This window comes from Syngnathus scovelli, chromosome 12 (assembly GCF_024217435.2).
Source record: "Syngnathus scovelli strain Florida chromosome 12, RoL_Ssco_1.2, whole genome shotgun sequence".
NCBI classification, from domain to species: domain Eukaryota; kingdom Metazoa; phylum Chordata; class Actinopteri; order Syngnathiformes; family Syngnathidae; genus Syngnathus; species Syngnathus scovelli.
Genome location: NC_090858.1, coordinates 15,507,323 through 15,568,270, shown reverse-complemented (window position 1 = coordinate 15,568,270; position 60,948 = coordinate 15,507,323). Strand labels below are relative to the sequence as shown.

Here is a 60,948-nt window from a genome sequence, read left to right as displayed (position 1 = left end):
CAAAGAAGCGAAGAAGGCGTTCTCGTGCAAGGTCTCCACCCACTTCAAGGACAGCAAGGACGCACGTAGCCTTTGGCGGGGCATTCAGACCATCACGGACTACAAGCCCGCGCCGAGGAGCTGTGAGGGCGACATCCGTCTGCTGAACGATCTGAACCGCTTCTTTGCTCGCTTCGACGCCCAGAACAGCACTTGCCCGCTGAAGACCACTCCCCCCCCCACACGAGCAGCCCCTGCGCCTCTCTGCCGACGGTGTGAGGAGGGTGCTTGCCGCTATTGACACCCGTAAGGCGGCGGGCCCTGACAACATCCCGGGTCGAGCGCTGAAGGACTGCGCTGGGGAGCTGTCGGGTGTCTTCACGGACATCTTTAACGTTTCCCTGCAGCAGGCCATCGTCCCCTCGTGTTTCAAGGCTGCCACCATCGTTCCTGTGCCGAAGAAACCTGCACCGTCCTGCTTCAATGACTACCGCCCCGTGGCACTGACGCCAATCATCATGAAGTGCTTTGAGCGGCTGGTCATGGAGCACATCAAGTCCGTTCTCCCCCCCACCATTGACCCTTTCCAGTTTGCGTACCGTGCCAAGCGGTCCTCTGAGGATGCCATCTGCTCTGCCCTCCACTCGGCCCTCACCCATCTGGAGAGAAAGGACTCATATGTGAGGTTGCTGTTTGTGGACTTCAGCTCTGCCTTCAACACCATTGTGCCGCAGCGACTCATCTGCAAACTCGACGAGCTGGGCCTCAGTACCTCCCTCTGCAACTGGATACTGGACTTCCTCTGTCAGAGGCCTCAGGTGGTGCGTGTTGGCGACAAAATCTCCGCCAGCATCACGCTGAGCACGGGGGCCCCCCAGGGCTGCGTGCTCAGTCCATTACTCTTCACCCTGCTGACGCATGACTGCACTGCGACCTACAGCGACAACCGCATAGTGAAGTTTGCTGACGACACGACTCTGGTGGGTCTCATCACAAAGGGCGACGAGACTCGGTACAGGTCGGAGGTTGACCTTCTGACCACGTGGTGCAGGGACAACAACCTCCTGCTGAACGTTAATAAGACCAAGGAAATCATTGTTGACTTCCGGAAGGGTCACACAACACACCTGCCGTTGATCATCGATGGTGCTGTGGTGGAGAGGGTGAGCTGCACCAAGTTCCTGGGGGTGCACATCAGTGAGGACCTCTCCTGGTCCGCAAACACCTCGTCACTGGCAAAGAAAGCTCAGCGCCGCCTGTACTTCCTGCGGAAGCTCAGGCGTGCATGTGCTCCTCAGGCAGTCCTGTCTACATTCTACCGTGGCACTATTGAGAGCGTCATCACCAGTTGCATCGCTGTCCGGGGTGGTAACTGCACTGAACAGAACTTGAAGGCCCTGCAGCGCATAGTGAATACGGCTGGTAAGATTATTGGTGCTTCGCTCCCCTCCCTGAAGGACATTTACACCTCCCATCTCGCCCGCAAGTCAACCTCGATTGCCAGAGATGTGAGTCACCCGGCTCACTCTTTGTTTGACCTTCTGCCCTCTGGGAAGAGGTACAGGAGCCTGCGCTCCCGCACCACCAGACTTGCCAACAGCTTCTTTCCCCAGGCTGTTAGGGCCCTGAACTCGCTACCCCCCTTCTGAGTAGCGTGTGGCACTGTTGCGCTATTTTCGGGAATGTCTGCTGTACGCGCACTTGCTCCTTTTTTTTTCTGCTCCTCTTATTTATTTATTTATTGTTGTGTTATTTATTCATTATTTATTCAGCACGCTTTTGTTATACTTGTTACTTGATTGTCTGTTGTGAGCCATGTCTTGTCACCGTGGGACAGGGGGGAACGAAATTTCGGTTTCTTTGTGTGTCTTTGGCATGTGGAGAAATTGACAATAAAGCTGACTTTGACTTTGACTTTGACTTTGACTAAATCACATTTTCTGGACAACTGAGCACGTTTTCTGAAATGTGCTCCTCCCGTCACTCTGGTTGGGTGCGCATAGTAAAAAGTGCTCTTGACAGCTAGAGAGTGCCGCGTTGACCACTGCGCATGAAGAAATGACCATCTGCAACGTTTGGTTTAGGTTTTAGGTGCATTTTTAATTTTATTGCTTAAATCGCATTTTCTCGACGAGCTGAGCATGTTTTCTGAAATGTGCTCCTTCCGTCACTCTGGTTGGGTGCGCATAGTAAAAAGTGCTCTTGGCAGCTAGAGAGTGCCGCGTTGACCACTGCGCATGAAGAAATGACCATCTGCAACGTTTGGTTTAGGTTTTAGGTGCATTTTTAATTTTATTGCTTAAATCGCATTTTCTCGACGAGCTGAGCACGTTTTCTGAAATGTGCTCCTCCCGTCACTCTGGTTGGTTGCGCATAGTAAGAAGTGCTCTTGGCAGCTAGAGAGTGCCGCGTTGACCACTGCGCAAAAAGAAATAACCACCTGCAGCGTTTGGTTTAGGTTTTAGGTGCATTTTTAATTTTATTGCTTAAATCGCATTTTCTCGACGAGCTGAGCACGTTTTCTGAAATGTGCTCCTCCCGTGACTCTGGTAGGGTGCGCATAGTAAAAAGTGCTCTTGGCAGCTAGAGAGTGCCGCGTTGACCACTGCACATGAAGAAATAACCACCTGCAACGTTTGGTTTAGGTTTTGGGTACATTTTTAATTTTATTGCTTAAATCGCACTTTCTCGTCGAGCTGAGCACGTTTTCTGAAATGTGCTCCTCCCGTCACTCTGGTTGGGTGCGCATAGTAAAAAGTGCTCTTGGCAGCTAGAGAGTGCCGCGTTGACCACTGCGCATGAAGAAATAACCGCCTGCAACGTTTGGTTTAGGTTTTGGGTGCATTTTTAATTTTATTGCTTAAATCGCATTTTCTCGTCGAGCTGAGCACGTTTTCTGAAATGTGCTCCTCCCGTCACTCTGGTTGGGTGCGCATAGTAAAAAGTGCTCTTGGCAGCTAGAGAGTGCCGCGTTGACCACTGCGCATGAAGAAATGACCATCTGCAACGTTTGGTTTAGGTTTTGGGTGCATTTTTAATTTTATTGCTTAAATCGCATTTTCTCGACGAGCTGAGCACGTTTTCTGAAATGTGCTCCTCCCGTCACTCTGGTTGGGTGCGCATAGTAAAAAGTGCTCTTGGCAGCTAGAGAGTGCCGCGTTGACCACTGCGCATGAAGAAATAACCACCTGCAACGTTTGGTTTAGGTTTTAGGTGCATTTTTAATTTTATTGCTTAAATCGCATTTTCTCGACGAGCTGAGCACGTTTTCTGAAATGTGCTCCTCCCGTCATTCTGGTTGGGTGCGCATATTAAAAAGTGCTCTTGGCAGCTAGAGAGTGCCGCGTTGACCACTGCGCATGAAGAAATGACCATCTGCAACGTTTGGTTTAGGTTTTAGGTGCATTTATAATTTTATTGCTTAAATCGCATTTTCTCGACGAGCTGAGCACGTTTTCTGAAATGTGATCCTCCCGTCACTCTGGTTGGGTGCGCATAGTAAAAAGTGCTCTTGGCAGCTAGAGAGTGCCGCGTTGACCACTGCGCATGAAGAAATAACCACCTGCAACGTTTGGTTTAGGTTTTAGGTGCATTTTTAATTTTATTGCTTAAATCGCATTTTCTCGACGAGCTGAGCACGTTTTCTGAAATGTGCTCCTCCCGTCACTCTGGTTGGGTGCGCATAGTAAAAAGTGCTCTTGGCAGCTAGAGAGTGCTGCGTTGACCACTGCGCATGAAGAAATAACCACCTGCAACGTTTGGTTTAGGGTTTGGGTGCATTTTTAATTTTATTGCTTAAATCGCATTTTCTGGACGAGCTGAGCACGTTTTCTGAAATGTGCTCCTCCCGTCACTCTGGTTGGGTGCGCATAGTAAAAAGTGCTCTTGGCAGCTAGAGAGTGCCGCGTTGACCACTGCGCATGAAGAAATGACCATCTGCAACGTTTGGTTTAGGTTTTAGGTGCATTTTTAATTTTATTGCTTAAATCGCATTTTCTCGACGAGCTGAGCATGTTTTCTGAAATGTGCTCCTTCCGTCACTCTGGTTGGGTGCGCATAGTAAAAAGTGCTCTTGGCAGCTAGAGAGTGCCGCGTTGACCACTGCGCATGAAGAAATGACCATCTGCAACGTTTGGTTTAGGTTTTAGGTGCATTTTTAATTTTATTGCTTAAATCGCATTTTCTCGACGAGCTGAGCACGTTTTCTGAAATGTGCTCCTCCCGTCACTCTGGTTGGTTGCGCATAGTAAGAAGTGCTCTTGGCAGCTAGAGAGTGCCGCGTTGACCACTGCGCAAAAAGAAATAACCACCTGCAGCGTTTGGTTTAGGTTTTAGGTGCATTTTTAATTTTATTGCTTAAATCGCATTTTCTCGACGAGCTGAGCACGTTTTCTGAAATGTGCTCCTCCCGTGACTCTGGTAGGGTGCGCATAGTAAAAAGTGCTCTTGGCAGCTAGAGAGTGCCGCGTTGACCACTGCACATGAAGAAATAACCACCTGCAACGTTTGGTTTAGGTTTTGGGTACATTTTTAATTTTATTGCTTAAATCGCACTTTCTCGTCGAGCTGAGCACGTTTTCTGAAATGTGCTCCTCCCGTCACTCTGGTTGGGTGCGCATAGTAAAAAGTGCTCTTGGCAGCTAGAGAGTGCCGCGTTGACCACTGCGCATGAAGAAATAACCGCCTGCAACGTTTGGTTTAGGTTTTGGGTGCATTTTTAATTTTATTGCTTAAATCGCATTTTCTCGTCGAGCTGAGCACGTTTTCTGAAATGTGCTCCTCCCGTCACTCTGGTTGGGTGCGCATAGTAAAAAGTGCTCTTGGCAGCTAGAGAGTGCCGCGTTGACCACTGCGCATGAAGAAATGACCATCTGCAACGTTTGGTTTAGGTTTTGGGTGCATTTTTAATTTTATTGCTTAAATCGCATTTTCTCGACGAGCTGAGCACGTTTTCTGAAATGTGCTCCTCCCGTCACTCTGGTTGGGTGCGCATAGTAAAAAGTGCTCTTGGCAGCTCGAGAGTGCCGCGTTGACCACTGCGCATGAAGAAATAACCACCTGCAACGTTTGGTTTAGGTTTTAGGTGCATTTTTAATTTTATTGCTTAAATCGCATTTTCTCGACGAGCTGAGCACGTTTTCTGAAATGTGCTCCTCCCGTCACTCTGGTTGGGTGCGCATAGTTAAAAGTCCTCTTGGCAGCTAGAGAGTGCCGCGTTGACCACTGCGCATGAAGAAATGACCATCTGCAACGTTTGGTTTAGGTTTTGGGTGCATTTTTAATTTTATTGCTTAAATCGCATTTTCTCGACGAGCTGAGCACGTTTTCTGAAATGTGCTCCTCCCGTCACTCTGGTTGGGTGCGCATAGTAAAAAGTGCTCTTGGCAGCTAGAGAGTGCCGCGTTGACCACTGCGCATGAAGAAATAACCACCTGCAACGTTTGGTTTAGGTTTTAGGTGCATTTTTAATTTTATTGCTTAAATCGCATTTTCTCGACGAGCTGAGCACGTTTTCTGAAATGTGCTCCTCCCGTCACTCTGGTTGGGTGCGCATAGTTAAAAGTCCTCTTGGCAGCTAGAGAGTGCCGCGTTGACCACTGCACATGAAGAAATAACCACCTGCAAGTTTGGTTTAGGTTTTAGGTGCATTTTTAATTTTATTGCTTAAATCGCATTTTCTCGACGAGCTGAGCACGTTTTCTGAAATGTGCTCCTCCCGTCACTCTGGTTGGGTGCGCATAGTAAAAAGTGCTCTTGGCAGCTAGAGAGTGCCGCGTTGACCACTGCGCATGAAGAAATGACCATCTGCAACGTTTGGTTTAGGTTTTGGGTGCATTTTTAATTTTATTGCTTAAATTGCATTTTCTCGACGAGCTGAGCACGTTTTCTGAAATGTGCTCCTCCCGTCACTCTGGTTGGGTGCGCATAGTAAAAAGTGCTCTTGGCAGCTAGAGAGTGCCGCGTTGACCACTGCGCATGAAGAAATAACCACCTGCAACGTTTGGTTTAGGTTTTAGGTGCATTTTTAATTTTATTGCTTAAATCACATTTTCTCGACGAGCTGAGCACGTTTTCTGAAATGTGCTCCTCCCGTCACTCTGGTTGGGTGCGCATAGTAAAAAGTGCTCTTGGCAGCTAGAGAGTGCCGCGTTGACCACTGCGCATGAAGAAATAACCGCCTGCAACGTTTGGTTTAGGTTTTGGGTGCATTTTTAATTTTATTGCTTAAATCGCATTTTCTCGTCGAGCTGAGCACGTTTTCTGAAATGTGCTCCTCCCGTCACTCTGGTTGGGTGCGCATAGTAAAAAGTGCTCTTGGCAGCTAGAGAGTGCCGCGTTGACCACTGCGCATGAAGAAATAACCACCTGCAACGTTTGGTTTAGGTTTTAGGTGCATTTTTAATTTTATTGCTTAAATCGCATTTTCTCGACGAGCTGAGCACGTTTTCTGAAATGTGCTCCTCCCGTCACTCTGGTTGGGTGCGCAAAGTAAAAAGTGCTCTTGGCAGCTAGAGAGTGCCGCGTTGACCAATGCGCATGAAGAAATAACCACCTGCAACGTTTGGTTTAGGTTTTAGGTGCATTTTAAATTATATTGCTTGAATCGCATTTTCTCGACGAGCTCAGCACGTTTTCTGAAATGTGCTCCTCCCGTCACTCTGGTTGGGTGCGCATAGTAAAAAGTGCTCTTGGAGCTAGAGAGTGCCGCGTTGACCACTGCGCATGAAGAAATAACCACCTGCAACGTTTGGTTTAGGTTTTAGGTGCATTTTAAATTATATTGCTTGAATCGCATTTTCTCGACGAGCTCAGCACGTTTTCTGAAATGTGCTCCTCCCGTCACTCTGGTTGGGTGCGCATAGTAAAAAGTGCTCTTGGCAGCTAGAGAGTGCCGCGTTGACTGCTGCGCATGAAGAAATGACCATCTGCAACGTTTGGTTTAGGTTTTGGGTGCATTTTTAATTTTATTGCTTGAATCGCATTTTCTCGACGAGCTTAGCACGTTTTCTGAAATGTGCTCCTCCCGTCACTCTGGTTGGGTGCGCATAGTAAAAAGTGCTCTTGGCAGCTAGAGAGTGCCGCGTTGACCACTGCGCATGAAGAAATAACCACCTACAACGTTTGGTTCAGGTTTTGGGTGCATTTTTAATTTTATTGCTTAAATCGCATTTTCTCGACGAGCTGAGCACGTTTTCTGAAATGCGCTCCTCACGTCACTCTGGTTGGGTGTGCATTGTAAAAAGTGCTCTTGGCAGCTAGAGAGTGCCGCGTTGACCACTGCACATGAAGAAATGACCATCTGCAACGTTTGGTTTAGGTTTTGGGTGCATTTTTAATTTTACTACTTAAATCGCATTTTCTCGACGAGCTGAGCACGTTTTCTGAAATGTGCTCCTCCCGTCACTCTGGTTGGGTGCGCATAGTAAAAAGTGCTCTTGGCAGCTAGAGAGTGCCGCGTTGACTGCTGCGCATGAAGAAATAACCACCTGCAGCTTTTGGTTTAGGTTTTAGGTGCATTTTTAATTTTATTGCTTAAATCGCATTTTCTCGACGAGCTGAGCACGTTTTCTGAAATGCGCTCCTCCCGTCACTCTGGTTGGGTGCGCATAGTAAAAAGTGCTCTTGGCAGCTAGAGAGTGCGGCGTTGACCACTGCGCATGAAGAAATAACCAACTGCAACGTTTGGTTTAGGTTTTGGGTGCATTTTTAATTTTATTGCTTAAATCGCATTGTCTGGACGAGCTGAGCACGTTTTCTGAAATGTGCTCCTCCCGTCACTCTGGTTGGGTGTGCATAGTAAAAAGTGCTCTTGGCAGCTAGAGAGTGCCACGTTGACCACTGCGCATGAAGAAATGACCATCTGCAACGTTTGGTTTAGGTTTTGGGTGCATTTTTAATTTTATTGCTTAAATCGCATTTTCTCGACGAGCTGAGCACGTTTTCTGGAATGTGCTCCTCCCGTCACTCTGGTTGGGTGCGCATAGTAAAAAGTGCTCTTGGCAGCTAGAGAGTGCCGCGTTGACCACTGCGCATGAAGAAATGACCATCTGCAACGTTTGGTTTAGGTTTTAGGTGCATTTTTAATTTTATTGCTTAAATCGCATTTTCTGGACGAGCTGAGCACGTTTTCTGAAATGTGCTCCTCCCGTCACTCTGGTTGGGTGCGCATAGTAAAAAGTGCTCTTGGCAGCTAGAGAGTGCCGCGTTGACCACTGCGCATGAAGAAATAACCACCTGCAACGTTTGGTTTAGGTTTTAGGTGCATTTTTAATTTTATTGCTTAAATCGCATTATCTGGACGAGCTGAGCACGTTTTCTGAAATGTGCTCCTCCCGTCACTCTGGTTGGGTGCGCATAGTAAAAAGTGCTCTTGGCAGCTAGAGAGCTCCGCGTTGACCACTGCATATGAAGAAATAACCACCTGCAACGTTTGGTTTAGGTTTTAGGTGCATTTTTAATTTTATTGCTTAAATCGCATTTTCTGGACGAGCTGAGCACGTTTTCTGAAATGTGCTCCTTCCGTCACTCTGGTTGGGTGCGCATAGTAAAAAGTGCTCTTGGCAGCTAGAGAGTGCCGCGTTGACCACTGCACATGAAGAAATGACCTTCTGCAACGTTTGGTTTAGGTTTTAGGTGCATTTTTTTATTTTAATGCTTAAATAGCATTTTCTGGACGAGCTGAGCACGTTTTCTGAAATGTGCTCCTACCGTCAGAGAGAGGTTTATAAGGCGGCAAGCTTTGATGTCTATTCATATGCAAATGAGTTAGGGGGTAATAAAATTTTATGACCTATTGATGTTAAGATTTATGGCTTTTTTTTATTGGGGGTCATAAATCACCCTCTTTTGATTTGTGGCGGGGTTGGGGGCATCAAGATGGCGTCAGTCGTGACGGCGCCATCTTTGACTGTCGCCATTTTGGTTTGCTGGCGCCATTTTTAAGATGTGGATATGTATGGGCATGTATTTTTATGAATCAAGACAGGTGCAGCACCTGAGCTAGCTTTGCTAACAGCCCTCTGAGCTACCTTTGCAGAGCCTTTCTGTTGAGAAGAGGAAGGGAGGAGGGGGTTAGAGAGGCGTCATTAGAGGTGGCAAAGTTGGCTTCAAGAGAGTCGCATATAATTTGAGAAACAATAGCTCAGCCAAAGTTATCTGAAAGCGGGAGACGCATGTAATTTGGTAAACATTGCTTTAGAGGATCAAGGGGGTTTTGGAGGATCAAGGGGGGTTTTGTTGAGAAAATCACACTGCTACAAGTCGCAAGGTGTTGGTGCATAATTTGACAAACAATACTGGGTCCGACGATATGAGAAAGACCTCTTTGATGCGTCATCAACAAGCGGCCAAAGTTATCCGATTTCGTGCGACACGTGAGCTCATAGGCGTGGTCTTATCCCCGCCGAATTTAAAGTTTGGTGTGGACGAGCATCATTTTGGAGAAGACAAGACAAGACAAGCCATCGCTCGGACCAACGGGGGTCGAAGCGCGTCGAAAAGCTGTTTTCGAGAATGGTTAAAGGTAAGTCATTTTACTACATTTCTCACAATAATAATAATAATAACAAATAATAATAATGATAAATAATAATAATAGGTTATTTTATAAAACAAGATGTATTGTTTACAGACAACATCGTTTTTGCCGATGTCCACGCATCTTTTGACGACGATTTTAGCGACGTTTACCTAACACAATCAGACTACGGTGAGTCAATCGCGCATCTAAGATAGTTCATATAGAGGGTATTAGTTGCTGATTTTATTTTTTGTATGCGTCAGATCTCCTGGCCGCTGCCACTAGAAAAAACAATCGGCCGACACAAGCTGCCTCCGACCGCCATATTGGAGCAGTCGAAACGTCCGACCGCCATATTGGAGCAGTCGAAACGTCAGCGCCAGCGCGACCGGCGGTATCAGAGTCACGTGCTACTGTTGAAACCAATCCAATCTCAACCCACACCGTTCAGCCGGAATCAGCGACGGACTCAGAACTAGTTGAAGCTCTGTCTACTTACGAGGGCTTGTCAGACCTGTTTGCTTTATTAACAGCGTCACAATCTGATATCCATCAGAATTTACTTAACAATGGGTAGCGACAGGTGTCTTCAGAGACTCTACTATAGCGCTAAAAATCCAGCGAGTTTTGGCGGCGAGAAACGGCTGCACAGGGAGGCGATTAATAGCTGTAAAAACACTAACATAAGAAAAGTAAAAGCTTTTTTATCCGATCAGGATGCGTACACTTTACACAAACCAGCCAGAATAACTTTTCCTAGAAATAAAGTTTTTGTTCGAGGTCCTATGAGACAATTCCAAGCAGATTTGTGCGATATGCAATCACTAGCACGCTACAACGATGGATATAAATATTTACTAACCGCAATCGATATATTCTCGAAACGTGCATATGTACGTGTTTTGAAAACGAAAACTGGTACACAGGTCACCAAAGCATTTGAAGATATCCTGACAGTTCGCGGTTCACCATTACGCCTTCAAACAGATAAAGGGGTGGAGTTTTTTAACAAACATTTCCAGAAATTAATGAGAAAGCACAATATTACACATTTTTCCACCGCCTCGGACACCAAAGCGCAAACGATCGAAAGGTTCAACAAAACGTTAAAAACGCGGATGTGGAGGTATTTCACTGCTAAGAACACACAACGATACGTCGATGTAATTCAGGATTTTATTGTCAGTTATAACAACAGTTTTCACAGCAGTATAAAAATGACACCTAACGCTGTAAACGAAGAGAATAAGAATATCGTTTTCACTAACCTCTACTCAAGAAATCCTTTTCAACGGGGATGCAAGTTCCGGTTCGCACCGGGTGACACTGTGCGAATTTCCAAAATAAAAGGGAATTTTGAAAAAGGTTATTTACAAAGTTACACGGATGAAATTTTCAGAATAAGACAGCGTCTCCACCGCGTTCCTCCCGTCTATAAAATATCGGACTTGGATGGTATGCCCGTGCAAGGCAGCTTCTACAAAGAGGAATTACAAAAAGTAAAAATTAAAAAAAATAAAATTTTTCGCATACAGAAAATTCTTAAATCACGTACTGTGGCAGGTAAACGCGAGTCCCTCGTCCACTGGGTGGGCTGGCCAGCCAAATTCGACAGTTGGGTACCCACAAAGAGTATTAAAACCATCTGACGGTCTCTAAAACGGCCATTCTGTGGAAATTACAAGATGGGTGACCATCAGAGAGAATTCTACATCACATTAGCGTCAAATGCCAGTGTGCATCTTTTTAGCTCAAACACGCTCACAGAATTCAAAACCGAACTAGCTCAACATATCGATTTAAAAGGTTCGTGGGAGGTCGGTTTATGCGAGATTTCCTACATCAACACAATACCCACCATTCCTGAGAAAAAAACGGAACTTTTACCTAAAACAACCTAAAAATCCGCCCCCTAGAGGTGATACGTTCCAAGACGACTCATCAGAAATTCGACATTTGCTCAAAACAAGGGGAGGTGTTTATCAAAATTATGACTCGTTAGCTTTGGACATTCAAACTCTATTAACTAAAGCGAGTAACAAAAAGATTGACGTCCGATTTGATCAGCACAAACAGAGGTTCATGTTTTCGGGCGAAGAAGGATTGAGAGTTATGTTCAAGAGCCCCCTGGCGTACATTGTTGGAATGACACCAGAGAATTGGTTGCCACTCAAACCGGAAGGCGTCAACGCACAACATCCTGCCGATATATGCGCCGGATCATATTTCATGTTCATCTACACCGACATTATACATCATCAGACAGTTGGTGACGCGTACGCCCCCATGTTACGAACTCTGCCTCTGGAAGGCGGATTCGGTGAAGTTGTAAACAAAACTTTTAATCCGGTTTACTATTTAGATGTGTGCAGAAGCCATATTGAAACCATTTCGGTTTACCTACGAACAGACCAGAACAACCCGATAGATTTCGAATACGGGAAGGTTATTCTCACTCTGCATTTTAGATCTAAATAATAATAAATTTAAAAAGAAATAATAATAAATTTAAAAAAAAAAAAAAAAAAAAAGACGTCATCGTCAATGCATCCCGACTTGTATCGTTTTGTTGATTATTATGAAACACAAGTGGGGGGCTCTTTTCAGGGATTTTCGGGAAGCCCTGTGCAGTACGGACGAGGGATTGGGTCTATTTTTGCAAAATTATTTCGTTTCGTGATGCCTATGTTTAAAAGCGGGTTTAACTTGGCGAAGCCGCATCTTCAAGCAGCCGCTAAAAACATAGCAACGGATGTAGCGGGGCGCGTCATTCAAAGAATCCACCAGAAACAAGGCCCCGAGCAAGAAGGTTCCGGGCTTGCTGTATTGTCACGTGGGACGATCCATCCTGGGGGGCGGAGAAAAAGAAGCGTTAAAAGGAAAAGACGCTCCACCCGTCTCAGACCAGTTGTCAGAAAAAAGCGGAGAAGAAGCAAGACAGATATTTTCTCTTAAAAAATGGCCCTTCTACATTTTAAAAGTCAAGAGGCGACGCTATCAAGTCTGGATCTGTTTAGTGCGCCCCTGACGCAACTCTCCATAGAAGATAGCTCACATGTCGAATTCCAACCGTTAACAGCAATCGTGGACCAAGGCCCAATAGAATTTTATATACCCGGGGACGGCTCAAAATATTTAGATTTATCCGACACTTTACTACATCTCCGTAACAAAGGTGACGCGTAGGGATGGGACAAATATTCCACCGCAAGAACAAGTCGGCATCGTGAATTTTCCTATAAACACAATTTTTAGTCAATTAGATATTTCGTTGGGTGGACGGTTAATCTCACAATCTAGCGCCACGCACGCCTACAGATCCATCATCGAGCTGCTGTTAAACTTTTCAAACGATTCTTTGGAGTCACAATTCACAGCAGGAATGTTCGCAAAAGACTCTAGGGGGCGCATGGACTCCATTTCTTTCGAAGAGGGCGTGGCTAACGCTGGTTTTGTGCGGCGCGCACGACAGATTGCAGGCTCACGTGAATTTCATCTTATGGGACCGCTTCATGGAGATATTTTCTTTTCCGAACGCCATCTACTGAATAATGTGGATCTGCGTCTAAAGTTAACTAGAGCTTCTGATGATTTCTGTCTCATGAGCGCTCCAGACAGTGATTCGTGTCTCAAAATACTAGGAGCATCCCTGTTTGTGAAAAAAGTATCAATCTCACCGGCTGTGGCTATAGGTCACGCCGCCGCATTACAAAAAGGTAATGCCCTCTATCCCGTCAGTCGCGTGAACATGAAAACCTTCAGTATCCCGCAAAACTGTAGAATCTGTCAGCAGGATAATCTCTTCCTCGGACACATCCCCAAGCAAATTGTATTAGCTCTCGTAAACCACAACAGTTTTATGGGACGGAGAGATTTAAACCCGTTTAATTTTTTGCATTATAACATAGAGTATTTAGCTCTCAGCCACGAAGGTCGACAAATACCTGCCAAACCTTTTCAGCCCAATTTCGAAGCTGGACTGTGTACACGTGAATTTCATAATTTATACACAGCAACGGGGCGTTTTCTAAAAGATTTACCTCACTGTATAAACCAACAGGATTTTACTCAGGGCTATTCACTTTTTGTTTTCAATTTAAGTCAGGTGGATGACTCAGGCGCGTTAACGCCGATCAATAGCGGGGTGCTGAGACTCGATTTGCGCTTCAGAACCCCATTACCGCATACAGCAACCCTCATTGTATATGCGGTTTATGATTCGCTTATAGAGATTAATGCTAAGAGATGGACTATTATTAACGCTATGAACGGCCGTGAATTGGACATGATTATGACCCGGATGCAGAGAACCTTATTTGGAGGCGTTTTCGCATCGGATGAGCTAGGTGACGTCAGAGACACGCCTCCGAAACATTACATCGTCAATACGCATCCAAGACATTTACCCGGAGAGCACTGGCTCGCTTTGACTTTAGAATCGGACGGCTCGGCCACATTCTTTGATCCTTTTGGGCTACCACCGGACGGGTCGTACTACCCGGCGAGTATATACAGATTTTTGAAGAAGCATTCTAAACGGATCGACTATCAGAACGGGCAGTTGCAGCACGAGCTCACAGACACCTGCGGTCAACACTGTGTGTATTATTTAACCCAACGCGGATGGGGGCACACTTATCGTGAAGTGCTGACTCATTACAATTCCGACCCTCTCCATAACGACGCGATGGTTAGAGAGTTTGTCAAAAAATGTCGAAGACCAGACCGGATGTGCGGCGGGCAAACATCATGTTCGTTGCATAAATTTAAAAAATGTCATTGTCTGAAACCATGTTAATGTTTTATAAAATCTCTTTTATTCAATAAACATTGTTAAAGAGAGTTACAGAGTCATGCGTTGTTTTTTCCACTAACAACAATAGTGTCATCTAATAACTAACCCATTTTACTACCGGTGATGTCCTCTTTCTTTTTTTTTTATTCATCATGTTTAGTACATCTTCTACATAAGAAACATCCCCATCTTCACCTGTAGCGTATTTTAAACGTTTAAAATCTGCGCGAGCCAAGGGGTTGGAGATGCTTGTTTCCGGCAAGTTTAACCGTGCTAGCGTTCGGAGAAATTCACTCCATCCTACCGGCTTCTCGTTGATTTTTTTCCCACTCGTACACAAATGTCTCAACAGATCGCTCATATGGGAGCCTTTGATAGTTTTTCCTCTAAAAACAAATTCACTTAACGGCGTCCAGCTTACATCTTCTGCCGATAGTCTTTTCAGCACATAGTTGGCATTGCGTCGGAAACGTGGACCTATGGCGTCCAGAATATCATCAGTTGCGCTCTCATCAGCGGCCTTTATTTCACCCCTCTCATTGTCTTCGTGGCGAATCGTAATAGGAATTTGCTCGGAGTCTTTTTGTTTGACCAACCCCAAGTAACGCTGCATTAAGGTCTGATAAATTTTGATCTTTTCATATTGATTTAAATTTTTATTATCCAAAACCTGTTTCATCTCTTCATCCAAAGAATGCTCTGCTGTATCACGGATGGTCGGCGCTGGTCGATTCAGCCTCTCGAGCTGATAAGGCGAAATCAGGAACATTTTCTGAGCCGTTTTCAAACTCATTTTATGCTTTGTTCATAAAGCCACTAATGACACTCCCGAGAACAGGTGCGAAAGCGGCCAGTAACGGTAAAATAAAACCACCTTTCTGAACTAACACAGCTCTTTTCTTCTTCAAAGTATTTTTCTTATCAGCCAAAAAGCGGATATTTTTCTTTTGCTTTTTAAGTCTCTTGTAAAGTTTTGATTTTAAGGGTACATGTCCTTTAAGAAGATTTAGAGCAATCTCACATAATGCTTTCACCAAACTACTGGGGCCTCTGAGTAGCAAATGCTTACGTTTGGCCGGCTTGGATGTAAACAGAGATTTGAGTAACGGTGCGTTTGTTTTTAAAAGCTTCGTCATCGCTTTATTGTTTGGGTATATAAACGACAGGCCACTGGTTATGTAGTACACCTGTACGTAGTCTATATTGTTCTGGGCATGAAGGTGTCAAATCTACCAGTAAATACCCATGCGGCTCTCTTGTAGCATCTTCAAAGCATTCCAGGAAAAACTTCCGGTTGCTGGGAGAAATTTGATTCGCCAGGACACTCACCTGCAGTTTATCGCGGGGGTTTTTGAACAAAATCAAATAATTACTGTTCAAACTAATAGTCCGGCTAAATTTCCCCTGATGGAATACATTCTGCGTTAGCATTATAACGCTTAAATTTTTATGATGTCTATATTGGGTGAATATTCGAACCACTTCAGGGTTATCCGAAGCTTGGAAGATGACGTCATCCAGAATCAACAGATGGTGCTGCTGTGGCGGGAACAGCTTCTCGTCGTCAAAAGATTCAGGCAGCCCCTTGATAAAAACAATGTCTTTATTCAGGTTTTTGAGCTCATCGTACATTGGCTGGTATGAAGTATAAACCCAGACAATATTATCAGGTTTTTTTCTCAGAACATGTTCAGGATTTTGCAATACATTTTTTACAAAGAAAGTCTTGCCACAACCCGAAGGCCCTGCTACTAGAGATGAAAAAGGGAGTTCTAATCTGGGGTCGAATTCAATCTGATTAAAAGCCATTTCCACACACAGACACACGTATGGATAGATAGAAATATCAGTAGCCAAACGGTTCAGTGGTGCCTCGCTCTAGCAGCCTTCTTTTATCGTACACCACACGAAGCCGCTTGGAAAATGACACGTTTCTGAGATGAAACCCTCTCTTATCGCGAACGATATTATGCTGGGGCGCGTAAAGCACATCTGAGGTCGCACCTGCTGTATCGAGGTAGCCTTGAACCAAACTGAGCATGCTGTCGAGATTGATGCTCTGACCGCTTTCGTGACTTTGTGTGATACCCTTTACCTTCATGACCGTCTGAGATGACCCTCGTGTTTTATAAGCGTATGTTTTGGGGCCGGCTGAGACAAATTCTAAAATGCTGTCGTTCGAAAGCTCATCTGTCAAATCACCCAGATAATCACCTAGCGGGAGAACACTTTCACCTGGCTTCACAGTGTACACGAGGCTGTCTGTATCTGTGTAAAGGACACGCTTCTGTAAAATTTCTAAATAGCTGTACATTTTTAGGCGTGCATAGGCTGTTGTGAAACACGCTGCAGCCACGTTTGATGTTTTTGAGGCGGGGATCTCGTTGTTTATGTTGATACAATACTGCACAATTGAGAGCTTCTCATTGATAAAATGGAAGAATTTCACATTGTACAGACCTGAAAACAAAAGTTCAAAAAAATCCTCTGATTTTGTCACAATTTTTGTGTTTGTCATGTTGTCACGTTGCGCGAGTTTTCCCCACAGATTGTTAAGACAGAGTTTTGACACTTGCCTTTTGCCAGGGTTTACAGCAATTTTGGAAGGATCGAGTTGGATACCCTGATGAATGGCATACCCTTCTATGTATCTTTCTCTGTCAGCCTGGTTGACCACGTGAGGCGGGTAACCTGAAGATTCTTGTTTACCTTTTAGAAATGTTCGCATGTAATCACGGAAAATTGTGTCGCTCGTTCTTGTGTAATGCCACACTTCTGTAATTTCCGCAACCGTGTACCCGAGATCGAGTGCCTTAACAAATTCAGGGGTTGTCCAAACACCTGTTAACGATCTTTGCTCATCACTATGTGTACAAGCCGTCTGCTGGTTGTTACACTCGGCACATGTGCGGCACAGTGTGAAGACGAGTTTACCTTTAGCTGTTTTGAACGGTAGAACGGGAAAATATAAACCACGGGGTGGGTTGACTGTGGCGCTGATGAAACCAAAATACGACCTAGGGTCTTTAAAATCATCGTGGATAATCGTTGGATGATCGATTGGGTATGTGGCTGTACTGTTGATGAAAGGATATAATGATGTCACATCAACATACAACACACGCTCGTCTGGCTCTGCCGTGTATTTTAAAACGAATGCGTTTGTTCGGCCCCCAAAAAGAGCCTGCCTCGGTTTGAGCGGTGTAGGAAATTTGTTTTTTTTAAGGAATTCCTTCACCTCTATGTCCATCTTTTTCATTTGCAACCATTCATGCTCCCACATAATTACAAGGTACACATCCTGTCTAAGCTGTAGATCCTGAATTTTCTTTTGTGTTTTATCAAACCTCTCCTGAAAAGGGCGTTTGGTTGTCGGGCATATTTTAGAGAGGTCGAAGCATTCTGCGCAGCCGTGGTGATAACAACCAAAATACTCAAACACTATTTTTACGCCCCCGATTTCACAATAACCATCTACAAAGTAGTTGTCTATCCTAACTTCACCACCGTTCAACGCATGTCTAATTTGGATATTTTGGCTGTGCATGATCCATTGCATGTACTGAATAGAATCGTGCGAGAAAGCTTTGTACTGACGCATATAGTTGTCTGATGGTGTAATGGCTAGTGTTTGAGGAGTCAGAAAATTAGCTCGAAAAACTTTCATGCACGCCGACGCAATTGTTACCGCATTGAATGGATCTGTTCCGGTGGCCTCAAAAAACTCACTCCTGAATTTTTCACACCCTTGCATTAACAGATCAACATCATTCTCGCAGTAGGCTATTGCCTGTTTAGCAAAATCAAACACATTGCTAGCTTCTTTGGCATACCACTCGTCAAACTTTGATCGTTGGGAGGGTGACATTCGCTCGGTGCCGTAGTACATGGGGTCAGGGTGAGACCCTACGTAGTTTAGATGCTCTAAAGAGCTGAATTTGTGTGGGAAGTAACCCTTTGATTTGTCTTCAAACCCCAGGGCCTTAGGCATTGCGCTTAGAGGCATCGTCAAGAATGAGAGAGAGTCTATAAATCGTGATTTTGTGTCTAAATCGACAAATGATAGAACTTTACTCCCTTGCATCAGAATGTCGAGTTTGAGACCTAATTCAAGCATTCTCCTTATCAGTATGTATGAATCAAAACCTCTCGCATTATGTGCAACAAACGTAGTTTGTTTAAACCGTGGCATTCGGAAAAATCTGAGAAATTCATCAACACAATCTGTGCCATACCAATGCTTCGCCAGTCCATTATTTGATTCGCAACAGATGAGAAAAGGTTTGTGTAAACCGTCTGAATCTACATAAGTTTCGAAATCGTAGTAGACTACATTTTTGCACGGTGGTTGTGGTTTGATGGGCTGAATGTAGCACATGTGAGGGTTCAACAATGCGTCATCTTGATTTATGATCTCATCACACACTGTGCATTTTTTAACGGGGCAACGATGTTTAGCACCGGTACCATCAGCTCTCACATAATATTGAAGACCGCACTCCATGCATTTTTTGTATGAAGTGCAGTTGCTGACACGATTCATTGATCGAGACTCTTTATGTTTGGTAAAGCATTCCTCATTACGACAAGATTTGTTACAGTCGGGGCAGATGACATGTTTAAACCGTCGCTGTTTACAGCCTGGATCAAGACAAACGCCACAGTGTCCTTCACAATGGTGCTGTTGCCAATTCTCATGCCCTTTGTAACAATACCTGCAAAAAAATGCGTGGCCGACAAAGGCCTCAATCGCTTTCACGCCGTAAAAATGGCCCTCAAGATTTAAGACAAATAAAGTGTCGTTATCTGTTTTGGGGTAACGCGTGTCGAAAAAGGTCATGGGGCGGCAGTCCTCTTTTCGATACATTACAGTTATTTTCCGTTTGAGGACTTTCTCAAATTTATGGACATCGCCCAGACTCACAGGTGTTTGACAATCCAATCCTACACTCTCATGTAAGAGTCGCGCTTGTCTTGTGGCCTGTTTTGTCGTGAGTGTGTCATTTAGCAGATAGGTTAGTGAGAGAGCGAAACACAATTTATTGTCTGTATTACGAGGTATGTGTAGGTGTCGTTTTTTCAACCTCAAAATCTCTCTGTTGGTAGTGTTCAACAGCCTTCGACGCATTCCACCACCACCACGCAATGGTGTGACTATTTGTACAATGAGCTCTAAGCCCTCATCAGCCAGAAGCTCTGTGTTTGATTGGGCTAAACGTTCAAGCAAGTTTGATACATTATCTCTGATAGAGTTTATATCACTAGTTTGCTGGTAGATGTGAGCTCTATCGTTACCAGCCGCAAGCTCTATCTGAATTACATCACCTGTTTGTGCCCTGCTAGCTACCTCTTGCACGACATCATCTATTTTATCTTCAATCTGGAGGTAGAAGGTTGCAAAATCATTAATGTTCTGTTGCGATGGTATATTTAACCGTCGCCTTACCTCTACATTATTGAAATGTGGCCTATTGATTACAATAGAACCGCCGTGTTGGTCAGCTAATACAGAACCGTTGTTAGATTGCTGGGGCGTGTGTTGAAATGCTGGTGTGTTGTTGTCAATAACGTCTATTTCGTGATCAATTATAACAGAGCAGTTGTTAGGCTGAAATATCGGCTGAACATCGTCAACAGCAAACGATGATGAATCGACAGTGTTAGCGGTCAACGGGTCAACCAGAGGCTGTGTATTTAGATTTTGGATCATGTTTAGCAACTGCACAGGAATGTCAGGACTGATACGCCCGTTGTTGCCATTAGCTTGGTTGTTTAATTCCGCTATCATGTTTAGCAATTGTGACGGGATTTGTGTCGGACTCTGTCGACCTTCATTCATACTTTGATTGTTCAATTCATCTATGACAGCCTGTAAATGAGTGAGAATAGCAGGACTGTCTGGTCTCTCCCCCTCTGACAAAGCCGCGGTCACATTGTTGAGCAAATCTGTTATTTGACTCGTAGACGTATTGTTAACGTTTGATAAATCTAGCTCTGGTGTGTCACTTCTTTGGCTTGGCCCGCTAAATGACGGTAAATCTATTTCAGAAATGTTTGCTAAGAAATCTGACTCCGTTGACGTAAGGTTTGGATGATCCATTATATTTTCTTTTACAAAACACAACAGAAACAACACAAACCTATTTTGATTCGGCTAAATCTGTAAGAGCACGTATAATCTTAAAACACTCTTGTAACCGTCTTTTGTAGACAGTTACCACGACACTTTAGAGACCCCCTGCTGGTTGAGTGGTGCGTGTTGTAGAAGGGGTGCCCTCTCCTCCTCCCCCGCCTCTTCCTGTCTCTCGTGTCACGACGCTCACCTGGAAGTGGCTATAAAAAACAAAAAAACGGTTAACCCTTTATATTATCAAAAATAGCAAGTCGAATGATAACATAGAAGGAAATGCTTCTAACTTTGTTTGTCGACTCTTGATGATGCTTCAAGCCCTCGTAAGTAGACAGAGCTTCAACTAGTTCTGAGTCCGTCGCTGATTCCGGCTGAACGGTGCGGGTTGAGATTGGATTGGTTTCAACAGTAGCACGTGACTCTGATGCCGCCGGTCGCGCTGGCGCTGGCGCTGACGTTTCGACTGCTCCAATATGGCGGTCGGACGTTTCGACTGCTCCAATATGGCGGTCGGAGGCAGCTTGTGTCGGCCGATTGTTTTTTCTAGTGGCAGCGGCCAGGAGATCTGACGCATACAAAAAATAAAATCAGCAACTAGTACCCTCTATATGAACTATCTTAGATGCGCGATTGACTCACCGTAGTCTGATTGTGTTAGGTAAACGTCGCTAAAATCGTCGTCAAAAGATGCGTGGACATCGGCAAAAACGATGTTGTCTGTAAACAATACATCTTGTTTTATAAAATAACCTATTATTATTATTTATCATTATTATTATTTGTTATTATTGTGAGAAATGTAGTAAAATGACTTACCTTTAACCATTCTCGAAAACAGCTTTTTGACGCGCTTCGACCCCCGTTGGTCCGAGCGATGGGTTGTCTTGTCTTGTCTTCTCCAAAATGATGCTCGTCCACACCAAACTTTAAATTCGGCGGGGATAAGACCACGCCTATGAGCTCACGTGTCGCACGAAATCGGATAACTTTGGCCGCTTGTTGATGACGCATCAAAGAGGTCTTTCTCATATCGTCGGACCCAGTATTGTTTGTCAAATTACATTAGAGATAACTTGTGACTTGTAGCCGTGTGATTTTCTCAACAAAACCCCCTTGATCCTCCAAAACCCCCTTGATCCTCTAAAGCAATGTTTACCAAATTACATGCGTCTCCCGCTTTCAGATAACTTTGGCTGAGCTATTGTTTCTCAAATTATATGCGACTCTCTTGAAGCCAACTTTGCCACCTCTAATGACTTTGCCACCTCTAATGACGCCTCTCTAACCCCCTCCTCCCCTTCCTCTTCTCAACAGAAAGGCTCTCTTCAAGCTCACACGTACGGGCCGGAAGCAAAGGTAGCTCAGAGGGCTGTTAGCAAAGCTAGCTCAGGTGCTGCACCTGTCTTGATTCATAAAAATACATGCCCATACATATCCACATCTTAAAAATGGCGCCAGCAAACCAAAATGGCGACAGTCAAAGATGGCGCCGTCATGACTGGCGCCATCTTGATGCCCCCAAGGGTGATTTATGACCCCCAATAAAAAAAAAGCCATAAATCTTAACATCAATAGGTCATAAAATTTTATTACCTCCTAACTCATTTGCATATGAATAGACATCAAAGCCTGCCGCCTTATAATACTCTCTACCGTCACTCTGGTTGGGTGCGCATAGTAAAAAGTGCTCTTGGCAGCTAGAGAGTGCCGCGTTGACCACTGCGCATGAAGAAATAACCACCTGCAACGTTTGGTTCAGGTTTTAGGTGCATTTTTAATTTTATTGCTTAAATCGCATTTTCTCGACGAGCTGAGCACGTTTTCTGAAATGTGCTCCTCCCGTCACTCTGGTTGGGTGCGCATAGTAAAAAATGCTCTTGGCAGCTAGAGAGTGCCGCGTTGACCACTGCGCGTGAAGAAATAACCACCTGCAACGTTTGGTTTAGGTTTTGGGTGCATTTTTAATTTTATTGCTTAAATCGCATTTTCTCGACGAGCTGAGCACGTTTTCTGAAATGTGCTCCTCCCGTCACTCTGGTTGGGTGTGCATAGTAAAAAGTGCTCTTGGCAGCTAGAGAGTGCCGCGTTGACCACTGCGCATGAAGAAATGACCATCTGCAACGTTTGGTTTCGGTTTTGGGTGCATTTTTAATTTTATTGCTTAAATCGCATTGTCTCGACGAGCTGAGCACGTTTTCTGGAATGTGCTCCTCCCGTCACTCTGGTTGGGTGTGCATAGTAAAAAGTGCTCTTGGCAGCTAGAGAGTGCCGCGTTGACTGCTGCGCATGAAGAAATGACCATCTGCAGCGTTTGGTTTAGGTTTTAGGTGCATTTTTAATTTTATTGCTTAAATCGCATTTTCTCGACGAGCTAAGCACGTTTTCTGACATGTGCTCCTCCCGTCACTCTGGTTGGGTGCGCATAGTAAAAAGTGCTCTTGGCAGCTAGACAGTGCCGCGTTGACCACTGCGCATGAAGAAATAACCACCTGCAACGTTTGGTTTAGGTTTTAGGTGCATTTTTAATTTTATTGCTTAAATCGCATTTTCTCGACGAGCTGAGCACGTTTTCTGAAATGTGCTCCTCCCGTCACTCTGGTTGGGTGCGCATAGTAAAAAGTGCTCTTGGCAGCTAGAGAGTGCCGCGTTGACCACTGCGCATGAAGAAATAACCACCTGCAACGTTTGGTTTGGGTTTTAGGTGCATTTTTAATTTTATTGCTTAAATCGCATTTTCTCGACGAGCTGAGCACGTTTTCTGAAATGTGCTCCTCCCGTCACTCTGGTTGGGTGCGCATAGTAAAAAGTGCTCTTGGCAGCTAGAGAGTGCCGCGTTGACTGCTGCGCATGAAGAAATAACCACCTGCAACGTTTGGTTTAGGTTTTGGGTGCATTTTTAATTTTATTGCTTAAATCGCATTTTCTCGACGAGCTGAGCACGTTTTCTGGAATGTGCTCCTCCCGTCACTCTAGTTGGGTGTGTATAGTAAAAAGTGCTCTTGGCAGCTAGAGAGTGCCGCGTTGACCACTGCGCATGAAGAAATAACCACCTGCAACGTTTGGTTTAGGTTTTGGGTGCATTTTTAATTTTATTGCTTAAATCGCATTTTCTCGTCGAGCTGAGCACGTTTTCTGAAATGCGCTCCTCCCGTCACTCTGGTTGGGTGTGCATAGTAAAAAGTGCTCTTGGCAGCTAGAGAGTGCCGCGTTGACTGCTGCGCATGAAGAAATAACCACCTGCAACGTTTGGTTTAGGTTTTAGGTGCATTTTTTTATTTTAATGCTTAAATAGCATTTTCTGGACGAGCTGAGCACGTTTTCTGAAATGTGCTCCCCCGTCACTCTGGTTGGGTGCGCATAGTAAAAAGTGCTCTTGGCAGCTAGAGAGTGCCGCGTTGACCACTGCGCATGAAGAAATAACCACCTGCAACGTTTGGTTTAGGTTTTGGGTGCATTTTTAATTTTATTGCTTAAATCGCATGTTCTCATCGAGCTGAGCACGTTTTCTGAAATGCGCTCCTCCCGTCACTCTTGTCTGGTGTGCATAGTAAAAAGTGCTCTTGGCAGCTAGAGAGTGCCGCGTTGACCACTGCGCATGAAGAAATGACCATCTGCAACGTTTGGTTTAGGTTTTGGGTGCATTTTTAATTTTATTGCTTAAATCGCATTTTCTCGACGAGCTGAGCACGTTTTCTGAAATGTGCTCCTCCCGTCACTCTGGTTGGGTGCGCATAGTAAAAAGTGCTCTTGGCAGCTAGAGAGTGCCGCGTTGACCACTGCGCATGAAGAAATAACCACCTGCAACGTGTGGTTTAGGTTTTGGGTGCTTTTTTAATTTTATTGCTTAAATCGCATTTTCTCGACGAGCTGAGCACGTTTTCTGAAATGTGCTCCTCCCGTCACTCTGGTTGGGTGTGCATAGTAAAAAGTGCTCTTGGCAGCTAGAGAGTGCCGCGTTGACCACTGCGCATGAAGAAATGACCATCTGCAACGTTTGGTTTAGGTTTTGGGTGCAGTTTTACTTTTATTGCTTAAATCGCATTTTCTCGACGAGCTGAGCACGTTTTCTGAAATGTGCTCCTCCCGTCACTCTTGTTGGGTGTGCATAGTAAAAAGTGCTCTTGGCAGCTAGAGAGTGCCGCGTTGACCACTGTGCATGAAGAAATAACCACCTGCAACGTTTGGTTCAGGTTTTAGGTGCATTTTTAATTTTATTGCTTAAATCGCATTTTCTCGTTGAGCTGAGCACGTTTTCTGAAATGTGCTCCTCCCGTCACTCTGGTTGGGTGCGCATAGTAAAAAGTGCTCTTGGCAGCTACAGAGTGCCGCGTTGACCACTGCGCATGAAGAAATAACCAACTGCAACGTTTGGTTTAGGTTTTGGGTGCATTTTTAATTTTATTGCTTAAATCGCATGTTCTCATCGAGCTGAGCACGTTTTCTGAAATGCGCTCCCCCCGTCACTCTTGTTGGGTGTGCATAGTAAAAAGTGCTCTTGGCAGCTAGAGAGTGCCGCGTTGACCACTGCGCATGAAGAAATGACCATCTGCAACGTTTGGTTTAGGTTTTGGGTGCATTTTTAACTTTATTGCTTAAATCGCATTTTCTCGACGAGCTGAGCACGTTTTCTGAAATGTGCTCCTCCCGTCACTCTGGTTGGGTGCGCATAGTAAAAAGTGCTCTTGGCAGCTAGAGAGTGCCGCGTTGACCACTGCGCATGAAGAAATAACCACCTGCAACGTTTGGTTTAGGTTTTGGGTGCATGTTTAATTTTATTGCTTAAATCGCATTTTCTCGACGAGCTGAGCACGTTTTCTGAAATGTGCTCCTCCCGTCACTCTGGTTGGGTGCGCATAGTAAAAAGTGCTCTTGGCAGCTAGAGAGTGCCGCGTTGACCACTGCGCATGAAGAAATAACCACCTGCAACGTTTGGTTTAGGTTTTAGGTGTATTTTTAATTTTATTGCTTAAATCGCATTTTCTCGACGAGCTGAGCACGTTTTCTGAAATGTGCTCCTCTCGTCACTCTGGTTGGGTGCGCATAGTAAAACGTGTTCTTGGCAGCTAGAGAGTGCCGCGTTGACTGCTGCGCACGAAGAAATAACCACCTGCAACGTTTGGTTTAGGTTTTGGGTGCATTTTTAATTTTATTGCTTAAATCGCATTTTCTCGACGAGCTGAGCACGTTTTCTGAAATGCGCTCCTCCCGTCACTCTGGTTGGGTGTGCATTGTAAAAAGTGCTCTTGGCAGCTAGAGAGTGCCGCGTTGACCACTGCACATGAAGAAATGACCATCTGCAACGTTTCGTTTAGGTTTTGGGTGCATTTTTAATTGTATTGCTTAAATCGCATTTTCTCGACGAGCTGAGCACGTTTTCTGAAATGTGCTCCTCCCGTCGCTCTGGTTGGGTGCGCATAGTAAAAAGTGCTCTTGGCAGCTAGAGAGTGCCGTGTTGACTGCTGCGCATGAAGAAATAACCACCTGCAACTTTTGGTTTAGGTTTTAGGTGCATTTTTAATTTTATTGCTTAAATTGCATTTACTCGACGAGCTGAGCACGTTTTCTTAAATGTGCTCCTCCCGTCACTCTGGTTGGGTGCGCATAGTAAAAAGTGCTCTTGGCAGCTAGAGAGTGCCGCCTTGACTGCTGCGCACGAAGAAATAACCACCTGCAACGTTTGGTTTAGGTTTTAGGTGCATTTTTAATTTTATTGCTTAAATCGCATTTTCTCGACGAGCTGAGCACGTTTTCTGAAATGTGCTCCTCCCGTCACTCTGGTTGGGTGCGCATAGTAAAAAGTGCTCTTGGCAGCTAGAGAGTGCCGCGTTGACCACTGCGCATGAAGAAATAACCACCTGCAACGTTTGGTTTAGGTTTTAGGTGCATTTTTATTTTTATTGCTTAAATCGCATTTTCTCGACGAGCTGAGCACGTTTTCTGAAATGCGCTCCTCCCGTCACTCTGGTTGGGTGCGCATAGTAAAAAGTGCTCTTGGCAGCTAGAGAATGCCGCGTTGACCACTGCGCATGAAGAAATAACCACCAGCAACGTTTGGTTTAGGTTTTGGGTGCATTTTTAATTTTATTGCTTAAATTGCATTTACTCGACGAGCTGAGCACGTTTTCTGAAATGTGCTCCTCCCGTCACTCTGGTTGGGTGCGCATAGTAAAAAGTGCTCTTGGCAGCTAGAGAGTGCCGCGTTGACTGCTGCGCACGAAGAAATAACCACCTGCAACGTTTGGTTTAGGTTTTAGGTGCATTTTTAATTTTATTGCTTAAATCGCATTTTCTCGACGAGCTGAGCACGTTTTCTGAAATGTGCTCCTCCCGTCACTCTGGTTGGGTGCGCATAGTAAAAAGTGCTCTTGGCAGCTAGAGAGTGCCGCGTTGACCACTGCGCATGAAGAAATAACCACCTGCAACGTTTGGTTTAGGTTTTAGGTGCATTTTTAATTTTATTGCTTAAATCGCATTTTCTCGACGAGCTGAGCACGTTTTCTGAAATGTACTCCTCCCGTCACTCTGGTTGGGTGCGCATAGTAAAAAATGCTCTGGGCAGCTAGAGAGTGCCGCGTTGACCACTGCGCATGAAGAAAAAACCACCTGCAACGTTTGGTTTAATGTTTTGGGTGCATTTTTTATTTTATTGCTTAAATCGCATTTTCTCGGCGAGCTGAGCACGTTTTCTGAAATGCGCTCCTCCCGTCACTCTGGTTGGGTGCGCATAGTAAAAAGTGCTCTTGGCAGCTAGAGAATGCCGCGTTGACCACTGCGCATGAAGAAATAACCACCAGCAACGTTTGGTTTAGGTTTTGGGTGCATTTTTAATTTTATTGCTTAAATCGCATTTTCTCGACGAGCTGAGCACGTTTTCTGAAATGTGCTCCCCCCGTCACTCTGGTTGGGTGCGCATAGAAAAAAGTGCTCTTGGCAGCTAGAGAGTGCCGCGTTGACCACTGCATATGAAGAAATAACCACCTGCAACGTTTGGTATAGATTTTAGGTGCATTTTTAATTTTATTGCTTAAATCGCATTTTCTCGACGAGCTGAGCACGTTTTCTGAAATGTGGTCCTCCCGTCACTCTGGGTGGGTGCGCATAGTAAAAAGTGCTCTTGGCAGCTAGAGAGTGCCGCGTTGACCACTGCGCATGAAGAAACGACCATCTGCAACGTTTGGTTTAGGTTTTGGGTGCATTTTTAATTTTATTGCTTAAATCGCATTTACTCGACGAGCTGAGCACGTTTTCTGAAATGTGCTCCTCCCGTCACTCTGGTTGGGTGCGCATAGTAAAAAGTGCTCTTGGCAGCTAGAGAGTGCCGCGTTGACCACTGCGCATGAAGAAATGACCACCTGCAACGTTTGGTTTAGGTTTTGGGTGCATTTTTAATTTTATTGCTTAAATCGCATTTTCTCGACGAGCTGAGCACGTTTTCTGAAATGCGCTCCTCCCGTCACTCTGGTTGGGTGTGCATAGTAAAAAGTGCTCTTGGCAGCTAGAGAGTGCCGCGTTGACCACTGCGCATGAAGAAATGACCATCTGCAGCGTTTGGTTTAGGTTTTAGGTGCATTTTTAATTTTATTGCTTAAATCGCATTTTCTCGACGAGCTGAGCACATTTTCTGAAATGTGCTCCTCCCGTCACTCTGGTTAGGTGCGCATAGTAAAAAGTGCTCTTGGCAGCTAGAGAGTGCCGCATTGACCACTGCGCATGAAGAAATAACCACCTGCAACGTTTGGTTTAGGTTTTAGGTGCATTTTAAATTTTATTGCTTAAATCGCATTTTCTCGACGAGCTGAGCACGTTTTCTGAAATGTGCTCCTCCCGTCACTCTGGTTGGGTGCGCATAGTAAAAAGTGCTCTTGGCAGCTAGAGAGTGCCGCGTTGACCACTGCGCATGAAGAAATATCCACCTGCAACGTTTGGTTTAGGTTTTAAGTGCATTTTTTATTTTATTGCTTAAATCGCATTTTCTCGACGAGCTGAGCACGTTTTCTGAAATGTGCTCCTCCCGTCACTCTGGTTGGGTGCGCATAGTAAAAAGTGCTCTTGGCAGCTAGAGAGTGCCGCGTTGACTGCTGCATATGAAGAAATAACCACCTGCAACGTTTGGTTTAGGTTTTGGGTGCATTTTTAATTTTATTGCTTAAATCGCATTTTCTCGACGAGCTGAGCACGTTTTCTGAAATGTGCTCCTCCCGTTACTCTGGTTGGGTGCGCATAGTAAAAAGTGCTCTTGGCAGCTAGAGAGTGCCGCGTTGACCACTGCGCATGAAGAAATAACCACCTGCAACGTTTGGTTTAGGTTTTGGGTGCATTTTTAATTTCATTGCTTAAATCGCATTTTCTCGACGAGCTGAGCACGTTTTCTGAAATGCGCTCCTCCCGTCACTCTGGTTGGGTGTGCATAGTAAAAAGTGCTCTTGGCAGCTAGAGAGTGCCGCGTTGACCACTGCACATGAAGAAATGACCATCTGCAACGTTTGGTTTAGGTTTTGGGTGCATTTTTAATTTTATTGCTTAAATCGCATTTTCTCGACGAGCTGAGCACGTTTTCTGGAATGTGCTCCTCCCGTCACTCTGGTTGGGTGCGCATAGTAAAAAGTGCTCTTGGCAGCTAGAGAGTGCCACGTTGACCACTGCGCATGAAGAAACAACGACCTGCAACGTTTGGTTTAGGTTTTAGGTGCATTTTTAATTGTACGGCTTAAATGGCATTTTCTCGACGAGCTGAGCACGTTTTCTGAAATGTGCTCCTCCCGTCACTCTGGTTGGGTGCGCATAGTAAAAAGTTCTCTTGGCAGCTAGAGAGTGCCGCGTTGACCACTGCGCATGAAGAAATAACCACCTGCAACGTTTGGTTTAGGTTTTTAGGTGCATTTTTAATTTTATTGCTTAAATCGCATTTTCTCGACGAGCTGAGCACGTTTTCTGAAATGTGCTCCTCCCGTCACTCTGGTTGGGTGCGCATAGTAAAAAGTGCTCTTGGAAGCTAGAGAGTGCCGCGTTGACTGCTGCACATGAAGAAATGACCATCTGCAACGTTTGCTTTAGGTTTTGGGTGCATTTTTAATTTTATTGCTTAAATCGCATTTTCTCGACGAGCTGAGCACGTTTCCTGAAATGCGCTCCTCCCGTCACTCTGGTTGGGTGCGCATAGTAAAAAATGCTCTTGGCAGCTAGAGAGTGCCGCGTTGACCACTGCGCATGAAGAAATAACCACCTGCAACGTTTGGTTTAATGTTTTGGGTGCATTTTTAATTTTATTGCTTAAATCGCATTTTCTCGACGAGCTGAGCACGTTTTCTGAAATGTGCTCCTCCCGTCACTCTGGTTGGGTGTGCATAGTAAAAAGTGCTCTTGGCAGCTAGAGAGTGCCGCGTTGACCACTGCGGATGAAGAAATAACCACCTGCAACGTTTGGTTTAGGTTTTGGGTGCATTTTTAATTTTATTGCTTAAATCGCATTTTCTCGACGAGCTAAGCACGTTTTCTGAAATGTGCTCCTCCCGTCACTCTGGTTGGGTGCGCATAGTAAAAAGTGCTCTTGGCAGCTAGAGAGTGCCGCGTTGACCACTGCGCATGAAGAAATTACCACCTGCAACGTTTGGTTTAGGTTTTGGGTGCATTTTTAATTTTATTGCTTAAATCGCATTTTCTCGTCGAGCTGAGCACGTTTTCTGAAATGCGCTCCTCCCGTCTCTCTGGTTGGGTGCGCATCGTAAAAAGTGCTCTTGGCAGCTAGAGAGTGCCGCGTTGACCACTGCGCATGAAGAAATAACCACCTGCAACGTTTGGTTTAGGTTTTGGGTGCATTTTTAATTTTATTGCTTAAATCGCATTTTCTCGTCGAGCTGAGCACGTTTTCTGAAATGCGCTCCTCCCGTCACTCTGGTTGGGTGTGCATAGTAAAAAGTGCTCTTGGCAGCTAGAGAGTGCCGCGTTGACCACTGCGCATGAAGAAATAACCACCTGCAACGTTTGGTTTAGGTTTTGGGTGCATTTTTAATTTTATTGCTTAAATCGCATTTTCTCAACGAGCTGAGCACGTTTTCTGAAATATGCTCCTCCCGTCACTCTGGTTGGGTGCGCATAGTAAAAAGTGCTCTTGGCAGCTAGAGAGTGCCGCGTTGACCACTGCGCATGAATAAATGACCATCTGCAACGTTTGGTTTAGGTTTTGGGTGCATTTTTAATTTTATTGCTTAAATCGCATTTTCTCGACGAGCTGAGCACGTTTTCTGGAATGTGCTCCTCCCGTCACTCTGGTTGGGTGCGCATAGTAAAAAGTGCTCTTGGCAGCTAGAGAGTGCCGCGTTGACCACTGCGCATAAAGAAATAACCACCTGCAACGTTTGGTTTAGGTTTTGGGTGCATTTTTAATTTTATTGCTTAAATTGCATTTACTCGACGAGCTGAGCACGTTTTCTGAAATGCGCTCCTCCCGTCACTCTGGTTGGGTGTGCATATTAAAAAGTGCTCTTGGCAGCTAGAGAGTGCCGCGTTGACCACTGCGCATGAAGAAATGACCATCTGCAACGTTTGGTTTAGGTTTTAGGTGCATTTTTAATTTTATTGCTTAAATCGCATTTTCTGGACGAGCTGAGCACGTTTTCTGAAATGTGCTCCTCCCGTCACTCTGGTTGGGTGCGCATAGTAAAAAGTGCTCTTGGCAGCTAGAGAGTGCCGCGTTGACCACTGCGCATGAAGAAATAACCACCTGCAACGTTTGGTTTAGGTTTTGGGTGCATTTTTAATTTTATTGCTTAAATCGCATTTACTCGACGAGCTGAGCACGTTTTCTGAAATGTGCTCCTCCCGTCACTCTGGTTGGGTGCGCATAGTAAAAAGTGCTCTTGGCAGCTAGAGAGTGCCGCGTTGACCACTGCGCATGAAGAAATAACCACCTGCAACGTTTGGTTTAGGTTTTGGGTGCATTTTTAATTTTATTGCTTAAATCGCATTTACTCGACGAGCTGAGCACGTTTTCTGAAATGTGCTCCTCCCGTCACTCTGGTTGGGTGCGCATAGTAAAAAGTGCTCTTGGCAGCTAGAGAGTGCCGCGTTGACTGCTGCGCACGAAGAAATAACCACCTGCAACGTTTGGTTTAGGTTTTAGGTGCATTTTTAATGTTATTGCTTAAATCGTATTTTCTCGACGAGCTGAGCACGTTTTCTGAAATGTGCTCCTCACGTCACTCTGGTTGGGTGCGCATAGTAAAAAGTGCTCTTGGCAGCTAGAGAGTGCCGCGTTGACCACTGCGCATGAAGAAATATCCACCTGCAACGTTTGGTTTAGGTTTTAGGTGCATTTTTTATTTTATTGCTTAAATCGCATTTTCTCGACGAGCTGAGCACGTTTTCTGAAATGTGCTCCTCCCGTCACTCTGGTTGGGTGCGCATAGTAAAAAGTGCTCTTGGCAGCTAGAGAGTGCTGCGTTGACTGCTGCATATGAAGAAATAACCACCTGCAACGTTTGGTTTAGGTTTTGGGTGCATTTTTAATTTTATTGCTTAAATCGCATTTTCTCGACGAGCTGAGCACGTTTTCTGAAATGTGCTCCTCCCGTCACTCTGGTTGGGTGCGCATAGTAAAAAGTGCTCTTGGCAGCTAGAGAGTGCCGCGTTGACCACTGCGCATGAAGAAATGACCATCTGCAACGTTTGGTTTAGGTTTTAGGTGCATTTTTAATTTTATTGCTTAAATAGCATTTTCTGGACGAGCTGAGCACGTTTTATGAAATGTGCTCCTCCCGTCACTCTGGTTGGGTGCGCATAGTAAAAAGTGCTCTTGGCAGCTAGAGAGTGCCGCGTTTACCACTGCGCATGAAGAAATAACCACCTGCAACGTTTGGTTTAGGTTTTGGGTGCATTTTTAATTTTATTGCTTAAATCGCATTTTCTCGACGAGCTGAGCACGTTTTCTGAAATGTGCTCCTCCCGTCACTCTGGTTGGGTGCGCATAGTAAAAAGTGCTCTTGGCAGCTAGAGAGTGCCGCGTTGACCACTGCGCATGAAGAAATAACCACCTGCAACGTTTGGTTTAGGTTTTAGGTGCATTTTTAATTGTACGGCTTAAATGGCATTTTCTCGACGAGCTGAGCACATTTTCTGAAATGTGCTCCTCCCGTCACTCTGGTTGGGTGCGCATAGTAAAAAGTGCTCGTGGCAGCTAGAGAGTGCCGCGTTGACCACTGCGCATGAAGAAATAACCACCTGCAACGTTTGGTTTAGGTTTTGGGTGCATTTTTAATTTTATTGCTTAAATCGCATTGTCTGGACGAGCTGAGCACGTTTTCTGAAATGTGCTCCTCCCGTCACTCTGGTTGGGTGTGCATAGTAAAAAGTGCTCTTGGCAGCTAGAGAGTGCCGCGTTGACCACTGCGCATGAAGAAATGACCATCTGCAACGTTTGGTTTAGGTTTTAGGTGCATTTTTAATTTTATTGCTTAAATCGCATTTTCTGGACGAGCTGAGCACGTTTTCTGAAATGTGCTCCTCCCGTCACTCTGGTTGGGTGCGCATAGTAAAAAGTGCTCTTGGCAGCTAGAGAGTGCCGTGTTGACTGCTGCGCATGAAGAAATGACCATCTGCAACTTTTGGTTTAGGTTTTAGGTGCATTTTTAATTTTATTGCTTAAATCGCATTTTCTCGACGAGCTGAGCACGTTTTCTGAAATGCGCTCCTCCCGTCACTCTGGTTGGGTGCGCATAGTAAAAAGTGCTCTTGGCAGCTAGAGAGTGCCGCGTTGACCACTGCGCATGAAGAAATAACCACCTGCAACGTTTGGTTTAGGTTTTGGGTGCATTTTTAATTTTATTGCTTAAATCGCATTGTCTGGACGAGCTGAGAACGTTTTCTGAAATGTGCTCCTCCCGTCACTCTGGTTGGGTGTGCATAGTAAAAAGTGCTCTTGGCAGCTAGAGAGTGCCGCGTTGACCACTGCGCATGAAGAAATGACCATCTGCAACGTTTGGTTTAGGTTTTAGGTGCATTTTTAATTTTATTGCTTAAATCGCATTTTCTGGACGAGCTGAGCACGTTTTCTGAAATGTGCTCCTCCCGTCACTCTGGTTGGGTGCGCATAGTAAAAAGTGGTCTTGGCAGCTAGAGAGTGCCGCGTTGACCACTGCGCATGAAGAAATAACCACCTGCAACGTTTGGTTTAGGTTTTGGGTGCATTTTTAATTTTATTGCTTAAATTGCATTTACTCGACGAGCTGAGCACGTTTTCTGAAATGTGCTCCTCCCGTCACTCTGGTTGGGTGCGCATTGTAAAAAGTGCTCTTGGCAGCTAGAGAGTGCCGCGTTGACTGCTGCGCACGAAGAAATAACCACCTGCAACGTTTAGTTTAGGTTTTAGGTGCATTTTTAATTTTATTGCTTAAATTGCATTTTCTCGACGAGCTGAGCACGTTTTCTGAAATGTGCTCCTCCCGTCGCTCTGGTTGGGTGCGCATAGTAAAAAGTGCTCTTGGCAGCTAGAGAGTGCCGCGTTGACCACTGCGCATGAAGAAATAACCACCTGCAACGTTTGGTTTAGGTTTTAGGTGCATTTTTAATTTTATTGCTTAAATGGCATTTTCTCGACGAGCTGAGCACGTTTTCTGAAATGTGCTCCTCCCGTCACTCTGGTTGGGTGCGCATAGTAAAAAATGCTCTTGGCAGCTAGAGAGTGCCGCGTTGACCACTGCGCATGAAGAAATAACCACCTGCAACGTTTGGTTTAATGTTTTGGGTGCATTTTTAATTTTATTGCTTAAATCGCATTTTCTCGACGAGCTGAGCACGTTTTCTGGAATGTGCTCCTCCCGTCACTCTGGTTGGGTGTGTATAGTAAAAAGTGCTTTTGGCAGCTAGAGAGTGCCGTGTTGACTGCTGTGCATGAAGAAATGACCATCTGCAGCGTTTGGTTTAGGTTTTAGGTGCATTTTTAATTTTATTGCTTAAATCGCATTTTCTCGACGAGCTGAGCACGTTTTCTGAAATGTGCTCCTCCCGTCACTCTGGTTGGGTGCGCATAGTAAAAAGTGCTCTTGGCAGCTAGAGAGTGCCGCGTTGACCACTGCGCATGAAGAAATAACCACCTGCAACGTTTGGTTTAGGTTTTGGGTGCATTTTTAATTTTATTGCTTAAATCGCATTTTCTGGACGAGCTGCGCACGTTTTCTGAAATGTGCTCCTCCCGTCACTCTGGTTGGGTGCGCATAGTAAAAAGTGCTCTTGGCAGCTAGAGAGTGCCGCGTTGACCACTGCGCATGAAGAAATAACCACCTGCAACGTTTGGTTTAGGTTTTGGGTGCATTTTTAATTTTATTGCTTAAATCGCATTTACTCGACGAGCTGAGCACGTTTTCTGAAATGTGCTCCTCCCGTCACTCTGGTTGGGTGCGCATAGTAAAAAGTGCTCTTGGCAGCTAGAGAGTGCCGCGTTGACTGCTGCGCACGAAGAAATAACCACCTGCAACGTTTGGTTTAGGTTTTAGGTGCATTTTTAATTTTATTGCTTAAATCGCATTTTCTCGACGAGCTGAGCACGTTTTCTGAAATGTGCTCCTCCCGTCACTCTGGTTGGGTGCGCATAGTAAAAAGTGCTCTTGGAAGCTAGAGAGTGCCGCGTTGACTGCTGCGCATGAAGAAATGACCATCTGCAACGTTTGCTTTAGGTTTTAGGTGCATTTTTAATTTTATTGCTTAAATCGCATTTTCTCGATGAGCTGAGCACGTTTTCTGAAATGTGCTCCTCCCGTCACTCTGGTTGGGTGCGCATAGTAAAAAATGCTCTTGGCAGCGAGAGAGTGCCGCGTTGACCACTGCGCATGAAGAAATAACCACCTGCAACGTTTGGTTTAATGTTTTGGGTGCATTTTTAATTTTATTGCTTAAATCGCATTTTCTCGACGAGCTGAGCACGTTTTCTGAAATGTGCTCCTCACGTCACTCTGGTTGGGTGCGCATAGTAAAAAGTGCTCTTGGCAGCTAGAGAGTGCCGCGTTGACCACTGCGCATGAAGAAATATCCACCTGCAACGTTTGGTTTAGGTTTTAGGTGCATTTTTTATTTTATTGCTTAAATCGCATTTTCTCGACGAGCTGAGCACGTTTTCTGAAATGTGCTCCTCCCGTCACTCTGGTTGGGTGCGCATAGTAAAAAGTGCTCTTGGCAGCTAGAGAGTGCCGCGTTGACTGCTGCATATGAAGAAATAACCACCTGCAACTTTTGGTTTAGGTTTTGGGTGCATTTTTAATTTTATTGCTTAAATCGCATTTTCTCGACGAGCTGAGCACGTTTTCTGAAATGTGCTCCTCCCGTCACTCTGGTTGGGTGCGCATAGTAAAAAGTGCTCTTGGCAGCTAGAGAGTGCCGCGTTGACCACTGCGCATGAAGAAATAACCACCTGCAACGTTTGGTTTAGGTTTTAGGTGCATTTGTAATTTTATTGCTTAAATCGCATTTTCTCGACGAGCTGAGCACGTTTTCTGAAATGTGCTCCTCCCGTCACTCTGGTTGGGTGTGCATAGTAAAAAATGCTCTTGGCAGCTAGAGAGTGCCGCGTTGACCACTGCGCATGAAGAAATAACCACCTGCAACGTTTGGTTTAATGTTTTGGGTGCATTTTTTATTTTATTGCTTAAATCGCATTTTCTCGACGAGCTGAGCACGTTTTCTGAAATGTGCTCCTCCCGTCACTCTGGTTGGGTGCGCATAGTAAAAAATGCTCTTGGCAGCTAGAGAGTGCCGCGTTGACCACTGCGCATGAAGAAATAACCACCTGCGACGTTTGGTTTAATGTTTTGGGTGCATTTTTAATTGTATTGCTTAAATCGCATTTTCTCGACGAGCTGAGCACGTTTTCTGAAATGTGCTCCTCCCGTCACTCTGGTTGGGTGTGCATAGTAAAAAGTGCTCTTGGCAGCTAGAGAGTGCCGTGTTGACTGCTGCGCATGAAGAAATAACCACCTGCAACGTTTGGTATAGATTTTAGGTGCATTTTTAATTTAATTGCTTAAATCGCATTTTCTCGACGAGCTGAGCACGTTTTCTTAAATGTGCTCCTCCCGTCACTCTGGGTGGGTGCGCATAGTAAAAAGTGCTCTTGGCAGCTAGAGAGTGCCGCGTTGACCACTGCACATGAAGAAATAACCACCTGCAACGTTTGGTTTAGGTTTTAGGTGCATTGTTAATTGTATTGCTTAAATCGCATTTTCTCGGCGAGCTGAGCACGTTTTCTGAAATGTGCTCCTCCCGTCACTCTGGTTGGGTGCGCATAGTAAAAAGTGCTCTTGGCAGCTAGAGAGTGCCGCGTTGACCACTGCGCATGAAGAAATAACCACCTGCAACGTTTGGTTTAGGTTTTGGGTGCATTTTTAATTTTATTGCTTAAATCGCATTTTCTCGACGAGCTGAGCACGTTTCCTGAAATGCGCTCCTCCCGTCACTCTGGTTGGGTGTGCATAGTAAAAAGTGCTCTTGGCAGCTAGAGAGTGCCGCGTTGACCACTGCACATGAAGAAATGACCATCTGCAACGTTTGGTTTAGGTTTTGGGTGCATTTTTAATTTTATTGCTTAAATCGCATTTTCTGGACGAGCTGCGCACGTTTTCTGAAATGTGCTCCTCCCGTCACTCTGGTTGGGTGCGCATAGTAAAAAATGCTCTTGGCAGCGAGAGAGTGCCGCGTTGACCACTGCGCATGAAGAAATTACCACCTGCAACGTTTGGTTTAATGTTTTGGGTGCATTTTTAATTTTATTGCTTAAATCGCATTTTCTCGACGAGCTGAGCACGTTTTCTGAAATGTGCTCCTCACGTCACTCTGGTTTGGTGCGCATAGTAAAAAGTGCTCTTGGCAGCTAGAGAGTGCCGCGTTGACCACTGCGCATGAAGAAATATCCACCTGCAACGTTTGGTTTAGGTTTTAGGTGCATTTTTTATTTTATTGCTTAAATCGCATTTTCTCGACGAGCTGAGCACGTTTTCTGAAATGTGCTCCTCCCGTCACTCTGGTTGGGTGCGCATAGTAAAAAGTGCTCTTGGCAGCTAGAGAGTGCCGCGTTGACTGCTGCGCACGGAGAAATAACCACCTGCAACGTTTGGTTTAGGTTTTAGGTGCATTTTTAATTTTATTGCTTAAATCGCATTTTCTCGACGAGCTGAGCACGTTTTCTGAAATGTGCTCCTCCCGTCACTCTGGTTGGGTGCGCATAGTAAAAAGTGCTCTTGGCAGCTAGAGAGTGCCGCGTTGACCACTGCGCATGAAGAAATAACCACCTGCAACGTTTGGTTTAGGTTTTAGGTGCATTTTTAATTTTATTGCTTAAATCGCATTTTCTCGACGAGCTGAGCACGTTTTCTGAAATGTGCTCCTCCCGTCACTCTGGTTGGGTGTGCATAGTAAAAAATGCTCTTGGCAGCTAGAGAGTGCCGCGTTGACCACTGCGCATGAAGAAATAACCACCTGCAACGTTTGGTTTAATGTTTTGGGTGCATTTTTAATTTTATTGCTTAAATCGCATTTTCTCGACGAGCTGAGCACGTTTTCTGAAATGTGCTCCTCCCGTCACTCTGGTTGGGTGTGCATAGTAAAAAGTGCTCTTGGCAGCTAGAGAGTGCCGCGTTGACCACTGCGCATGAAGAAATGACCATCTGCAACGTTTGGTTTCGGTTTTTGGTGCATTTTTAATTTTATTGCTTAAATCGCATTTTCTCGACGAGTTGAGCACGTTTTCTGAAATGTGCTCCTCACGTCACTCTGGTTGGGTGCACATAGTAAAAAGCGCTCTTGGCAGCTAGAGAGTGCCGCGTTGACTACTGCGCATGAAGAAATGACCATCTGCAACGTTTGGTTTAGGTTTTAGGTGCATTTTTAATTTTATTGCTTAAATCGCATTTTCTGGACGAGCTGAGCACGTTTTCTGAAATGTGCTCCTCCCGTCACTCTGGTTGGGTGCGCATAGTAAAAAGTGCTCTTGGCAGCCAGAGAGTGCCGCGTTGACCACTGCGCATGAAGAAATGACCATCTGCAACGTTTGGTTTAGGTTTTAGGTGCATTTTTAATTTTATTGCTTAAATCGCATTTTCTGGACGAGCTGAGCACGTTTTCTGAAATGTGCTCCTCCCGTCACTCTGGTTGGGTGCGCATAGTAAAAAGTGCTCTTGGCAGCTAGAGAGTGCCGCGTTGACCACTGCGCATGAAGAAATAACCACCTGTAACGTTTGGTTTAGGTTTTGGGTGCATTTTTAATTTTATTGCTTAAATCGCATTTTCTCGACGAGCTGAGCACATTTTCTGAAATGTGCTCCTCCCGTCACTCTGGTTGGGTGCGCATAGTAAAAAGTGCTCTTGGCAGCTAGAGAGTGCCGCGTTGACCACTGCGCATGAAGAAATAACCACCTGCAACGTTTGGTTTAGGTTTTAGGTGCATTTTTAATTTTATTGCTTAAATCGCATTTTCTCGACGAGCTGAGCACGTTTTGTGAAATGTGCTCCTCCCGTCACTCTGGTTGGGTGCGCATAGTAAAAAGTGCTCTTGGCAGCTAGAGAGTGCCGCGTTGACCACTGCGCATGAAGAAATAACCACCTGCAACGTTTGGTTTAGGTTTTGGGTGCATTTTTAATTTTATTGCTTAAATCGCATTTTCTCGTCGAGCTGAGCACGTTTTCTAAAATGCGCTCCTCCCGTCACTCTGCTTGGGTGTGCATAGTAAAAAGTGCTCTTGGCAGCTAGAGAGTGCCGCGTTGACCACTGCGCATGAAGAAATGACCATCTGCAACGTTTGGTTTAGGTTTTAGGTGCATTTTTAATTTTATTGCTTAAATCGCATTTTCTGGACGAGCTGAGCACGTTTTCTGAAATGTGCTCCTCCCGTCACTCTGGTTGGGTGCGCATAGTAAAAAGTGCTCTTGGCAGCTAGAGAGTGCCGCGTTGACCACTGCGCATGAAGAAATAACCACCTGCAACGTTTGGTTTAGGTTTTGGGTGCATTTTTAATTTTATTGCTTAAATCGCATTTTCTCGACGAGCTGAGCACGTTTTCTGAAATGTGCTCCTCCCGTCACTCTGGTTGGGTGCGCATAGTAAAAAGTGCTCTTGGCAGCTAGAGAGTGCCGCGTTGACCACTGCGCATGAAGAAATTACCACCTGCAACGTTTGGTTTAGGTTTTGGGTGCATTTTTAATTTTATTGCTTAAATCGCATTTTCTCGTCGAGCTGAGCACGTTTTCTGAAATGCGCTCCTCCCGTCTCTCTGGTTGGGTGTGCATCGTAAAAAGTGCTCTTGGCAGCTAGAGAGTGCTGCGTTGACCACTGCGCATGAAGAAATAACCACCTGCAACGTTTGGTTTAGGTTTTGGGTGCATTTTTAATTTTATTGCTTAAATCGCATTTTCTCAACGAGCTGAGCACGTTTTCTGAAATGTGCTCCTCCCGTCACTCTGGTTGGGTGCGCATAGTAAAAAGTGCTCTTGGCAGCTAGAGAGTGCCGCGTTGACCACTGCGCATGAAGAAATAACCACCTGCAACGTTTGGTTTGGGTTTTAGGTGCATTTTTAATTTTATTGCTTAAATCGCATTTTCTCGACGAGCTGAGCACGTTTTCTGAAATGTGCTCCTCCCGTCACTCTGGTTGGGTGTGCATAGTAAAAAGTGCTCTTGGCAGCTCGAGAGTGCCGCGTTGACCACTGCACATGAAGAAATGACCATCTGCAACGTTTGGTTTAGGTTTTGGGTGCATTTTTAATTTTATTGCTTAAATCGCATTTTCTCGACGAGCTGAGCACGTTTTCTGAAATGTGCTCCTCCCGTCACTCTTGTTGGGTGTGCATATTAAAAAGTGCTCTTGGCAGCTCGAGAGTGCCGTGTTGACTGCTGCGCATGAAGAAATAACCACCTGCAACTTTTGGTTTAGGTTTTAGGTGCATTTTTAATTTTATTGCTTAAATCGCATTTTCTCGACGAGCTGAGCACGTTTTCTGAAATGCGCTCCTCCCGTCACTCTGGTTGGGTGCGCATAGTAAAAAGTGCTCTTGGCAGCTAGAGAGTGCCGCGTTGACCACTGCGCATGAAGAAATAACCACCTGCAACGTTTGGTTTAGGTTTTGGGTGCATTTTTAATTTTATTGCTTAAATCGCATTGTCTGGACGAGCTGAGCACGTTTTCTGAAATGTGCTCCTCCCGTCACTCTGGGTGGGTGCGCATAGTAAAAAGTGCTCTTGGCAGCTAGAGAGTGCCGCGTTGACCACTGCACATGAAGAAATAACCACCTGCAACGTTTGGTTTAGGTTTTAGGTGCATTTTTAATTGTATTGCTTAAATCGCATTTTCTCGACGAGCTGAGCACGTTTTCTGAAATGTGCTCCTCCCGTCACTCTGGTTGGGTGCGCATAGTAAAAAGTGCTCTTGGCAGCTAGAGAGTGCCGCGTTGACCACTGCGCATGAAGAAATAACCACCTGCAACGTTTGGTTTAGGTTTTGGGTGCATTTTTAATTTCTCTGCTTAAATCGCATTTTCTCGTCGAGCTGAGCACGTTTTCTGAAATGCGCTCCTCCCGTTTCTCTGGTTGGGTGTGCATCGTAAAAAGTGCTCTTGGCAGCTAGAGAGTGCTGCGTTGACCACTGCGCATGAAGAAATAACCACCTGCAACGTTTGGTTTAGGTTTTGGGTGCATTTTTAATTTTATTGCTTAAATCGCATTTTCTCGTCGAGCTGAGCACGTTTTCTGAAATGCGCTCCTCCCGTCACTCTGGTTGGGTGTGCATAGTAAAAAGTGCTCTTGGCAGCTAGAGAGTGCCGCGTTGACCACTGCGCATGAAGAAATAACCACCTGCAACGTTTGGTTTAGGTTTTGGGTGCATTTTTAATTTTATTGCTTAAATCGCATTTTCTCAACGAGCTGAGCACGTTTTCTGAAATGTGCTCCTCCCGTCACTCTGGTTGGGTGCGCATAGTAAAAAGTGCTCTTGGCAGCTAGAGAGTGCCGCGTTGACCACTGCGCATGAAGAAATGACCATCTGCAACGTTTGGTTTAGGTTTTGGGTGCATTTTTAATTTTATTGCTTAAATCGCATTTTCTCGACGAGCTGAGCACGTTTTCTGGAATGTGCTCCTCCCGTCACTCTGGTTGGGTGCGCATAGTAAAAAGTGCTCTTGGCAGCTAGAGAGTGCCGCGTTGACCACTGTGCATTAAGAAATAACCACCTGCAACGTTTGGTTTAGGTTTTGGGTGCATTTTTGATTTCTCTGCTTAAATGGCATTTTCTCGACGAGCTGAGCACGTTTTCTGAAATGTGCTCCTCCCGTCACTCTGGTTGGGTGCGCATAGTAAAAAGTGCTCTTGGCAGCTAGAGAGTGCCGCGTTGACTGCTGCGCATGAAGAAATAACCACCTGCAACGTTTGGTTTAGGTTTTGGGTGCATTTTTAATTTTATTGCTTAAATCGCATTTTCTCGACGAGCTGAGCACGTTTTCTGAAATGTGCTCCTCCCGTCACTCTGGTTGGGTGCGCATAGTAAAAAGTGCTCTTGGCAGCTAGAGAGTGCCGCGTTGACCACTGCGCATGAAGAAATGACCATCTGCAACGTTTGGTTTAGGTTTTAGGTGCATTTTTAATTTTATTGCTTAAATCGCATTTTCTGGACGAGCTGAGCACGTTTTCTGAAATGTGCTCCTCCCGTCACTCTGGTTGGGTGCGCATAGTAAAAAGTGCTCTTGGCAGCTAGAGAGTGCCGCGTTGACCACTGCGCATGAAGAAATAACCACCTGCAACGTTTGGTTTAGGTTTTGGGTGCATTTTTAATTTTATTGCTTAAATCACATTTACTCGACGAGCTGAGCACGTTTTCTGAAATGTGCTCCTCCCGTCACTCTGGTTGGGTGCGCATAGTAAAAAGTGCTCTTGGCAGCTAGAGAGTGCCGCGTTGACTGCTGCGCACGAAGAAATAACCACCTGCAACGTTTGGTTTAGGTTTTAATTGCATTTTTAATTTTATTGCTTAAATTGCATTTTCTCGACGAGCTGAGCACGTTTTCTGAAATGTGCTCCTCCCGTCACTCTGGTTGGGTGCGCATAGTAAAAAGTGCTCTTGGCAGCTAGAGAGTGCCGCGTTGACCACTGCGCATGAAGAAATAACCACCTACAACGTTTGGTTTAGGTTTTAGGTGCATTTTTAATTTTATTGCTTAAATCGCATTTTCTCGACGAGCTGAGCACGTTTTCTGAAATGTGCTCCTCCCGTCACTCTGGTTGGGTGCGCATAGTAAAAAGTGCTCTTGGCAGCGAGAGAGTGCCGCGTTGACCACTGCGCATGAAGAAATAACCACCTGCAACGTTTGGTTTAGGATTTAGGTGCATTTTTAATGTTATTGCTTACATTGCATTTTCTCGACGAGCTGAGCACGTTTTCTGAAATGTGCTCCTCACGTCACTCTGGTTGGGTGCGCATAGTAAAAAGTGCTCTTGGCAGCTAGAGAGTGCCGCGTTGACCACTGCGCATGAAGAAATATCCACCTGCAACGTTTGGTTTAGGTTTTAGGTGCATTTTTTATTTTATTGCTTAAATCGCATTTTCTCGACGAGCTGAGCACGTTTTCTGAAATGTGCTCCTCCCGTCACTCTGGTTGGGTGCGCATAGTAAAAAGTGCTCTTGGCAGCTAGAGAGTGCCGCGTTGACTGCTGCATATGAAGAAATAACCACCTGCAACGTTTGGTTTAGGTTTTGGGTGCATTTTTAATTTTATTGCTTAAATCGCATTTTCTCGACGAGCTGAGCACGTTTTCTGAAATGTGCTCCTCCCGTCACTCTGGTTGGGTGCGCATAGTAAAAAGTGCTCTTGGCAGCTAGAGAGTGCCGCGTTGACTGCTGCGCATGAAGAAATAACCACCTGCAACGTTTGGTTTAGGTTTTGGGTGCATTTTTAATTTTATTGCTTAAATCGCATTTTCTCGACTAGCTGAGCACGTTTTCTGGAATGGGCTCCTCCCGTCACTCTAGTTGGGTGTGTATAGTAAAAAGTGCTCTTGGCAGCTAGAGAGTGCCGCGTTGACCACTGCGCATGAAGAAATAACCACCTGCAACGTTTGGTTTAGGTTTTGGGTGCATCTTTAATTTTATTGCTTAAATCGCATTTTCTCGTCGAGCTGAGCACGTTTTCTGAAATGTGCTCCTCCCGTCACTCTGGTTGGGTGTGCATAGTAAAAAGTGCTCTTGGCAGCTAGAGAGTGCCGCGTTGACCACTGCGCATGAAGAAATGACCATCTGCAACGTTTGGTTTAGGTTTTAGGTGCATTTTTAATTTTATTGCTTAAATAGCATTTTCTGGACGAGCTGAGCACGTTTTATGAAATGTGCTCCTCCCGTCACTCTGGTTGGGTGCGCATAGTAAAAAGTGCTCTTGGCAGCTAGAGAGTGCCGCGTTTACCACTGCGCATGAAGAAATATCCACCTGCAACGTTTGGTTTAGGTTTTGGGTGCATTTTTAATTTTATTGCTTAAATCGCATTTTCTCGACGAGCTGAGCACGTTTTCTGAAATGTGCTCCTCCCGTCACTCTGGTTGGGTGCGCATAGTAAAAAGTGCTCTTGGCAGCTAGAGAGTGCCGCGTTGACCACTGCGCATGAAGAAATAACCACCTGCAACGTTTGGTTTAGGTTTTAGGTGCATTTTTAATTGTACGGCTTAAATGGCATTTTCTCGACGAGCTGAGCACATTTTCTGAAATGTGCTCCTCCCGTCACTCTGGTTGGGTGCGCATAGTAAAAAGTGCTCTTGGCAGCTAGAGAGTGCCGCGTTGACCACTGCGCATGAAGAAATAACCACCTGCAACGTTTGGTTTAGGTTTTGGGTGCATTTTTAATTTTATTGCTTAAATCGCATTGTCTGGACGAGCTGAGCACGTTTTCTGAAATGTGCTCCTCCCGTCACTCTGGTTGGGTGTGCATAGTAAAAAGTGCTCTTGGCAGCTAGAGAGTGCCGCGTTGACCACTGCGCATGAAGAAATGACCATCTGCAACGTTTGGTTTAGGTTTTAGGTGCATTTTTAATTTTATTGCTTAAATCGCATTTTCTGGACGAGCTGAGCACGTTTTCTGAAATGTCCTCCTCCCGTCACTCTGGTTGGGTGCGCATAGTAAAAAGTGCTCTTGGCAGCTAGAGAGTGCCGTGTTGACTGCTGCGCATGAAGAAATAACCACCTGCAACTTTTGGTTTAGGTTTTAGGTGCATTTTTAATTTTATTGCTTAAATCGCATTTTCTCGACGAGCTGAGCACGTTTTCTGAAATGCGCTCCTCCCGTCACTCTGGTTGGGTGCGCATAGTAAAAAGTGCTCTTGGCAGCTAGAGAGTGCCGCGTTGACCACTGCGCATGAAGAAATAACCACCTGCAACGTTTGGTTTAGGTTTTGGGTGCATTTTTAATTTTATTGCTTAAATCGCATTGTCTGGACGAGCTGAGAACGTTTTCTGAAATGTGCTCCTCCCGTCACTCTGGTTGGGTGTGCATAGTAAAAAGTGCTCTTGGCAGCTAGAGAGTGCCGCGTTGACCACTGCGCATGAAGAAATGACCATCTGCAACGTTTGGTTTAGGTTTTAGGTGCATTTTTAATTTTATTGCTTAAATCGCATTTTCTGGACGAGCTGAGCACGTTTTCTGAAATGTGCTCCTCCCGTCACTCTGGTTGGGTGCGCATAGTAAAAAGTGGCCTTGGCAGCTAGAGAGTGCCGCGTTGACCACTGCGCATGAAGAAATAACCACCTGCAACGTTTGGTTTAGGTTTTGGGTGCATTTTTAATTTTATTGCTTAAATTGCATTTACTCGACGAGCTGAGCACGTTTTCTGAAATGTGCTCCTCCCGTCACTCTGGTTGGGTGCGCATAGTAAAAAGTGCTCTTGGCAGCTAGAGAGTGCCGCGTTGACTGCTGCGCACGAAGAAATAACCACCTGCAACGTTTAGTTTAGGTTTTAGGTGCATTTTTAATTTTATTGCTTAAATCGCATTTTCTCGACGAGCTGAGCACGTTTTCTGAAATGTGCTCCTCCCGTCGCTCTGGTTGGGTGCGCATAGTAAAAAGTGCTCTTGGCAGCTAGAGAGTGCCGCGTTGACCACTGCGCATGAAGAAATAACCACCTGCAACGTTTGGTTTAGGTTTTAGGTGCATTTTTAATTTTATTGCTTAAATCGCATTTTCTCGACGAGCTGAGCACGTTTTCTGAAATGTGCTCCTCCCGTCACTCTGGTTGGGTGCGCATAGTAAAAAATGCTCTTGGCAGCTAGAGAGTGCCGCGTTGACCACTGCGCATGAAGAAATAACCTCCTGCAACGTTTGGTTTAATGTTTTGGGTGCATTTTTAATTTTATTGCTTAAATCGCATTTTCTCGACGAGCTGAGCACGTTTTCTGAAATGTGATCCTCCCGTCACTCTGGTTGGGTGTGCATAGTAAAAAGTGCTCTTGGCAGCTAGAGAGTGCCGTGTTGACTGCTGTGCATGAAGAAATAACCACCTGCAACGTTTGGTATAGATTTTAGGTGCATTTTTAATTTAATTGCTTAAATCGCATTTTCTCGACGAGCTGAGCACGTTTTCTTAAATGTGCTCCTCCCGTCACTCTGGGTGGGTGCGCATAGTAAAAAGTGCTCTTGGCAGCTAGATAGTGCGGCGTTGACCACTGCACATGAAGAAATAACCACCTGCAACGTTTGGTTTAGGTTTTAGGTGCATTTTTAATTGTACGGCTTAAATGGCATTTTCTCGACGAGCTGAGCACATTTTCTGAAATGTGCTCCTCCCGTCACTCTGGTTGGGTGCGCATAGTAAAAAGTGCTCTTGGCAGCTAGAGAGTGCCGCGTTGACCACTGCGCATGAAGAAATAACCACCTGCAACGTTTGGTTTGGGTTTTAGGTGCATTTTTAATTTTATTGCTTAAATCGCATTTTCTCGACGAGCTGAGCACGTTTTCTGAAATGTGCTCCTCCCGTCACTCTGGTTGGGTGCGCATACTAAAAAGTGCTCTTGGCAGCTAGAGAGTGCCGCGTTGACCACTGCGCATGAAGAAATGACCATCTGCAACGTTTGGTTTAGGTTTTGGGTGCATTTTTAATTTTATTGCTTAATTCGCATTTTCTCGACGAGCTGAGCACGTTTTCTGAAAAGTGCTCCTCCCGTCACTCTGGTTGGGTGCGCATAGTAAAAAGTGCTCTTGGCAGCTAGAGAGTGCCGCGTTGACCACTGCGCATGAAGAAATAACCACCTGCAACGTTTGGTTTAGGTTTTGGGTGCATTTTTAATTTCATTGCTTAAATCGCATTTTCTCGACGAGCTGAGCACGTTTTCTGAAATGTGCTCCTCCCGTCACTCTGGTTGGGTGCGCATAGTAAAAAGTGCTCTTGGCAGCTAGAGAGTGCCGCGTTGACTGCTGCGCATGAAGAAATAACCACCTGCAACGTTTGGTTTAGGTTTTGGGTGCATTTTTAATTTTATTGCTTAAATCGCATTTTCTCGACGAGCTGAGCACGTTTTCTGAAATGTGGTCCTCCCGTCACTCTGGTTGGGTGCGCATAGTAAAAAGTGCTCTTGGCAGCTAGAGAGTGCCGCGTTGACCACTGCGCATGAAGAAATGACCATCTGCAACGTTTGGTTTAGGTTTTGGGTGCATTTTTAATTTTATTGCTTAAATCGCATTTTCTCGACGAGCTGAGCACGTTTTCTGAAATGTGCTCCTCCCGTCACTCTGGTTGGGTGCGCATAGTAAAAAGTGCTCTTGGCAGCTAGAGAGTGCCGCGTTGACTGCTGCGCATGAAGAAATAACCACCTGCAACGTTTGGTTTAGGTTTTGGGTGCATTTTTAATTTTATTGCTTAAATCGCATTTTCTCGACGAGCTGAGCACGTTTTCTGAAATGTGCTCCTCCCGTCACTCTGGTTGGGTGTGCATAGTAAAAAGTGCTCTTGGCAGCTAGAGAGTGCCGCGTTGACCACTGCGCATGAAGAAATGACCATCTGCAACGTTTGGTTTAGGTTTTGGGTGCAGTTTTAATTTTATTGCTTAAATCGCATTTTCTCGACGAGCTGAGCACGTTTTCTGAAATGTGGTCCTCCCGTCACTCTGGTTTGGTGCGCATAGTAAAAAGTGCTCTTGGCAGCTAGAGAGTGCCGCATTGACCACTGCGCATGAAGAAATGACCATCTGCAACGTTTGGTTTAGGTTTTATGTGCATTTTTTATTTTATTGCTTAAATAGCGGGCGGCTCGGTGGCGCACTGGGTAGCACGTCCGCCTCACAGTTAGGAGGGTGCGGGTTCGATTCCACCTCCGGCCCTCCCTGTGTGGAGTTTGCATGTTCTCCCCGGGCCCGCGTGGGTATTCTCCGGGCACTCCGGTTTCCTCCCACATTCCAAAAACATGCTTGGTAGGCCGATTGAAGACTCCAAATTGTCCCTAGGTGTGAGTGTGAGTGCGATTGGTTGTCTGTCTCTGTGTGCCCTGCGATTGGCTGGCAACCAGTTCAGGGTGTCCCCCGCCTACTGCCCGATGACGGCTGGGATAGGCTCCAGCACGCCCGCGACCCCCGTGGGGACTAAGCGGTTCAGAAAATGGATGGATGGATGGATGCTTAAATAGCCTTTTCTGGACGAGCTGAGCACGTTTTCTGAAATGTGCTCCTCCCGTCACTCTGGTTGGGTGCGCATAGTAAAAAGTGCTCTTGGCAGCTAGAGAGTGCCGCGTTGACCACTGCGCATGAAGAAATAACCACCTGCAACGTTTGGTTTAGGTTTTGGGTGCATTTTTAATTTTATTGCTTAAATCACATTTACTCGACGAGCTGAGCACGTTTTCTGAAATGTGCTCCTCCCGTCACTCTGGTTGGGTGCGCATAGTAAAAAGTGCTCTTGGCAGCTAGAGAGTGCCGCGTTGACTGCTGCGCACGAAGAAATAACCACCTGCAACGTTTGGTTTAGGTTTTAGGTGCATTTTTAATTTTATTGCTTAAATCGCATTTTCTCGACGAGCTGAGCACGTTTTCTGAAATGTGCTCCTCCCGTCACTCTGGTTGGGTGCGCATAGTAAAAAGTGCTCTTGGCAGCTAGAGAGTGCCGCGTTGACCACTGCGCATGAAGAAATAACCACCTGCAACGTTTGGTTTAGGTTTTAGGTGCATTTTTAATTTTATTGCTTAAATCGCATTTTCTCGATGAGCTGAGCACGTTTTCTGAAATGTGCTCCTCCCGTCACTCTGGTTGGGTGCGCATAGTAAAAAGTGCTCTTGGCAGCGAGAGAGTGCCGCGTTGACCACTGCGCATGAAGAAATAACCACCTGCAACGTTTGGTTTAGGTTTTAGGTGCATTTTTAATTTTATTGCTTAAATCGCATTTTCTCGACGAGCTGAGCACGTTTTCTGAAATGTGCTCCTCCCGTCACTCTGGTTGGGTGCGCATAGTAAAAAGTGCTCTTGGCAGCTAGAGAGTTCCGCGTTGACCACTGCGCATGAAGAAATAACCACCTGCAACGTTTGGTTTAGGTTTTGGGTGCATTTTTAATTTTATTGCTTAAATCGCATTTTCTCGACGAGCTGAGCACGTTTTCTGAAAAGTGCTCCTCCCGTCACTCTGGTTGGGTGCGCATAGTAAAAAGTGCTCTTGGCAGCTAGAGAGTGCCGCGTTGACCACTGTGCATTAAGAAATAACCACCTGCAACGTTTGGTTTAGGTTTTGGGTGCATTTTTGATTTCTCTGCTTAAATGGCATTTTCTCGACGAGCTGAGCACGTTTTCTGAAATGTGCTCCTCCCGTCACTCTGGTTGGGTGCGCATAGTAAAAAGTGCTCTTGGCAGCTAGAGAGTGCCGCGTTGACTGCTGCGCATGAAGAAATAACCACCTGCAACGTTTGGTTTAGGTTTTGGGTGCATTTTTAATTTTATTGCTTAAATCGCATTTTCTCGACGAGCTGAGCACGTTTTCTGAAATGTGCTCCTCCCGTCACTCTGGTTGGGTGCGCATAGTAAAAAGTGCTCTTGGCAGCTAGAGAGTGCCGCGTTGACCACTGCGCATGAAGAAATGACCATCTGCAACGTTTGGTTTAGGTTTTAGGTGCATTTTTAATTTTATTGCTTAAATCGCATTTTCTCGACGAGCTGAGCACGTTTTCTGAAATGTGCTCCTCCCGTCACTCTGGTTGGGTGCGCATAGTAAAAAGTGCTCTTGGCAGCTAGAGAGTGCCGCGTTGACCACTGCGCATGAAGAAATAACCACCTGCAACGTTTGGTTTAGGTTTTGGGTGCATTTTTAATTTTATTGCTTAAATCACATTTACTCGACGAGCTGAGCACGTTTTCTGAAATGTGCTCCTCCCGTCACTCTGGTTGGGTGCGCATAGTAAAAAGTGCTCTTGGCAGCTAGAGAGTGCCGCGTTGACTGCTGCGCACGAAGAAATAACCACCTGCAACGTTTGGTTTAGGTTTTAATTGCATTTTTAATTTTATTGCTTAAATTGCATTTTCTCGACGAGGTGAGCACGTTTTCTGAAATGTGCTCCTCCCGTCACTCTGGGTCGGTGCGCATAGTAAAAAGTGCTCTTGGCAGCTACAGAGTGCCGCGTTGACCACTGCGCATGAAGAAATAACCACCTGCAACGTTTGGTTTAGGTTTTGGGTGCATTTTTAATTTTATTGCTTAAATCGCATTTTCTCGACGAGCTGAGCACGTTTTCTGAAATGTGGTCCTCCCGTCACTCTGGTTGGGTGCGCATAGTAAAAAGTGCTCTTGGGAGCTAGAGAGTGCCACGTTGACCACTGCGCATGAAGAAACAACCACCTGCAACGTTTGGTTTAGGTTTTAGGTGCATTTTTAATTGTACGGCTTAAATGGCATTTTCTCGACGAGCTGAGCACATTTTCTGAAATGTGCTCCTCCCGTCACTCTGGTTGGGTGCGCATAGTAAAAAGTGCTCTTGGCAGCTAGAGAGTGCCGCGTTGACCACTGCGCATGAAGAAATAACCACCTGCAACGTTTGGTTTGGGTTTTAGGTGCATTTTTAATTTTATTGCTTAAATCGCATTTTCTCGACGAGCTGAGCACGTTTTCTGAAATGTGCTCCTCCCGTCACTCTGGTTGGGTGCGCATAGTAAAAAGTGCTCTTGGCAGCTAGAGAGTGCCGCGTTGACCACTGTGCATTAAGAAATAACCACCTGCAACGTTTGGTTTAGGTTTTGGGTGCATTTTTAATTTCTCTGCTTAAATAGCATTTTCTCGACGAGCTGAGCACGTTTTCTGAAATGTGCTCCTCCCGTCACTCTGGTTGGGTGCGCATAGTAAAAAGTGCTCTTGGCAGCTAGAGAGTGCCGCGTTGACTGCTGCGCATGAAGAAATAACCACCTGCAACGTTTGGTTTAGGTTTTGGGTGCATTTTTAATTTTATTGCTTAAATCGCATTTTCTCGACGAGCTGAGCACGTTTTCTGAAATGTGGTCCTCCCGTCACTCTGGTTGGGTGCGCATAGTAAAACGTGCCCTTGGCAGCTAGAGAGTGCCGCGTTGACCACTGCGCATGAAGAAATGACCATCTGCAACGTTTGGTTTAGGTTTTGGGTGCAGTTTTAATTTTATTGCTTAAATCGCATTTTCTCGACGAGCTGAGCACGTTTTCTGAAATGTGCTCCTCCCGTCACTCTGGTTTGGTGCGCATAGTAAAAAGTGTTCTTGGCAGCTAGAGAGTGCCGCGTTGACCACTGCGCATGAAGAAATAACCACCTGCAACGTTTGGTTTAGGTTTTAGGTGCATTTTTAATTTTATTGCTTAAATCGCATTTTCTCGACGAGCTGAGCACGTTTTCTGAAATGTGCTCCTCCCGTCACTCTGGTTGGGTGCGCATAGTAAAAAGTGCTCTTGGCAGCTAGAGAGTGCCGCGTTGACTGCTGGGCATGAAGAAATAACCACCTGCAACGTTTGGTTTAGGTTTTGGGTGCATTTTTAATTTTATTGCTTAAATCGCATTTTCTGGACGAGCTGAGCACGTTTTCTGAAATGTGCTCCTCCCGTCACTCTGGTTGGGTGCGCATAGTAAAAAGTGCTCTTGGCAGCTAGAGAGTGCCGCGTTGACCACTGCGCATGAAGAAATAACCACCTGCAACGTTTGGTTTAGGTTTTGGGTGCATTTTTAATTTTATTGCTTAAATCACATTTACTCGACGAGCTGAGCACGTTTTCTGAAATGTGCTCCTCCCGTCACTCTGGTTGGGTGCGCATAGTAAAAAGTGCTCTTGGCAGCTAGAGAGTGCCGCGTTGACTGCTGCGCACGAAGAAATAACCACCTGCAACGTTTGGTTTAGGTTTTAATTGCATTTTTAATTTTATTGCTTAAATTGCATTTTCTCGAAGAGCTGAGCACGTTTTCTGAAATGTGCTCCTCCTGTCACTCTGGTTGGGTGCGCATAGTAAAAAGTGCTCTTGGCAGCTAGAGAGTGCCGCGTTGACCACTGCGCATGAAGAAATAACCACCTGCAACGTTTGGTTTAGGTTTTAGGTGCATTTTTAATTTTATTGCTTAAATCGCATTTTCTCGATGAGCTGAGCACGTTTTCTAAAATGTGCTCCTCCCGTCACTCTGGTTGGGTGCGCATAGTAAAAAGTGCTCTTGGCAGCGAGAGAGTGCCGCGTTGACCACTGCGCATGAAGAAATAACCACCTGCAACGTTTGGTTTAGGTTTTAGGTGCATTTTTAATGTTATTGCTTAAATTGCATTTTCTCGACGAGCTGAGCACGTTTTCTGAAATGTGCTCCTCACGTCACTCTGGTTGGGTGCGCATAGTAAAAAGTGCTCTTGGCAGCTAGAGAGTGCCGCGTTGACCACTGCGCATTAAGAAATATCCACCTGCAACGTTTGGTTTAGGTTTTAGGTGCATTTTTTATTTTATTGCTTAAATCGCATTTTCTCGACGAGCTGAGCACGTTTTCTGAAATGTGCTCCTCCCGTCACTCTGGTTGGGTGCGCATAGTAAAAAGTGCTCTTGGCAGCTAGAGAGTGCCGCGTTGACTGCTGCATATGAAGAAATAACCACCTGCAACGTTTGGTTTAGGTTTTGGGTGCATTTTTAATTTTATTGCTTAAATCGCATTTTCTCGACGAGCTGAGCACGTTTTCTGAAATGTGCTCCTCCCGTCACTCTGGTTGGGTGCGCATAGTAAAAAGTGCTCTTGGCAGCTAGAGAGTGCCGCGTTGACCACTGCGCATGAAGAAATAACCACCTGCAACGTTTGGTTTAGGTTTTGGGTGCATTTTTAATTTTATTGCTTAAATCGCATTTTCTCGACGAGCTGAGCACGTTTTCTGAAATGCGCTCCTCCCGTCACTCTGGTTGGGTGTGCATAGTAAAAAGTGCTCTTGGCAGCTAGAGAGTGCCGCGTTGACCACTGCACATGAAGAAATGACCATCTGCAACGTTTGGTTTAGGTTTTGGGTGCATTTTTAATTTTATTGCTTAAATCGCATTTTCTCGACGAGCTGAGCACGTTTTCTGGAATGTGCTCCTCCCGTCACTCTGGTTGGGTGTGTATAGTAAAAAGAGCTCTTGGCAGCTAGAGAGTGCCGCGTTGACCACTGCGCATGAAGAAATAACCACCTGCAACGTTTGGTTTAGGTTTTGGGTGCATTTTTAATTTTATTGCTTAAATCGCATTTTCTCGACGAGCTGAGCACGTTTTCTGAAATGCGCTCCTCCCGTCACTCTGGATGGGTGTGCATAGTAAAAAGTGCTCTTGGCAGCTAGAGAGTGCCGCGTTGACCACTGCACATGAAGAAATGACCATCTGCAACGTTTGGTTTAGGTTTTGGGTGCATTTTTAATTTTATTGCTTAAATCGCATTTTCTCCACGAGCTGAGCACGTTTTCTGAAATGTGCTCCTCCCGTCACTCTGGTTGGGTGCGCATAGTAAAAAGTGCTCTTGGCAGCTAGAGAGTGCCGCGTTGACCACTGCACATGAAGAAATGACCATCTGCAGCGTTTGGTTTAGGTTGTAGGTGCATTTTTTATTTTATTGCTTAAATCGCATTTTCTCGACGAGCTGAGCACGTTTTCTGAAATGTGCTCCTCCCGTCACTCTGGTTGGGTCCGCATAGTAAAAAGTGCTCTTGGCAGCTAGAGAGTGCCGCGTTGACTGCTGCGCATGAAGAAATAACCACCTGCAACGTTTGGTTTAGGTTTTAGGTGCATTTTTAATTTTATTGCTTAAATCGCATTTTCTCGACGAGCTGAGCACGTTTTCTGAAATGCGCTCCTCCCGTCACTCTGGTTGGGTGCGCATAGTAAAAAGTGCTCTTGGCAGCTAGAGAGTGCCGCGTTGACCACTGCGCATTAAGAAATAACCACCTGCAACGTTTGGTTTAGGTTTTGGGTGCATTTTTAATTTTATTGCTTAAATCGCATTGTCTGGACGAGCTGAGCACGTTTTCTGAAATGTGCTCCTCCCGTCACTCTGGTTGGGTGTGCATAGTAAAAAGTGCTCTTGGCAGCTAGAGAGTGCCGCGTTGACCACTGCGCATGAAGAAATGACCATCTGCAACGTTTGGTTTAGGTTTTAGGTGCATTTTTAATTTTATTGCTTAAATCGCATTTTCTGGACGAGCTGAGCACGTTTTCTGAAATGTGCTCCTCCCGTCACTCTGGTTGGGTGCGCATAGTAAAAAGTGCTCTTGGCAGCTAGAGACTGCCGCGTTGACCACTGCGCATGAAGAAATAACCACCTGCAACGTTTGGTTTAGGTTTTGGGTGCATTTTTAATTTTATTGCTTAAATCGCATTTACTCGACGAGCTGAGCACGTTTTCTGAAATGTGCTCCTCCCGTCACTCTGGTTGGGTGCGCATAGTAAAAAGTGCTCTTGGCAGCTAGAGAGTGCCGCGTTGACTGCTGCGCACGAAGAAATAACCACCTGCAACGTTTGGTTTAGGTTTTAGGTGCATTTTTAATTTTATTGCTTAAATCGCATTTTCTCGACGAGCTGAGCACGTTTTCTGAAATGTGCTCCTCCCGTCACTCTGGTTGGGTGCGCATAGTAAAAAGTGCTCTTGGCAGCTAGAGAGTGCCGCGTTGACTGCTGCATATGAAGAAATAACCACCTGCAACGTTTGGTTTAGGTTTTGGGTGCATTTTTAATTTTATTGCTTAAATCGCATTTTCTCGACGAGCTGAGCACGTTTTCTGAAATGTGCTCCTCCTGTCAATCTGGTTGGGTGCGCATAGTAAAAAGTGCTCTTGGCAGCTAGAGAGTGCCGCGTTGACCACTGCGCATGAAGAAATAACCACCTGCAACGTTTGGTTTAGGTTTTGGGTGCATTTTTAATTTTATTGCTTAAATCGCATTTTCTCGACGAGCTGAGCACGTTTTCTGAAATGCGCTCCTCCCGTCACTCTGGTTGGGTGTGCATAGTAAAAAGTGCTCTTGGCAGCTAGAGAGTGCCGCGTTGACCACTGCACATGAAGAAATGACCATCTGCAACGTTTGGTTTAGGTTTTGGGTGCATTTTTAATTTTATTGCTTAAATCGCATTTTCTCGACGAGCTGAGCACGTTTTCTGGAATGTGCTCCTCCCGTCACTCTGGTTGGGTGCGCATAGTAAAAAGTGCTCTTGGCAGCTAGAGAGTGCCGCGTTGACCACTGCGCTTGAAGAAATAACCACCTGCAACGTTTGGTTTAGGTTTTGGGTGCATTTTTAATTTTATTGCTTAAATCGCATTTTCTCGACGAGCTGAGCACGTTTTCTGAAATGTGCTCCTCCCGTCACTCTGGTTGGGTGCGAATAGTAAAAAGTGCTCTTGGCAGCTAGAGAGTGCCGCCTTTGACCACTGCGCATTAAGAAATAACCACCTGGAACGTTTGGTTTAGGTTTTGGGTGCATTTTTAATTTTATTGCTTAAATCGCATTTTCTCGTCGAGCTGAGCACGTTTTCTGAAATGCGCTCCTCCCGTCTCTCTGGTTGGGTGCGCATAGTAAAAAGTGCTCTTGGCAGCTAGAGAGTGCCGCGTTGACCACTGCGCATGAAGAAATAACCACCTGCAACGTTTGGTTTAGGTTTTGGGTGCATTTTTAATTTTATTGCTTAAATCGCATTTTCTCGTCGAGCTGAGCACGTTTTCTAAAATGCGCTCCTCCCGTCACTCTGGTTGGGTGTGCATAGTAAAAAGTGCTCTTGGCAGCTAGAGAGTGCCGCGTTGACCACTGCGCATGAAGAAATGACCATCTGCAACGTTTGGTTTAGGTTTTGGGTGCATTTTTAATTTTATTGCTTAAATCGCATTTTCTCGACGAGCTGAGCACGTTTTCTGAAATGTGCTCCTCCCGTCACTCTGGTTGGGTGCGCATAGTAAAAAGTGCTCTTGGCAGCTAGAGAGTGCCGCGTTGACTGCTGCATATGAAGAAATAACCACCTGCAACGTTTGGTTTAGGTTTTAGGTGCATTTTTAATTTTATTGCTTAAATCGCATTTTCTCGACGAGCTGAGCACGTTTTCTGAAATGTGCTCCTCCCGTCACTCTGGTTGGGTGCGCATAGTAAAAAGTGCTCTTGGCAGCTAGAGAGTGCCGCGTTGACCACTGCGCATGAAGAAATAACCACCTGTAACGTTTGGTTTAGGTTTTAGGTGCATTTTTAATTTTATTGCTTAAATCGCATTTTCTCGACGAGGTGAGCACGTTTTCTGAAATGTGCTCCTCCCGTCACTCTGGGTCGGTGCGCATAGTAAAAAGTGCTCTTGGCAGCTAGAGAGTGCCGCGTTGACCACTGCGCATGAAGAAATGACCATCTGCAACGTTTGGTTTAGGTTTTAGGTGCATTTTTAATTTTATTGCTTAAATCGCATTTTCTGGACGAGCTGAGCACGTTTTCTGAAATGTGCTCCTCCCGTCACTCTGGTTGGGTGCGCATAGTAAAAAGTGCTCTTGGCAGCTAGAGAGTGCCGCGTTGACCACTGCGCATGAAGAAATAACCACCTGCAACGTTTGGTTTAGGTTTTGGGTGCATTTTTAATTTCATTGCTTAAATCGCATTTTCTCAACGAGCTGAGCACGTTTTCTGAAATGAGCTCCTCCCGTCACTCTGGTTGGGTGCGCATCGTAAAAAGTGCTCTTGGCAGCTAGAGAGTGCCGCGTTGACCACTGCGCATGAAGAAATGACCATCTGCAACGTTTGGTTTAGGTTTTGGGGGCATTTTTAATTTTATTGCTTAAATCGCATTTTCTCGTCGAGCTGAGCACGTTTTCTGAAATGCGCTCCTCCCGTCTCTCTGGTTGGGTGCGCATAGTAAAAAGTGCTCTTGGCAGCTAGAGAGTGCCGCGTTGACCACTGCGCATGAAGAAATAACCACCTGCAACGTTTGGTTTAGGTTTTGGGTGCATTTTTAATTTTATTGCTTAAATCGCATTTTCTCGTCGAGCTGAGCACGTTTTCTAAAATGCGCTCCTCCCGTCACTCTGGTTGGGTGTGCATAGTAAAAAGTGCTCTTGGCAGCTAGAGAGTGCCGCGTTGACCACTGCGCATGAAGAAATGACCATCTGCAACGTTTGGTTTAGGTTTTGGGTGCATTTTTAATTTTATTGCTTAAATCGCATTTTCTCGACGAGCTGAGCACGTTTTCTGAAATGTCCTCCTCCCGTCACTCTGGTTGGGTGCGCATAGTAAAAAGTGCTCTTGGCAGCTAGAGAGTGCCGCGTTGACTGCTGCATATGAAGAAATAACCACCTGCAACGTTTGGTTTAGGTTTTAGGTGCATTTTTAATTTTATTGCTTAAATCGCATTTTCTCGACGAGCTGAGCACGTTTTCTGAAATGTGCTCCTCCCGTCACTCTGGTTGGGTGCGCATAGTAAAAAGTGCTCTTGGCAGCTAGAGAGTGCCGCGTTGACCACTGCGCATGAAGAAATAACCACCTGCAACGTTTGGTTTAGGTTTTGGGTGCATTTTTAATTTTATTGCTTACATCGCATTTTCTCGTCGAGCTGAGCACGTTTTCTAAAATGCGCTCCTCCCGTCACTCTGGTTGGGTGTGCATAGTAAAAAGTGCTCTTGGCAGCTAGAGAGTGCCGCGTTGACCACTGCGCATGAAGAAATGACCATCTGCAACGTTTGGTTTAGGTTTTGGGTGCATTTTTAATTTTATTGCTTAAATCGCATTTTCTCGACGAGCTGAGCACGTCTTCTGAAATGTGCTCCTCCCGTCACTCTGGTTGGGTGCGCATAGTAAAAAGTGCTCTTGGCAGCTAGAGAATGCCGCGTTGACCACTGCGCATGAAGAAATAACCACCAGCAACGTTTGGTTTAGGTTTTGGGTGCATTTTTAATTTTATTGCTTAAATCGCAATTTCTCGACGAGCTGAGCACGTTTTCTGAAATGTGCTCCTCCCGTCACTCTGGTTGGGTGCGCATAGTAAAAAGTGCTCTTGGCAGCTAGAGAGTGCCGCGTTGACCACTGCGCATGAAGAAATGACCATCTGCAACGTTTGGTTTAGGTTTTGGGTGCATTTTTAATTTTATTGCTTAAATCGCATTTTCTCGACGAGCTGAGCACGTTTTCTGGAATGTGCTCCTCGCGTCACTCTGGTTGGGTGCGCATAGTAAAAAGTGCTCTTGGCAGCTAGAGAGTGCCGCGTTGACCACTGCATATGAAGAAATAACCACCTGCAACGTTTGGTATAGATTTTAGGTGCATTTTTAATTTTATTGCTTAAATCGCATTTTCTCGACGAGCTGAGCACGTTTTCTGAAATGTGCTCCTCCCGTCACTCTGGGTGGGTGCGCATAGTAAAAAGTGCTCTTGGCAGCTAGAGAGTGCCGCGTTGACCACTGCACATGAAGAAATAACCACCTGCAACGTTTGGTTTAGGTTTTAGGTGCATTTTTAATTGTATTGCTTAAATCGCATTTTCTCGGCGAGCTGAGCACGTTTTCTGAAATGTGCTCCTCCCGTCACTCTGGTTGGGTGCGCATAGTAAAAAGTGCTCTTGGCAGCTAGAGAGTGCCGCGTTGACCACTGTGCATGAAGAAATAACCACCTGCAACGTTTGGTTTAGGTTTTAGGTGCATTTTTTATTTTATTGCTTAAATTGCATTTTTTCGACGAGCTGAGCACGTTTTCTGAAATGTGCTCCTCCCGTCACTCTGGATGGGTGCGCATAGTAAAAAATGCTCTTGGCAGCTAGAGAGTGCCGCGTTGACTGCTGCATATGAAGAAATAACCACCTGCAACGTTTGGTTTAGGTTTTGGGTGCATTTTTAATTTCATTGCTTAAATCGCATTTTCTCGACGAGCTGAGCACGTTTTCTGAAATGTGCTCCTCCCGTCACTCTGGTTGGGTGCGCATAGTAAAAAGTGCTCTTGGCAGCTAGAGAGTGCCGCGTTGACCACTGCGCATGAAGAAATAACCACCTGCAACGTTTGGTTTAGGTTTTGGGTGCATTTTTAATTTTATTGCTTAAATCGCATTTTCTCGACGAGCTGAGCACGTTTTCTGAAATGCGCTCCTCCCGTCACTCTGGTTGGGTGCGCATAGTAAAAAGTGCTCTTGGCAGCTAGAGAGTGCCGCGTTGACCACTGCACATGAAGAAATGACCATCTGCAACGTTTGGTTTAGGTTTTGGGTGCATTTTTAATTTTATTGCTTAAATCGCATTTTCTCGACGAGCTGAGCACGTTTTCTGGAATGTGCTCCTCCCGTCACTCTGGTTGGGTGTGTATAGTAAAAAGTGCTCTTGGCAGCTAGAGAGTGCCGCGTTGACCACTGCGCATGAAGAAATGACCATCTGCAGCGTTTGGTTTAGGTTTTAGGTGCATTTTTAATTTTATTAGTTAAATCGCATTTTCTCGACGAGCTGAGCACGTTTTCTGAAATGTGCTCCTCCCGTCACTCTGGTTGGGTGCGCATAGTAAAAAGTGCTCTTGGCAGCTAGAGAGTGCCGCATTGACCACTGCGCATGAAGAAATAACCACCTGCAACGTTTGGTTTAGGTTTTGGGTGCATTTTTAATTTTATTGCTTAAATCGCATTTTCTCGACGAGCTGAGCACGTTTTCTGAAATGCGCTCCTCCCGTCACTCTGGTTGGGTGTGCATAGTAAAAAGTGCTCTTGGCAGCTAGAGAGTGCCGCGTTGACCACTGCGCATGAAGAAATAACCACCTGCAACGTTTGGTTTAGGTTTTGGGTGCATTTTTAATTTTATTGCTTAAATCGCATTGTCTGGACGAGCTGAGCACGTTTTCTGAAATGTGCTCCTCCCGTCACTCTGGTTGGGTGTGCATAGTAAAAAGTGCTCTTGGCAGCTAGAGAGTGCCGCGTTGACCACTGCGCATGAAGAAATGACCATCTGCAACGTTTGGTTTAGGTTTTAGGTGCATTTTTAATTTTATTGCTTAAATCGCATTTTCTGGACGAGCTGAGCACGTTTTCTGAAATGTGCTCCTCCCGTCACTCTGGTTGGGTGTGCATAGTAAAAAGTGCTCTTGGCAGCTAGAGAGTGCCGCGTTGACCACTGCGCATGAAGAAATAACCACCTGCAACGTTTGGTTTAGGTTTTGGGTGCATTTTTAATTTTATTGCTTAAATTGCATTTACTCGACGAGCTGAGCACGTTTTCTGAAATGTGCTCCTCCCGTCACTCTGGTTGGGTGTGCATAGTAAAAAGTGCTCTTGGCAGCTAGAGAGTGCCGCGTTGACCACTGCGCATGAAGAAATAACCTCCTGCAACGTTTGGTTTAGGTTTTGGGTGCATTTTTAATTTTATTGCTTAAATCGCATTTTCTCGTCGAGCTGAGCACGTTTTCTAAAATGCGCTCCTCCCGTCACTCTGGTTGGGTGTGCATAGTAAAAAGTGCTCTTGGCAGCTAGAGAGTGCCGCGTTGACCACTGCGCATGAAGAAATGACCATCTGCAACGTTTGGTTTAGGTTTTAGGTGCATTTTTAATTTTATTGCTTAAATCGCATTTTCTGGACGAGCTGAGCACGTTTTCTGAAATGTGCTCCTCCCGTCACTCTGGTTGTGTGCGCATAGTAAAAAGTGCTCTTGGCAGCTAGAGAGTGCCGCGTTGACCACTGCGCATGAAGAAATAACCACCTGCAACGTTTGGTTTAGGTTTTGGGTGCATTTTTAATTTCATTGCTTAAATCGCATTTTCTCAACGAGCTGAGCACGTTTTCTGAAATGAGCTCCTCCCGTCACTCTGGTTGGGTGCGCATCGTAAAAAGTGCTCTTGGCAGCTAGAGAGTGCCGCGTTGACCACTGCGCATGAAGAAATGACCATCTGCAACGTTTGGTTTAGGTTTTGGGTGCATTTTTAATTTTATTGCTTAAATCCCATTTTCTCGACGAGCTGAGCACGTTTTCTGGAATGTGCTCCTCCCGTCACTCTGGTTGGGTGCGCATAGTAAAAAGTGCTCTTGGCAGCTAGAGAGTGCCGCGTTGACCACTGCGCATGAAGAAATAACCACCTGCAACGTTTGGTTTAGGTTTTGGGTGCATTTTTAATTTTATTGCTTAAATCGCAA

The 60,948-nt window shown here is 45.3% G+C and overlaps 1 long non-coding RNA gene across 1 annotated transcript; it reads right to left on the bottom strand.

Annotated features, from left to right (window-relative positions):
* Nucleotides 1–20,872: 20,872 nt before the first annotated feature.
* Nucleotides 20,873–21,961, bottom strand: LOC137840807 (uncharacterized). The gene is made up of 3 exons (XR_011087868.1): nucleotides 21,241–21,961; nucleotides 21,064–21,141; nucleotides 20,873–20,989 (listed from the first exon to the last, which is right to left on the bottom strand). It is a non-coding gene; the product is annotated as an uncharacterized lncRNA (long non-coding RNA).
* Nucleotides 21,962–60,948: the final 38,987 nt, after the last annotated feature.